A 72,089-nucleotide genomic window follows, 5' to 3' on the forward strand; every position below is an offset into this window, starting at 1 on the left:
GATAAAAAACAAGGACAGCAGTGCAGGGGGAACCTACTGCTGGACAGCTCAGCTCAACAAATAGGTTCCTTCATGTCCCCCAACTTTTTTTTGTTTTTTTTTTTCTCCTCTCCAGGTTTTTATCCTCAGGAAAGATTAAGAAGTATAGACTAATCCAATCAATACAGGCTAAATACCAATAATTGGACAGACAAGAGAGGAAAGAACAATAAGAGGGCAAAAAGAAGAGGGGGGAGAAAGGGAAGTAAATCAAGGGAGGGGATTATAGGAACTGATTAAAAACAAAACACTGGTATAGAAGGATACAGTGAAAGAAGAAAGGACAGGACTTGGAGAGAGAATCAAAATGTCTGGGAATACCACTGATAATTATAACTCTGAATGTGAATGGGATGAACTTGCCCATAAAACAGAAGCAAATAGCAGAGTGGATTAGAAACCAAAATCCTACAATATGTTGTCTACAAGAAACACACATGAGACAGACAGACATACATAGAGTGAAAATAAGACGATACAGCAATATCTATTGGGCTTCAAATGAGAAAAAGAAGGCAGGGGTTGCTACCATGATCTCTGACATAGCCAAAGTAAAATTAGATAAGGTTAAAAGATCAGTACTCGATATGTATGCACCAAACTGCATAGCATCCAAATTTCTAAATGAGAAGCTAGTGGAGCTCAAGGATGAAAAGGATAGCAACACCATACTGGTGGGGGACTTCAACCTTCCTCTATCAGATATCTATATAAATTAAACCAAAAAATGAATAAGAAAGAGATAAGAGAGGTAAATGAAACACTAGAAAAATTAGAGTTAATAGATATATGGAGAAAAATAAATAGGGACAAAAAGGAATACACCTTCTTTTCAGCAAGACATGGGACATTCACAAAGATATACCATGTAATAGGGCATAGAAACATGGCAAACAAATGCAAAAAAAGCAGAAATAATAAATGCAAACTTATATGATTATAATGCAATAAAAATAGTTATTAGTAAGAATACATGGAGAAGCAAACCAAAAACTAATTGGAACTTAAATAATATGATTCTCCAAAATAATTTAGTGAAAGAACAAATCATAGAAACAATTAATAATTTCATTGAAGACAATGACAATGATGAGACATCTTACCCAAACCTATGAGATGCTGCCAAAGCAGTTCTAAGGGGAAAATTTATATTACTGAGTGCATATATTAACAAATTAGGGAGCACAGAGATTAATGAATTGGGCATGAAACGTAAAAAACTAGAAAATGAACAAATTAAAAATCCTCAGATGAAAACTAAATTAGAAATACTAAGAATCAAAGGAGAAATTAATAAAATTGAAAGTAAAAGAACTATTGAATTAATAAATAAGAGTGGAAGATAGTATTTTGAAAAAATAGATAAAATAGACAAAGTACTGGTCAATCTAATAAAAAAAGAAGAAAAGCAAATTAATAGTATCAAAGATGAAAAGGAAATTAATGCAATCATTACAAACTATTTTGCCCAATTATATGGCAATAAATATAGGAATCTAGGTGATATGGATGAATATTTACAAAAATATAAATTGTCTAGATTACAGCAGAAGAAATAGAATATTTAAATAATTCCATATCAGAAAAATAAATTGAACAACCCATCAAAGAACTCCCTAAGAAAAAATTTCCAGGACCTGATGGATTCACAAGTGAATTATATCATTCAAAGAAAAATTAATCCCAATTCTATACATATTATTTGATGTAATAAGCAAAGAAGCAGTCCTACCAAATTCCTTTTATGACACAAATATGGTACTGATTCCAAAGCCAGGTAGATCAAAAACAGAGAAAGAAAACTATAGACCAATTTCCCTAATGAATATAGATGCAAAAATCTTAAATAGAATACTAGCAAAGAGACTCCAGCAAGTAATCAAGAAGATCATCCACCATGATCAGGTGGGATTTATACCAGGAATGTAAGGATGGTTCAACATTAGGAAAACCATCCACATCATTGACCATATAAAAAATCTAACAAAGAAAAATCACATGATTATCTCAATAGATGCTGAAAAAGCCTTTGACAAAATACAGCATCCATTCCTATTGAAAACACTGAAAAGTATAGGAATAGAAGGATCTTTCCTAAAAATAGTAAACAGTATATGCCTAAAACCATCAACAAGTATCATATGCAATGCGGATAAATTAGAAGCCTTCCCAATAAGATCAGGAGTGAAACAAGGATGCCCATTATCACCTCTATTATTCAACAGAGTACTAGAAACACTAGCAGTAGCAATTAGAGAATAAAAAGAAATTGAAGGTATCAAAATAGGCAATGAGGAGACTAAGCTATCACTCTTTGCAGATGATTTCATGGTATACTTAAAAAATCCTAGAGAATCAACTAAGAAGCTTGTAGAAATAATCAACAACCTTAGCAAAGTTGCAAGATAAAAAATAAATGCACATAAATCATCAGCATTTCTATATATTTCCAACACATCATAGCAGCAAGAGGTAGAAAGAGAAAAAGCATTTAAAATCACCCTAGGCAATATAAAATACTTAGGAATCTATCTACCAAAAAAAACACAGCAATTATACAAAAACAACTAAAAAACACTTTCCAAACAAATAAAATTGGATCTAAACAATTGGATAAACATTGATTGTTCATGGGTAGGACAAGCTAACATAATAAAAATGACCATTCTACCCAAATTAATTTACCTATTTAGCACCATACCTATCAAACTACCAAAAAACTTCTTTACTGAATTAGGAAAGACTATAACAAATTTCATTTGGAATAACAAAAGGTCAAGAATATCCAGGGAAGTAATGAAAAAAAAAATGTGAAGGAAGGTGGCCTAGCAGTATTAAACTATACTATAAAGCAGCAGTCATCAAAACAATACAGTACTGGCTAAAAGACAGAAACAAGGATCAGTGATGTCAGCAAGACAGTGTATGATAAACCCAAAGAGCCCAACTTTTGGGACAAAAATCCACTATTTGACAAAAACTGCTGGGAAAATTGGAAAACAATATGGTAGAGAATAGGTTTAGATCAACATCTCATACCCTGTACCAAGATAAATTCAGAATGGGTGAAAGACTTGAATATAAAGAAGAAAACTGTAAGTAAATTAAGTGAACACAGAATATTATACTTGCCAGATCTCTGGGAAAGGAAAGATTTTAAAACCAAGCAAGAGTTAGAAAAAATTACAAAATGTAAAATAAATAATTTTAATTATATTGAATTGAAAAGTGTTTGTACAAACAAAAACAATGCAACCAAAATCAGAAGGGAAACAACAAACGGAGGAAAAAAAAACTTTATAACAAAAACTCTGACAGAGGTCTAATTAGTCCAATATACAAGGATCTAAATCAATTATATAAAAAAATCAAACCATTCCCCAATTGATAAACACACAAGAGATTTGAATAGGCAGTTTTCAGATAAAGAAATCAAAAGTATCAATAAGCACATGAGAAAGTGTTCTAAATCTCTAATAATTAGAGAAATGCAAATCAAAACAACTCTGAGGTATCACCTCACACCTAACAGATTGGCTAAAATGACAGCAGGGGAGAGTAATTAGTGCTGGAGGGGATGTGGCAAAATTGGGACATTAATGCATTGCTGGTGGAGTTGTGAATTGACCCAATCATTCTGGACAGCAATTTGGAATTATGCCCAAAGATCAATAAAAGAATGCCTGCCCTTTGATCCAGCAATACTATTGCTGGGATTGTAACCCAAAGAGGTCATAGACAAACAGACTTGTACAAAAATATTTATAGCTGCTCTCTTTGTGGTGGCAAAAAACTGGAAAATGATGGTATGCTCTTCCATTGGGGAATGGCTGAACAAATTGTGGTATATGTTGGTGATGGAATACTATTGTGCTCAAAGGAATAATAAACTGGAGGCATTCCATGTGAACTGGAAAGACCTCCAGGAATTGATGCAGAGTGAAAAGAGCAGAGTCAGAAGAACATTGTACACAGAGACTGATACACTGTAGTAAAATTGAATGTAATGGATGTCTGTACTAGCAGCATTGCAATGACCCAGGACAATTCTGAGTTATTTATGGAAAAGAATGTTACCCACATTCAGAGGAAGAACTAGAGGAGAGGGAACACAGAAGAAAAACAACTGCTTGAACACTTGGGTTGATAAGGACATGACTGGGGATGTAGACCCGAAAGGACCACACTAATGCAACTATCAAAATATGTAATTAAGTCTTGATTGATGACACATGTTAAAACCAGTGGAAATGAGAGTTAGCTATGGGGAGGGGGTGAAGGGGGTGAAGGGGAAAGTAAAAACATGAATCATGTATCCATTGAAAATTTTTCTATAAATAAAAAAAATTAATAATAGTTTCCTTTCTAAAAAAAAAGTTAGAGATAGAATTTTTCCATAAAGGAGTATAATCTCTTAAGGCTATTTGAAAATGTAATGATATAATATCTATAAGGCATTTAGCATAATATGTAGCCCATATTAGTGCTTTATCAATATTTATTTCCATCTATGCCTCTTACCTCCCTCCCTTCCTCCCTTCTTTCTTTTCTGACATTTTCTTTATTTTAAAATTTTAATTTTGATTTTTATTTATTATTATGCCATAATTATATATTAATTAATTAAATTTTTTTATTTATTATTAAATTTAAATTTAAAATATTGTGTTTGTTACATTAAAGTTCCTAAGTAAGGATAGAACATTTTCAAAAATAAGAAGGGACGAAAACAAAATTTAATATACCACTTCTTTGACATAGTTTGAGGATTCCTTGACTTTGAAACATAATAGTTTAATTTCTGTAGCAATATTTAAAGTAATCTAAAATATGCTACTCTGGGTACAAATAACTTTCTACAAAATCCTCTTTGGATATGAGGAACCAGCTTGAAATAATACAAGTGCTGAAAGTAATTATGAATTCAATAAGTCATTTAATGCAGGAGATTGATGAATTATATACTGACAGTTGTTAGAAATTTTTAATGACAAAAATTCAAATTTATGCAATTATGTATATTGACTATGTAGATTGATATTCTAGATATAGCATCTTTTCTTAAGATTGTTACACTTAATTGATTAAAAATGAAATAAATATATTAATTAATAATAAATAATAATTTTTAAAAGTACTAATTATGCAATTTTTTCCAATCCAATATAAGGATTAAATTAAGGAGTTTGACAAAGTGAGGAGAGCAGTTTAACAGAAACTTGGTTTAATTAGAGAAAAAAGTACAGATAGAAATATAGGAAAGAAGAAAGAGAGATTGTTAATCTTACACCCTATAAATATACCTAAAATTCCTAATAACTACCTAAAATTTCCTAACTGTCTTCTGAGGACAATTTCTTCTGCCTGGCATGCCAGGCATATCTACTCTACTCTAACTATAAATTATTCACTAACTACTTAATTCCCTAAAATAATAGCCACCACTCACTCACTCCTTCAATCAGTTTTCTATAGCAGCCCAACTGTCAGTAGCTAACTACCAGCAATCCTTGCCTCAGAGACAGATCTCCTGCTCTCCAGAGATCCCAGAGGAAAAAGACCCTCAACTGTCAGTTACTGTTTACTTATTTCCTCACTGACCAATTGTTCCCCCTGACTTTCTGTTGGAGGGCCCACTACTTCCTCTCCTCAGGTCTCCCTAGTAATGGAATCTTCAGCTCTGGCTCACTGATTCTTGTCAGTTCTGATCTACTTAAAAATCTTGCTCTCTAGCCTCTTAAGGAGACAGAGGTAGAGATTAAGAAAATCCCTTTAACTCCTTCGTCCTTTTCCAATATACTGGTTATTCCAACTTCTCTGAGGCTGTCCATATTTGTTTCAGACTTAGTTTGAACATTGGATCAACTTTAGTCCTGCAATAGCTAGAACCCCTTGGCTCCAAGAATCCATCAGTCTCAGAAAAGCAAGGATTATAGGCCACCATCAAAACAATGCACGTATCTATGTAGATGTCAAAATTTGTAGTTATTATTAGAATGAATTTTCAAATAATTCACCAAAAAAGTTTTGAGAGAATTTTATAAGACTCTGGTTAGAATATTCAGGCACGCACCAGGCTCTCAATCTACTGAGAAAGCTAGATCTTGATGGGTGAATCTGCAGTATCACTGTTACTTCTTTCATTATAGACTCAGAGTATAGGCAGAAAGCCCAAGGATATAGTTCAGATTAAGGTGAAATATTAACAGCAATGTGATTCACAGATACTGATGTGCTCTTATCTCTCCACATACACATTTAAAATTTCTCTATAATGTAGCATTAGACTGGAATGATGACTTCAGGGCTCTGGGCTGCAATGACTCAGAGAATATACTAGAGAGGCTTCATCACAAATCCTCTTAGGCTATTATGAAATGGGATATTTAATTCTGATAATAGATAGTATAATATATTGTGTAGTGCTTTAGACTGGGAATAAGTGTTCATGGTTTTAGTTTTTCTAATTTGGCTAAGAAAAGCCCTCCTGTGTCAGTACTATTTTTAATGGATATATTGAGAGTAAAAGTTCATAGGATCACGTATTTAGAACTATAAGAGACATGAGATATTATATCTCATATTGTGATTGATCTGGAGAAATTAAGTGATTTACAAAGTAATATAAGAAGTATTAGAGGCTTTGACTGAAACTCCTGCCTTCTTTTCATTGTACCATGCTATATTCCCCAATGTTGCCTCATTTGCTTCTTTTAAACTAATCCAACCCAAAATATGTTTATTAAATTCCTACTATGTTCAAGGCATTTTAATAACTAGTGGGGATTTAAAAGGAGGTAAAATATTGTTTTCTCCTCTACTCTGTCCTTTAAGTTACTTTGTGACTCATGCTTTCAGAAAAGGATGAAAGTATTCAAGGAAATACTTTCTGTTGTGAACAGAGAACTTTAAATATCTGAGTGAACCAACTGGAATGAAGCCTAAAGATTTTTAAAGGGAAACTGATCCATGACCATGGCATTATCTCCATAAATTATCACTGTACTCATAGAAGCAGTGTGGTATAGTTGAAAGAAAAATCAGGTTGGAATCTGAAGAATCTAGTATTTGATACTTGAATCTGAAACCTAGTAATGTGTGATTGAATAAAAGTCTTAGCTTCTACATGCTTTACTTTTCTCACCTGTCAAATGGGTGAAATAATGTATTTAAAACACTTTGGAAACTTAAATTTTTTAAAATGTTAACTATTATTATCAGAAGGTTCTGAAGTAGGACAAACTTTAGAACTACACCTAATGAAATTGCTTAATTTAGGAGATTAGAAAACTGACACATAATTAACTTAAGTGACTTGCTCAGGTTCATACCAACAATAAGTTATAGAAAAGTAAGAACGAGGAAAACTCTTAAATTGGAGTTAATGGACCAGTATTAATTCCAGGCTCAATCTTTAACTATTTGAATGATGCTAAGAAAGTCACTTAAAGACTCAGCTTCTTTATCTGTAATATGTTGGATTAAATAAATTCTGAGGTCTTTTTCAAGGCTGTGATCATAAAATTTCATAAATGTTTGTTGACAGCATTTATATATTATATTATACACTTTGAAATTATATTTGAAAAGAACAGACACCATTACAAAATATTTTATTGGATATTGTGAAATTATGAAGGCATTCATTGATGGAAAATAAATGTATTCATAAATGGCAGATGTACGTGTGTTTTAAAAAAATGAATCTTACTGCTATGACTTCATGGCAACTCCTTTTTCAAGTTACCATTTGTTTTGATTTTTTTAAATATTTAACAATATAATATGTAACATAATAACAATACCTATAATTTGTTATAAATATGTAGTAAATTAAAATAAATATGATTACCCAAGAGAAACAAATTTTCACATTAGCTGTATTCACAAATCTATGTTTCATCATTTTTTCCTCCTTTCCACTCCTCTCTAAGACTGCAAGTAATCTGATATAGGTTGTACATATATTATCACATAATATATGTTCATCATGTTATAATACCTGTTCATCATCTTGTGAAATAAGACACATATTGCTTATACTAGAGAAAACTTTATGTAGGAAAAAGTTAAAAATGAGGTGTTTCAATCTGCATTTTCTGCTACTTCTATGGTAGGTAGATAATTTTTGTTATGAGTCTCTTGGAGTAACAAATTACTCAGGACCTATCCTGTGGTTGAAATAAAGGAGTGAAAGGGAGATACATTCTGAATTGCACTTCTATAAGAAAACCAAATTGTGAAAATACCTTTTAATAGTGCAAATTGGCAACTTACCACAAATTACCATTTTAAAGGGTAGCCTGAGTAATTAAGATTTTAAGTGTTTTGTACAGGGACACATATGTAAAATAAGTCAAATGCAAAACTTGAACTCAAATATTACTTAATATGTTAGTTCTTACTTCTTTCTGAACCTTACTTTAAAAAAATAAATTATACCAAACATTTATTTTAAAATCAGGACTTTTATTCCTCTATAAACTTTAGCTGACAAAAATTATTTTTATTTTGTCCTATCTGTCCTTTGATCACTATCTGACTCATTATAACTTTTCACAGATAGAGGAGAAAACTAGTTCAATTCAAAAGCACATGAAGAAATAAATATAGATTCATAGATACATAAAGATATAAAAATAATATGAAATGATGTAAATACTCCCTTTTTTCTCTCTCCATATATATGTGTGTGTATATATGTACATAAAGATTTTGTAAGAGTCAAGACTATATTGAATATGTATAATGATAGCTAATCAGTCAATTGTCATTATAAATAACAAAGATGTGGTCTCACATAATTCATGGAACTTCACCCACATCTCCCATTTGCTAGTATTAATGTTGGTCTATCATTTTTAAAATTAACATTTTTCCTTGTTGCTGACTCTCTCCTTCAATTCTCCCAAAATTAATAATATTGAAATAAATTGTAATGTTTGTTTTCTTTCCCATAGATTTATCAAAACCTCACATATTAGTCTTTTCCATCAGAGTTTTTTCTTCTCTTCCTTTGGAAAAGAAAAATCAGTCCCTGGTTTAAGAAATACACTGGCACTACTTTTAAATGAAGGACAAAGTAAGCAGAAATATCTGTAATTGTTGCCGGGTTGGGCAAAATCAGATTTAATAAAAGTTCAAGTCATTCAGATCCCAAGAAACCTTATAATGTGCCTAATTTGGAAGACATCAGACTTTGTAGGAATTTTCTTTTTTAAATCACTAAGCAATTTTGAAAAATCACACTTCAATAGGAAAAAAAAATCTGAGCTCTGCACAATTTGAGAGCTTACAGATATTAAATAGAATTAAATTCATTACAGTGTGTTCATATTTAAATATTCATCCCATAGGGATTCTTCAATTTGTTCCATATTTCTTAATAACCTGTTGTCCACCAGCAGGTAATTGTTACCTGGACTGATAGCCAGGATTAATTAATGCCTTACACATGAAAAGTAAAATGACTGAGATATAATATTCTAACTGAATACTGATTGTTCATGAAAGATAAAGAAATCAATCCTATCATTCAGAAAAGAACATAAAAAAATTATCTGTATGCTTAGCATTGTAAGAATTAATTAGTTATTAATTAATTAATTACATTAATTAAAGAATATGTGTTCCTTAGCAGAAGGTTTTCCAGCTTAGGGAAAGAGTTTTAAAATTTACCTTAAGAGAGAGAAGAATGTTCAAGGGGTTCCTTAAGAAGAATTCCTAGAAATCCCTAGGAAAGGACGATTTGTAAATGGATCACTCTGGAGATTTTTCAGTGGGAGTAGGTGTCTAGGACTTTGGCTTTTTATCAATCTTTGAAGATTTTGGTGGTAGATAGCTTTGGTAAACATCTTTATATGTGAGAAGTTTGTGAGAGTAATTCAACTGAATAGAGTGAGTGGCTAAGGCTGTTCCTGGAACACCACAGAGGGCAGCAGAAAGCAGTGTCCATGAAACCTGTCAGGAGTTGAATCTCTAAGGCTGGACAGAGAGTTATCTTCAATTTGTCAATCTAATATATAAGTGAAGAAGTTTAAGGAGATTTATAAATAGAATAGCTCAGTAAATTAGAGCTATATTAATTACATAGTAAGGGAGTCAAGTTAGGCTTGATTTTTCATCAGACATGAAGAAATCTTGTGAGGAACAAAGAGGCTTGGGTTTTAGTTTGAAATCTTAGTTTTAGGGTAATATATCTCCTAATCAATTTATACTTCATTATCCTGTCCCTGATACTTCTCATAGTTATTAATAAATAGGTTTTGTAGTCATCTGTCTCCAGTCAGTTTCATCTACCACTAGAATCAGCCAGGCCCTAACAGCTTCAGTGGAATCTATACCACCTAATCAATATCAACTGACAACCAACTGATCATAATCAATATCAAGATCAAGTATAATCATAATAGCATTAAATTAACATATTATCATGATTAATGTGATATAAAAGAAATCTCATAGCTCTTACTTTAGGCAATAGGATTTAACTGTCTATGGATCTGTTGTGTCACATTCTCTACTTATTGTTTCAGATTTTATATTTGGTTTTGAAATGGAGTATTATCTGACACAAACAATAGTGCGTATATTTGTATGTGTGTACATTGAAGTTTTGTTTTTTATCTCCAGCTTTTGGATTCCCATGTCTGGAACTGAGTCTTGCTAATTCTTTTCTTTTTGGCATCACTTTTTTTTTAAACAATAAAGACCAGAAAATTGTTATAACATTTATTAGTTAATCTACTGTGAGTGCTGAGGGGTTAAATGATTTATGAAGGGCAATGCATTCAGTATATCAGAGGCAAGACTATAATATCATGTCTACTATGAAGGTAGATTTCTATTCTCTAATTTATTTATTTATTTAGGCAGAGAGCTACCTCCCTTGACTGTCAGGTCTCCCTATATAATAAAAATATTACCAATTTGTTATAGATAAAATTCCATTGTGATATTATGAATCAATGATTTGAACAATATCAAAATGAGAAGCTTTTATGCTAGATCAAGGAGAGAACATTTACATGTACAAAAAATGCTCAACTTCTTCAGTGATAACATTTCTGTCTGGAAAATAGCATGAAAAGGAAAGACATGCAAATGTTGATATATTAAGCTTGTAGATATTCAATAGGGGATTAGTTTCCCATGGCTACCAAAAGGGTAATCTCCCTAGAGAGTGATGATAATACACTTTTCTGTATAAAATTCTTTATAACAAAATATTAATCTTAATATTATATACTTTTCATAACATACTTCCAATGAAATAAACCATACAACACAATACACAAAATAAAATTTGTAACATGTAAAACATTTTTCTCACTAGTAATTCTCTAGAATCTGTGGCCTTTTATACTGACATCTCAAAAAGTCCTCAAAATATTGATTTCAGATAATATTTACTTTTATTAATGTGTTAACATGAAATCTACAGTACCATAACTATTGTACTGCAAATAAAATTCATTAAAATCAAACATTTTGTTGAATCTTACCTTCCACTGCATCAGATGGAAGTGTGAGAGTGATGTATTACATACTATACGGCTATATATACCTTTCTCCTTTGACTGTCCCTGAAAACCAAGGAAGAGAATGCTGAGATTTTAGTCCATGTTGTTGGAAGATATTGAGACTGGTCTTCTCACCATCTCCAATACTTTGTCCTCCATGGATGGTGGATGGTGTGAGAAAAAATGTTGGATGCATTAGTTTAAAATAATCCAACAAGTATATTTGCTTCTTGTACCATTTGAGATCCTTAAAGATCTTCTGACTGTTACATGATATAGATATTCTGGCACTTATTTTCTTACTAAGCCACATAAATGTACTTTGAGTTCAAAGGATTTGCTATACTTTGGGGGCATAATTGCAATGCAAAACTTGAATTTTATTTGTAAACTAATTTTTATTTTTGTGTTGGTAGTTCCACACATTCTCAACTATATTCAGTAGTGAAAAGTGAGAATCACAATGTACGGTAGTTTGTGAATCAACTGGTATCCTTCTAGGTCAGTGATTCCCAAAGTGAGCGCTAACACCCCCTGGTGGGTGCTGCAGAGATCCGGGAAGAGTGGTGATGACCATAGGTGCATTTGTCTTTCCTATTAATTGCTATTAAAATTTTAAAAAAAAAATAATTTCCATGGGGCTAAGTAATTTTTTTTTCTGGAAAGGGGACAGTAGGCCAAAAAAGTTTGGGACCCACTGTTCTAGGTGCTTTATACAACTTATTCACTTTACCTTTGTAACATCCCCAAGAATAATTGTTTATTAACAGATGAATGTGTCTGCTAAGAAATAATGGATATTTGACCAATTTCCTAAATGAAAGACCCTAAGTGAGCCTTGACTCTTTCCTTTAAAGGGAGGTGTGTCCTCTTCCTGATTGACCTGACAGTCAAGGGAGGTAAGACTTTGTCTAAATAAATAAAATGCAATTATATCCATTCCCCAGCAACATGGCTGGCTTGCCATATTTTCAAATGGGTCAAAGTTCAACATACCTAATCAGCCCTATCTTTAATCTTTTCAAGGATTTACCAAAAGACAGAAGGTCCCACTTCAGTTTGAGAGCTTGAGAAAGGAAGAGTTGGGAATACCCTTAGTAGGGAAGCAGGTTATTTTAGCTTGACACATTGATTTTTATTACTATCATTCATTATATTTAATTTATTTATTATTATTAATTCAATTATTCATTATTCAATTAATCCCCTTATTCTACATTTAGAAGATTGAGATTACATTAAGGATCTTATCTTATATATATAAACAATAGATGATAATGCTTTTTCAAACACATGGCTTCTTTGCTTAAGCTTGATGAGTACATAAACAGATTTAATCAAAAAATATTTTACTCTTCTAGTATAACAAAAGATAAATTATTCCACTTCAGATCAAATAAGTTATCACTATTGTGGTACAAAACATGCACAAATAGATTAGATATTATACTCACATATACTAGTGCTCCTTGATCTTCTTCCAAATCCTTGTGTAATCTGCTTGTATTACAGAATATATGCTTTACATTAGTATTGGTCTTCTAAAAAATATTTTAACCCAAAGCAACAAAAGTTTCTATTATAACTATTAAATTGTGGAATTATACATTGGTTTGACATGTGCTCAGATTTTTGTCTAATTATTTGACTCTTCCAATCACATTCTGAGATATTCCAGAGACTTTAAGTAATTAATGAGAGATAACAAGTCCTAATACTCATCTATTTAGTTCCTGGGATATCAAGAGAATAACAATGTCAGTTTCAATAGCCTTGATTTTATGAACCTTAAACCTAAATTTTATGAACTTTAGATGCATTTTAGGTGTCATCTAATATATAAGAATATAATATTGTGTCCATATACTTCCTCAATCACCTATTATAGATTATAGAGAGTTGATATAAAAGGGAAAAGAAGGACATGTCTAGAGAAAATCTCTTGCCATTATGTCAATTTCAGGCAATAGTTATAAAGATAGCCAATTACATTAACAAAAAATTCCATCATGCACATTCAGAATCTGCTGGGTGAGTATATTTTCCATTCAAAAAAGAAATTTTATTCTAAGGAAATCGGTTCAGGAAAGGCTTATGTCTGCCTAGGCCAAAAAGTCAACCCCCTGCCCCAACTTTTACCTTGAGACAGAACTCCACCTGAGGATTACAGTTATCACCCACATAAGACAACTGGGAGTAGGAATTATTGCCTTAATAGCACATCCAAATTGATGAGCATACCTGGAGCCTTTCTTCCCATGCTTTTCCTCTAGATTTTGAGTAGTATCCTGGCAACAAATTGTGTTTATTTCTTTTTTACCAACTTAAATATATAGCAACTCTTCATCAGAAGTTTGACAGCTTTGTGATATTTTTTTTGTCTTTGCAAGGAAGGAAAGAAGAAATTAAAGAAAAGAAAAAAAGGAAATGAAATAATTACACAAACACCCTTGATCCTCATATCCTTTCTGATTCTCTTCCCATCCTTCAGATTCTATCATAACTCCTAGGTGGCAGGCAGCTGGGTAATTCAGTGAATTAAGAGCCAGGCCTAGAGACAGGAGGTTCTAGGTTTAAATATTGTCTCAGCACTTCCTAGCTGTGTGACCCTGGGAAAGTTACTTATCCACTTTACTAGCCGTTACCATTTTTCTGCCTTAGAACCAATACATAGTATTGATTCTAAGGTAGAAGGTAAGGGTTTAAAAAAAAAAAAAACCAAAGTACTAGGTGATACAGTGGAGAAAATTTGGAACTTGGAGTTAGGAAAACTCAAGTTTGAATCTGACCTTAGCTACATGACTTTAGATGACTATACTTCTAGTCTGATTCATCAATAAATAGGAATCATAAGAGTACCTACATCCCAATTTTGTGGTGAGAATCAAATGACATTTGTGAAGTCCTTTGCAAAATTTAAAATGCTCCATAATTTATTATTATTATTGTTATTAATGAATTTGAGTGAATACTAAATAATAAATAGTTTGAAAGTAGTTTATAATCAGTGAATCTTAAATTATTGGAGGAAATAATCATATTATTGTAATAAACATGCATTGGAATTGGAAGAATATAAAATTTGAGCTATGAAAAGTCCATTTCTGTTGAATTGCAGAAAAATAAATAATTATAATGTTTATCTTATACTGAAAGTAATTCTAAATAAATCAAAATATTCCTAATGACAATGCAATTTATTTATAAAGATTTATGTGTTGCTTCAGACAGCACTAATATAGTATTATTTTTTTATTTAAATCAATAGAAAACTGTCGTGTTCATAGATTTCATAGGATCTATGTAACTTAAGTAACTTTTCTCTCATATTTATCATAAAAGGAAATTGTAAACGTATCCTTATGAAATAATACTATTAACCAGATAATGCCAAAATAGTATTTGTTTTGAAATGTCTTTTTTTAAATCTAAGTTGCATTTTATTATAATTGTATGTTTTTTCATTCCACTGGCTTATTTTTCTCGTGGTGGTGGTGCTTAGTACTGATCTGGTCTCTTTTTACGGCATCTTTAGAATAAAGTGGTTACTAGACAAATCTGCTACTTTTGAATTTGGAATTGTTCATTTTCTGGAACCCAAACAGTAATACACTGGGGAATAAACAATAACAGTATTGTCTGTGCCTCTGAAAATATAGAATAATAATTATTATTATCATAGCCAGCATGGATTCAAAGCTACTCAACATTCCATACAGTATTACTTGACTAACAATACAAGGATTTCTTTAAAGCTCAAGTTAAATAGCATTTTATTTTTTATTTTTGTAAAGCACTTGGTACTACTGTCATAAATATAGCTGCTGACCTTTACTTTGGGTCTAATCTGGTACAGGGATGCTGGCTGAAGCTGTCACATCAGACATAGTGGCCAACTCTTTGCTTTTTTTTTTCCCCTTGTTTATCAGCTTATAATTTAAACTAACACCCACAAGCATCTTCAAGGGCCAATGAAAAGGAAGAAGAGAGGAAAAAATTTCTGCCTGCTCTCTCCTCAGCCAGGATGTTGTAGCAAACAGATACGATTAAAAAATAAAGTGAAAATGTACACTTTTATATTTATACTTTAAACTTAAGTTATTGTCAATAAGATCCAGACAACAATTTCAACTGACCACACGGATGTAAAGATGGTTGGAAATCTCGAGTTCTTTCTGGGCTCCACCTCTTTTCCAAAGAAGAGGAGAAGATGATGGAGGATGGAGGGGGGAGGTCAAAGCCAAGAGTGGGGATTACAGCCAGGTCAGAAAAGGCTCGCTTTTGGTAAGGACAGACTCCACATCATTGAAGATTGGAATCAGGTCCTCTGACTCCAGAGTCCCGAGATCAACATTTGTTCCAGGAAGACCGTCAAGGATGTCGGGAAAACGGATCTGCTGGGCATTTAGATTCATCGGTGTCTGCGCTACATTTTCCCCTGTGTCCATCTCATCGACATTTCCAAGGAAATCTTCAGGAGTCTTTGGTATGCTGTAGCATCCTAAACTGAGGCCACTGTCGGTGCTCTGTTCCCTGGAATGGTATGGCCCGCCATTGAGAAAAGGATCCGAACTGTTATTTGTTATTGGTCTTATTTCCTGGACCATGGCAGGTGTATTCCCAGCAGCTTGAACAGAGGCCATTGTCTCTGATTCCATGGGAAGTTGTTGACACAAAGCAGCTTCCTGTCTCAGGAGTTCCTCCTGGAGCATCCGGATTCTTTCTCTTTCCATTTGGATCCGCTGGAGCCCTAGTTTCTGTTGCTGCTGCTGCTGGGTGGTCAAGGCATTGGGCAAACTCATCAAGCCAGCCTGTGGGTTTGGGGTTGGATGGTTCTGCTGGGACAGAGTAGTATTGGATGTCATCTGCTGCTGGTGCTGGTGGTTCATCACGAGGTTGGGCTGAGACATTGCCATGGATCTCTGGGGCCCTGGGGTCGAGATTGTCGAAGGTTGGAGAGGCATGTGGTTCAAAGGTTGAGTCATCATCTTCCAAGGGTCTTGCCATGTGGTGATTTTTTCTATGTGATTTAGAAAGTACTGCTGGCCAGTGGCAGTGAAGGTCATCTCCCAGCCTGGAGGCAGGGGCAGCTCATACATCACGTCGTAGGACTGCTGGTGGAGGTGCGCGTGCTGCTGCGTGACGCTGGCAGCTGCCCGGGCCCCAGTACCCAGCTGCAGTGAGGCGGGCAACGAGTGACATCAAATATGCTGGGCACCCCCGGCTACAATGCCGCCACCGCCGCCGCTCAGCCAGGTGGGGTGGCTGCCAGATGAATCTGTGCTGGACTGACTGGAGTGTGAGCCAGAGTCTGGCTCCTTGAAGAAGGACTCCAGCAGGATTTTCTTCTTCCAAGAGCTCGGTTTGGGGTTCATCACCGAGTTGAAGAGCGCTTCAAGATCGGTGTCGAGGTCCTGGGTGACATGGATGACTTGCTGTCCTGGGGGCGGCAGAAGAGTGGGGATGGAAGCTGGATTCATCGTGTGCCTCCTGATCTCACACTCAGTCCTGTTTTGAAATGTCTTTGAATCTTTCTTCTCTTCATTTAATATCTAAAATTGTTTTGCTAAATAATAAAAATTAAATCATTTAGCATTTTATTATATCTTATCTCATTAGAAAATATATGATTTAAAAAAGCAAAATTTTAATGTAAAGACTTTTTTTTTGCTATAATCAGTTTTAGAAGCATTGTTAGCTTAGATTTTATGCAAAGACCATTTCCCACATCTTTCCTCAAGTATCTTCAATTTTTACCATGAATTCCCTTTTAATCTTTCTTGTATGACTTTTTAGAACTGAAAAAAGATAATATTGGGAATGGGGAATAGTAATGAACTGGGACACCCTCACACCTCACAAGATAAGAACAGACAGAGGAACACAGGTAAACCAAATAGGGATGTGAGGTTTGAGAATGGCAGTTGGCCAGTAACTGCCAACCTGCCAACCAGGGAAAATCAATGAAGTGGGTTCTTTTTAACTAAGAAGAGACAATAAGTGCTAATGAACTGGGTTCATTTGTCATAACTGAGGGAAGCAGGAAGAAGGGTATTTCTATTCTAAAGAATAGCCTAATAGTTTAACTAACTAGATTTCTAATTAAGTTGCTCTCTAACTAAACTAGGAGGGGCTGAAGAGGGGTTCTCACAGTACAGGTTCAGAGATGTTCCAAGCTGGTCAAAGATGTTACAGGACAAGTTTAAAAGCAGCCAGTTACTCCAAAGCAGACTCCAGGGAGTAAGGAAGACTGATCTGCTGTCCACCAAAAAATTACATAGGCCACGATGTTTCCTGCAGTCATCAAAACAGTATTGTACTGGCTAAGAGATAGAAGGGAGGATCGGTGGAATAGACTTGGGGTAAATGACATAAACAAGACAGTGTATGATAAACTCAAAGAGCCCAACTTTTGGAACATGAATCCACTATTTGACAAAAACTGCTGGGAAATTTGGAAAACAATATGGGACAGATTAGCTTTAGATCAACATCTCACACCCTACACCAAGATAAATCCAGAATGGGTGAATGACTTGAATATAAAGAGGGAAACTATAAATAAGTTAAGTGAACATAGAGTAGTTTACTTGTCAGATCTCTGGGAAAGGAAAGATTTTAAAACCAAGCAAGAGCTAGAGAAAATTGCAAAATGTAAATTAAATGGTTTTGTTATATTAAACTAAAAAGCTTTTGTACAAACAAAAACAATGCAGCCAAAATCAGAAGGGAAACAACAAATTGGGAAAAATATTTATAACAAAAAACTCTGACAGGGGTCTAATTACTCAAATATACAAGGAGTTAAATCAATTGTATAAAAAAATCAAGCCGTTCCCCAATTGATAAATGGGCAAGAGACATGAATAGGCAATTTTCAGGTAAAGAAATCAAAAGTATCAATAAGCACATGAGAAAGTGTTCTAAATTTCTAATAATTAGAGAAATGCAAATCAAAACAACTCTGAAGTATCGCCTCACACCTAGCAGATTGGCTAAAATGACAGCAGGGGAGAGTAATTAGTGCTGGAGGGGATGTGGCAATACTGGGACATTAATGCATTGCTGGTGGAGTTGTGAACTGATCCAACCATTCTGGCTGGCAATTTGGAACTATGCCCAAAGGGCTATAAAAAATGCCTGCCCTTTGATGCAGCCATAACATTGTTGGGTTTGTACCCCAAAGAGATCATAGATAAACAGACTTGTATGAAAATATTCATAGCTGCTCTTTTTTTGGTGGCAAAAAACTGGAAAAGGAGGGGATGCCCTTCAGTTGGGGAATGGTTGAACAAATTGTGGTATATGCTGGTGATGGAATACTATTGTGCTCAAAGTAATAATAAACTAGAGGAATTCCAGGTGAACTGGAAGGACCTCCAGGAATTGATGCAGAGCAAAAGGAGCAGAGCCAGAAGAACACTGTACACAGAGACTGATATACTATGGTAAAATAGAATGTAATGGACTTCTGTACCAGCAGCAATGACAATTCTGAGGGACTTAAGGTAAAGAATGCTACCCACATTCAGAGGAAGAACTGCAGGAGAGGAAACATAGAAGAAAAACAACTGCTGGAACACATGGGGTTGAGGTGGACATGATTGGGGATGTAGACTGGAAATGACCACACCAATGCAACTAACGACAATTTGGAAATAGGTCTTGATCAATGACACATGTTAAAACCAGTGGAAATGTGCATCGGCCATGGGTGGGGAGAGTGCGAGGGGTGAAGGGGAAAGGAGGAGCATGAATCATGTAACCATATTAAAAATGAATATTAATAAATGTTAAAAAAGAATATTCTTCTCAGTGGTATCCCCACACTGACCACTCCTTGGGTATTTGGAAAAAGCTGGACCACACAGCCACATAATACCTCTTTTCTCCACCTTGGTCAAACTCCCACACCTTACATAATCCCGGCTCCATTCCATTACAGAACTCTTAGGTCTTTAGAGTCAACCTGGCATCCTGAGTGCTACTGCTTAATCTCCCTATTACAGAGCATAAGAAGCAACTTTAAGGCTATATACTGTGAATGTGAAATCCCATACCCCCATGATTCTGTAATATTTTATAAGACTTCATATATGTATATACAACTCTGTTACTGACCTTCCCCCTCCATGAAATAAACCTTTGGACCTATTCAATTCTGGTGAGCTGTACTTTCTCATTTTGATCTGTCCAGGCAATACTCTGAGTTAATGGCCATTTTAACTTAGAGCTAAATTGAGACCAGGAAAGGAGGTACTGGGCTGTGCTCTCTTTATGCATGATGCTCGGCCAAAGATCACAAGACCCTAAGATTAGTAATGCTTTTGTAATTTCTCTAGTGTGAATTGTCTAAAACCCCTGCAAGTGTTCAAGACCCCCTGTTAGTCAACATTGCATGTAGATTATACATGCTGATTGTGAGGGTAAAAGGAACTACTTGTGTCAATGGCATTGGATATAAGACTTATTTATGTCAACAGCATGGGCCAAGTAACTCTCACCATAGTATGTGTATTTCATCACTTAAAAATGTATTAACATTTACAAAAAACAACATATTGTTTGCAGCACAAAAAATGGACGTCAATCCATTTGGGAATTGTTAAATAAACCATCTAAAATATGTATCAAAATTAATCAAGGGAAATTTTATACAGACAGAATCTATCATAATCTACCATATGGAAATAAAATATAATGCAAATAATGTAAATGTATTCATCCTTTGTTCATAACTGACTCAACAGCTTATGATAATCAATAAAGAAAGTTTTTAACTTGATGTGAATATAATACAAATCAATATCTAAATGATCAAACTTGATTGACTTTATATGAATATAAATATATTGACAAATCCCTTATATAATCATATATACTGAATAATACTGATTGGAAATAAACTAGGCATAAATCATAAAAAATTATGGGTTGTACATCAATAAATCAATGAATAAATCAATTAAATTTTTTCTCAATGGGAATTTCTAAAAAAATAATAATTTGTTCCTTCCCAAGATTTACCTCCTCATGCCTATAAACTAACAGACACTGCAGTGTAAGCACTTCACTTATTTTATTTAAATTTTCCAGCATCTTTATTTTTTACTGAAACATAAAATGGTTATAGATAACCCAGAAATTTATATATTGGTATTAAAAGAGACTGACCTAAATTTTAATGACAGGAAATTCCATAAGTAGAGATTCAACTGCTTCAAATGTGCTCCTAATTCTTTACTGTATGTAATCTCCATAAAAGAGCCAAGGAAGGGGCTATTTGTCAGTCAATAAGCATTTACTAAACACATGCTATGAGCTAGGCCCTGTGTTAAATTCTGGGAATGAAAAAAAAAGAGTCAAAACAGAGTCCCAACCTTCAAGCTGATTACAATCTAATGGGAGAGACAACAGGAAAACAAATATGTACAAACAAGATATATTCAGAATAAATAGAAAATCATTAAATCACATCAAACAAAGAAGAGGTTGAATTTATAGAAGACAGAATTTTTGATGGTAAAGAATCATAGATATAAAAGAGGAGAGAGAATATCCAGGCAAGAGAAACAAGAAGAAAAATGCCTGGAGCCCAGATATAAAGTATCTTGCCTATGGAATGGCAAAGAAGCCAGGGCCACTGGACCAAAGAATACATGTCAGTTTGTAAGTTATAAAGACTGAAAAGGCAGAAGGAAGACAGTTTATTAATGGTTTTGAAGGCTAAGCAGTTTTTTATGTATTTTCTTGAATCTGAGTGGTTGCTTAAATTTATTGAGCAGCGAGAGGAATATTTTGGGTGTGTCCTTTAGGAAATTCAGTTTAGTGAATGAATGTAGAATGTAGAATGTAGCAGAACTTAAAGGAAACATGAAGTAATGAAGAGGTGAGGGCTTATATCAAAGTGGTAAGAGTTCCAGAGGAGAAAAAGAAGCACATTCAAGTGATGCTGCAAATTATTCTTGGTAACAGATTTTAGACGAAGAGTTCAGAGACAATGAAGACTTTTGGGGAACACCTAGACTGTGAGCTTGAGGGATTTGGAGAATGATGTTGCCCTGGATAGTAATAGTAACAAACGTTTCCCAAACAGATATTCTAATGAAGGAATCTAAGAATATTATGCCCTCCTGTTCCTCTTTGCAAGATGAACTGGAACCCCCATCCCCTTTTCCTTATAGGACATCATGTCCTCTTGTTCCTGCTCACAAAATAATCATGAGCTTCTCATCCTAATCCTGTATTGTTGTAAACTGTTAAAATCTGTGCTCATAGCCATGTCAGTGAGTTAGTTTCTCCTCCCAGGAGTTACTGAAACCTGTATGCATGCTTAATTTTTCTCTCTCAATAAATACCTCTTATTTTAATGATTTTAAGATTGAAATTTTTTTTCAAAAGTATTTTCAAGTTCACATGATTTAACAAAGGAGAAAGTGCCACTGTTTTCCCCAAAGAAAACTGAAGATCTGCCTGAAGATTAGGACAGCCTCAAATGGAAAGCCATGTGGACCTGAGGGTCATTATATTTGTGTAAAGGCTAAATATTGAGCTAATGTTTATAAAGGAGTATAGCTCCATATAGAAAAGTGGTACTGGGGATGGCAGCACATCATTACCAACCACTCCTCATCCCAACCCTAAAATATGGAAGTTCTAGGAAGAATTCAATTCTGTTTTCTAGAATTTAGTTGTTATAAGGAGAAAGGACTGATTATTCCACACCAACTGAAGTGTTATAGTAAATTCTAGCCTCAGATTATTTCCCTCTTTGCTACTTGTCTTTGAACAGATATCAAAGTAAATCCAGGAAAACTTACATTTTTTTACCTTTTACTAAGCAAATACATTTCTGGTGAATGAGATTTGATGATTAACCATCTTCATGAAAATTTTTGTAATGTTTAGATTCACTTGAAGGGTAAAGTTCAGGTCAAGCCTTGTTTTATGTTAACTGATTCATTCATTTGTAATCATGCTGTCTGCCACATTCCAATTACTTCAGTTTGTAAAAAAATTTATAGAAACCTATTCTAAATCTCATCACATATAACTCATGATTGACAGAAGCTCATTGACTCTCAATAAAGCATCCATTTATTTAATTAAATAATGTTGTTTTCTCTCTGTATTGAGTTCATGGTCTTTGTGGAAATGTCCACTTTGTCTTCTTTATCCAGTTAAAGATATTTTTTAATTTTTAGTCTTTGAATACCTTTTACATTAATTATGTATTTATTGCTTCTGTGATTCTTTTACTTGAAGAGGAAGAATTCCATGTTGATCAAAATTTACTATCAGACTCAGGGAAAGTAGAAGGGCAAAGTATTACAGGTATAATAAATTATCTTAGTGCTAATATCAGCATCTCCTCCATCATCTTCATCCCTTACTTGTCTAATAGTATTTTAAAGTCTGCAAAGTGTTTATTCACAGAACAATATATTATTTGATTCTAAAAACAGTCATATAAAACAAGCCAGGCATTAGCCCTTCTTGAAAGATATAAAAACTAAGGTTCAAATAGGTCAGGAAGTGATTTCAGACGTCCTATAAATTTTAAGTTTCAAGATTTGAACATAGAACATTATAAGTCCAATAATCTTTATAAACTTTCCACTATATCTTCTTCTTCTCTTTCCATACACATCATTTAATATTTGAAAAGAATTTTGTAGACTTGCACAGTTCCTATTCTACTCCTCTTATCTATTTAAAAAACAATTGTTGAAATTCTTAGATTTCATATATTATTTAATGGAAAAATAATTGATTTTTACTTTGGTTTGCTGACTGGAACTCCTTCTGAACAGAAAGGTGTTGCCTTACCATGTGTAAAGAGTAAATTACTTGAAATATGATATGCTTCTACTGCTAACATATCTACTGCTACCATATCTTTTCAATTCTTTGTGGACCATTTGTCATATATACTTTCCAGTCCAAAAATTACTCTTTCAACTGAAAAACCAATAAAAAATTGATGACTTCCCTCTTTCCTTTGAAATGAAATATGATTATCTAATCATGAAGAAGAAACAATCCTTCTCCTTCTTTGACTCTTATTTTTAACGTAATTTAAAAATCTTCCTAGTATTATTTGCCATTTATTTGTAGGCCCAGTTCATCTGAAAGTTTACATATGAAGAAGCAGAGACTCAGTACTAAAGTTTTCTTGCTCTATCTAAAAATGATTATATTAATATTTTTGTTTAATGCCATTTGTCTTATTTTTGCCTACATTTGTATTTTTAAAGTAGTTTGGTTGTTGAGTTCTCTAAGTTTCAATGAACAGTTCATTTTTATCCACCTATTGGACTTATTATGCCATCTGAATTTTGTTCTTCGAAGAATCACTTTTTATTTCCAGCCTTCTGTTGAAGTATAAGCCATGGATTCTTTTGCAATTTGCTTAAATCTACTATTGAAGTTCACATTTGCACTGTTCCCCACTCCTTATCTATCATAAATCTAGTTTAAAATTATTACTCCCCATTAGGAATAAATTATTTCTAATTTAGTTACAAGTTTCTCTTTATTTAATAGTGACATAAAAATAGTGTAAGAAATTGAGTGGTTAAGGAAACAAAAAGTCAACTGTGAGAAATGAGTGAACTATATGACTCTAACTTGTGACTCAATTCTAGAGCTAGCTCAGTTCTCTTTCTATTAAATTATCAGCCTACTCAAAATTCCTTCTTGTGAAAAAAGTTTATTTAACTGTGGTAACAAGAGGGGAAATCTTATTACATTATTTCAACCTAGCCCTGAGTGGCTGGAAAAATAGACCATGCATAGCTTTTTGGGCCCCCTTAAAAAAGGATCTATGTTTTGGTGACCAGAAACATAGACCTTAAAATTGATGTAAGGAGTTTTCTCACAATTGTTCATCTCAAACAACTTATATGACTGATCAGAAAACTAGCTCTGTTCTGATTCTGATTTTTTGGGGGAGTTGCATCATTTGGCTGTGATCCACTTAGACAAAGGCTTTAGTGTACTCAGTGAGGCACAATTAGATGTTGTTGTTGTTGTTGTCATTTTTCCTGTAATTTACTTGTTTATTCCATAGTCCAGAATATGTTGATAATTTGGTCTGAAATTCCTCTGCCTCTTAGAAAACCAGTCTGATGTTCTGGTAATTCTCAGTTGTCATATTGCTGAAGAATAGTTTCATCTTAAGTATAATTTTTTGGTATGAGAAATTAATGCACTCTTCTGGTAATATAAACATTCTTTGGCATTCCTCTTCTTTACAACTAGAATGTGATATTTTTTCTTTTTCAATTCAGTGATAAAAACTATAGTTTTCCAAATTTGCTAATATATGGGAAACAACACTTGAACAGCATCATCTTTAAGGCAGGGGCCGGCAACGTATGGCTTTTGAGCCATATCTGGCTCTTTTGAGGGCCAGATATGGCTCTTTCTGCAGGAGCCATAAAGTCAACCGTGGCACAGTAACTAAGAGTTTACATATGACATCGTGTGTTACGTGATATGTCACGTGATCCTTTCAGTACCACGACTATCTTCTAAGATAGAAGGCTTCCTCATTGATATTGCTGCACAAGATGAATCCTGGTCTTTAGTTCGGTTTGGTAGGTGTGCTGTGTGTTCCTCCTTCTGCCCTCCTTTTACTCTTTCCACACCTTTTTCTGACATCTTGGGGGTTCTGTATAGTGATTGATCACTTTTGTCTACATTCTCTACCCCTCTGCCTCTGATTTACATGGCTTTATCTCAGTGCATTCATGGGGTCTGCACTCCCTATTTGTGGGATTGTTATTGGTTTTAACTTTTCTACCTGCTCTTAAAGGGGAATTATAGTCAGATTACATCTTTACATATGCTTCATTAGTGAGAAGCATTTCTCCCCAGTAGTTGTTTCATTTGATACAGAATGATTGAGTAGGCGGCACTGATAAACACCTGTACCAGGAAATGTGTGTGATGTGTCCTGGCCAGTTTTCCATGAAAAGGTACCCTCCTCTCCTACTACTTACTAATGCCTGCACACAAGTCATGTTATTTTCTGTAATCTCCTGATCTCCTACTTAATTTATGTGGCCAAATGGCTTAACCAGTAGACTGGCAGCTTTTTTCTTCTCCTGTTGCCTGACTTGAGAGAGGGAGAAAAAAAAGTATTCTTCCCTGAATTTTTCTCTCTTTATTTCAGCAATTTTCTTAGTGTAAAGGAGTTTTATATGTATGTGTGCAGTTATATCAGTACTATAGTGCCCCATTAAGTCTTGATTTTTGATTAATAATCAAAATAATTTTGATTAATAATCAGCAAAACCATGCAGCACCAGAAGTCACATTAATGTATTTTATTCTTCATTGGTTAGCACATAATAATGTTAGTAAAAATAGTTCAGAGACTTATTGTACTTTAAAAGTGTTGTTCTTACATAAAATACACATATTTAATTGTATTCAGTTTTAAACATATTGTACGGCTCTCATGAAATTACATTTTAAAAAATGTAGCATTTATGGCTCTCATGGCCAAAAAAGTTGCAGACCCCTGTTTTAGGGATTTAATTAACCCAGATGGAACTTCATCACTTCCCTAAAAGCAAAGCTTCCTAAGGCCTACTTGCCTTTATTCTCTGGTATATCTGGCTCTAGATCAATAATGACACCATCTTGGTTACAGTGGTTGTTATGATCTTTCTAATATAGTTCTTCTGTATATTCTTTTCACTTTTTTTAAACCCTTAATTTCCATCTTAGACTCAATACTGTGTATTAGTTCCAAGGCAGAAACTTGGTAAGGGATAGACAATGATATTTAAGTGTCTTGCCCAGGTCACACAAAAGCACATGTTTAAGGTCTTATTTGAAGACAGGACCTCCCATATATAGGACTGGCTTTTAATCCACTGAGAGACCTAGCTGCACTCTTCCTACCCCTTCTTAAGCTATCCTACTTCTATTAAATTTCACCATTTTTTTCTTTCATCATGCACATTTTTGCATGAAATGTTCCTTTTGTAACAAATTTTCTTAAAGAGATACCTCGACTCTTGCATTCTATTGCTTTTTTTATTCTATTTCTTTGCATTGCTTATTTAGGAAATTCTTCATATTTTCCCTTTCTCTTCTTTGGAATTCTGCATTTAGTTGGATTTATGTTTCACTTTCTCCTTTCCCTTTTGCTTTCCTTCTTTTATCCATTTATAAAGCCTCATCCAATAGCCATTTTTCTATCTTGCTCTTCTGTTTCTTTGGGATGTTTTCTATTGATGTCTCCTTTATCTCTGCCTATAGTTATGTAAGGAATCTATGAGATCTAATCTCTTAAATCTTTTTATCACTTTTACTTCATATTTATAATGGTTGTTATTTAGGTCATACTTATATAATCTGATGATTTTCCCTACTTTATTTAAGAATGAGTGTTACCATATAAAGCTCATGGTCTGAGTCATATTCAGACCCAGATCTTGTGTTGACTGACTGTATAGAGCTTTTCCACCTTTGACTGAAAAGTATATAATTAACCTGATTTCTGTATTGGCAATCTGTTGATGTCCATTTATAGAATCACCTTTTGGTTTGCCAAAAGGAGTATTTGGGGGAAGATGGGAGCTTACAGGGAGAAAATCCTAAAACCTCCACACCCTTACACACCAAGATAGAAAACAATGTGCTTTGAGAAGAAAGAGGAACAAATCTAACAATGGGACAGAGCAGGAGGAACCCTACTGCAAGACAGCTCAAGAGGTATGCCAAGATAAAGGCTTCAATTCTTGAACTGTTGGGTCTGAGGGTATACAAGGGGAATCCCAGGATGCTTCCCACACCTGCTGTGCAGTGTCTCCAGTGGCTCAGGAAATCTCAGGGAGGGTGGGCACACTGGTCCAGAGAGAGGGCCTTGCTGACACCCGACTCAGGAGTTAAACACAGGCACTGGAGAGGTGACTAGAGGAGAAAACCAGAGAAACACAGCAAAAACGCCCAGAAGAAGGTGGCTTAGAGACAGCCAAACCTCAGACTGCAGACCACTTGGCTTCCTCACACTGAGATAGAGAACAAAGGGCTTTATGAAGAAAGAAAACCATATCAAACACAAGGACAGAGGTCCAGGGGGACGCTACTGCTGGACAGGTCAGCTCAGCAAAAAGGCCCCTTCCTGTCCCCCCCAACTTTTTAATTTTTTTCTCCTCTCCAGGTCTCAGCCTCAGGGCAGATTAAGAAGTATAGACTAATCCAATCAATACAGGCTAAATACCAACAACTGGAAAGACAAGAAGTCTTCAGAGGGCAGAGAAAGTAACTACAAACCTCCATTGCCAGCTGGAGGGAAGATCTTTCATCAAATATCATTAAATACATCTCCTCAAACTAGCAGAACAGAAAAGGAAAAATATGAGTAAACAACAGAAAAAGAGAAAAGAAATGACAATTGACAGCTTCTTTCAAGGAAGTGAAAAGAGAGCAAATGAAATAGAAATAGAAGAAGAGGAAGAAGCCCCACCGTATTGAACACAAGCTTTGGAAGATCTCAAAATTCGATTAACTCAATAAGTTCAGGAATTCAAAAAGCAATTAAGAGAGGCAAGAGAGGCTGAAGACAATTTGAAAAAGGAAATACATGAACAAAAACAAGAAAATAAAGTCTTAAAAGCCAGAAATAACCAGCTTGAAAATGAAGCAAAGAAGGCAAAAGATGATCTACAAAGAAAATCAGACCAGAAGGAGAAGGATGACCAAAAATCCAGGGATGAAATTCAGTCTTTAAAAAATAGAACTCAACAACTAGAAGCAAATGACTTCGCAAGGCAGGAAGAATATATAAGACAAAATAAAAAAAATGAGAAATTTGAGGAGAATATGAAACACCTCACTGACTCAACCAAAGATCTGGAGAACAGAGCTAGAACAGACAATTTAAAAATTATTGGTTTACCAAAACATCATGATCAAATAAAAAGTTTAGACATCATCCTACAAGAAATTATCAAACAACTGCCCTGACATTCTCAAACAAGTGGGAAAAGTGGAAATTGAAAGAATCCACAGATCACTTCCTACATTTAATCCACAACTGACAACTTCCAGAAATATTATAGTTAAATTCAAAAACTACCAGACCAAGGAAAAAATATTACAAGCTACTAAAAAGAAATCATTCAGATATCAGGGAACCACAGTTAGGATAACACAGGATCTGGATGCATCTACATTGAAGGACTGGAAGGCATGGAGCACAATATTCTGGAAAGCAAGAGAACTGAGTCTACAACCAAAAATCATCTGTCCAGCAAAACTGACTATATTATTGAAGGGTAAGAAGTATGGTCATTCAATAAAATTAAGGACTTCTAAGCATTCATCAAGAAAAAATCAGTTTTAAACAGAGAGTTTGCTACCCAAACCCAGAACTCAAGAGAACCACCATAAGGTAATTAAGGGAATGGTGGGGGGAGAGGAAAAATCTTTTCTTTAAAGGACCCAATAAGTTCAATCAATTTTTATCACAAGAAGAAAAGAAGATATTGGCAAATATTAAAAATTATTATTACCAATAGGATAACTAGAAGAAGTTTACACAGAGGGAAGAGGGATAAACTGTTTAGGATGAAATGTCAAGCTATATATATATATGTGTGTGTGTGTGTGTGTGTATATATACATATACATATATATGTATATATGTATGTATGTATTTATGTATGTATGTATAAATACAAAAAAACTAGAGGGGGTAAAGAAGGTGATATTAAGAAAAATGAGAAAACAAACAAAATGGAGTAAATTTATATTCCATAAAGAAGCGTGTGGGTCCAACAGTAAAGAATAACAATACACTGTAAGGGTAAAGAGGTTGGAGAGAGGAAATATTTAATACTTAATGCTTTGAAATCAACTTAAAGAGGGAAGAACAATCAGACCCACTGGGGCACAGAATTGATTCGTGCCTTATAGAGAGGTAGAAGGGTAACAAAAGCACTGGTGAAGAAGGAAGCAACATTATAAAGGGAGCAGGCTGGGGGAGTGGGGTAGCTTAAAAAAATTCAAAAGAAGAATGAGAGGGGAATAAGAAGGGAGAGGGGAGAAAGGGAAGTACAATAAGGGAGGAGATTAGGAGAATTGATTAAAAACAAAACACTGGTATAGAAGGAAATAGTGAAAGAAGAAAGGATAGGAAAGGAGAGAGAATCAAAATATCTGGGAATACACAGTTGATAATTATAACTCTGAATGTGAATGGGATGAACTCACCCATAAAATGGAAGCAAATAGCAGAGTGGATTAGAAACCAAAATCCTACTATATTTTTTTACAAGAAACACACATGAGACAGACAGACAGACATAGAGTAAAAATGAAAGGATGGAACAAAATCCATTGGGCTTTTAATGAGAAAAAGAAGGTAGGGGTTACCATCATGGACTCTGACAGGGACAAAGAAAAAATAGATATGTTTAAAAGAGATAGGGAAGGCAACTACATCCTAATAAAAGGCAGTATAAACAATGGTGAAATATCAGTACTCAATATGTATGCACCAAATGGTATAGCTTCCAAATTTCTAAAGGAGAAGCTAGTAGAGCTCAAGGATGAAATAGACAGCAACACCATAATAGTAGGTGACTTCAAACTTCCCCTATCAGATCTTGATAAATCAAACCAAAAAATAAATAAGAAAGAGATAAGAGAGATGAATGAAACCCAAGAAAAATTAGAGTTAATAGATATTTAGAGAAAAATAAATAGGGACAAAAAGGAACACACCTTCTTTTCAGTAGCCTATGGAACATTCAAAAAGGTAGACCATGTAAAAGGGCATAGAAACATAGCAAACAAATGAAAAAAGGCAGAAATAATAAATGCAACCTTATATGATCATAATGCAATAAAAATAGTTATTAATAAGAATATATGGAGAGGCAAACCAAAAACTAATTGGAAATTAAATAATTTATAATTCTCCAAAAGAATTTAGTAAAAGAACAACTCATAGAAACAATAATTTCATTTAAGACAACAACAATGATGAGACTTCTTACCCAAACATATGGGATGCAGCCAAAGCAGTTCTAAGGGGAAAATTTATATCACTGAGTGCATGTATTAACAAATTAGGGAGCACAGAGATTAATGAATTGGGCATGGAACATAAAAAACTAGAAAATGAACAAATTAAAAGTCCTCAGGTAAAAAGTAAATTAGAAATACTCAGAATCAAAGGAGAAATTAATAAAATCAAAAGTAAAAGAACTATTGAGCTAATAAATAAAACTAGAAGCTGATATTTAAAAAAAAACAGATAAAATGGACAAAATACTGCTCAATCTAATTAGAAAGAGGAAAGAAGAAAATCACATTAACAGCATCAAACATGAAAAGGTATACCTCACCTTTAATAAAGATGAAATTTAAGGCAATCATTAAAAACTATTTTGCCCAATTATGTGGCAATAAATAAAGCAATCTAGGTGATATGGATGAATATTTACAAAAACATAAATTGCCTAGATTAACAGAAGAATAAATAGAATACTTAAATAATCCAATATCAGAAAAATAAATTGAATAAGCCATATAAGAATTCCTTAAGAAAAAATCGCTTGGGTCTGATGGATTCACAAGTGAATTCTATCAAGCATTCAAAGAACAACTAATACCAATACTATACAAATTATTTGATATGATAAGCAAAGAAAGAGTCCTACCAAATTCCTTTTATGACACAAATATGGTACTGATTCCAAAGCCAGGTAGATCAAAAACAGAGAAAGAAAACTATAGACCAATCTCCCTAATGAACATAGATGCAAAAATCTTAAATAGAATACTAGCAAAGAGACTCCAGCAAGTAATTAAGAAGATTATCCAGCATGGTCAGGTGGGATTTATACCAGGAATGCAAGGATGGTTCAACATTAGAAAAACCATCCAAATAAGTGACTATATCAACAGTCTAACAAACAAAAATCTCATGATTATCTCAATAGATGCTGAAAAAGCCTTTGACAAAATACAACATCCATTCCTATTGAAATACTAGAAAGTATAGGAATAGAAGGACCTTTCCTAAAAATAATAAACAGTATATATCTAAAACCATCAACAAGCATTATATGCAATGGGGATAAATTAGAATCCTTTTCAAGAAGATCAGGTTTGAAACAAGGATGCCCATTGTCAACTCTATTATTTAACATTGTACTAGAAACACTAGCAGTAGCTATTAGAAAAGAAAAAGAAATGGATGGTTTTAAAATGGGCAATAAGGAGAGTAAGCTATCACTCTTTGCAGAAGATGTGATGGTCTACTTAAAAAATCCTAGAGAATCAACTAAGAAGCTTGTAGATATAATCTACAACTTTAGCAATGTTGCAAGATACAAAATAAATGCACATAAATCATCAGCAGCTGAAAGTCAGAAGCAAGGATCAGTTGAATAGACTTGGGGTAAGTGATGTCAGCAAGACAGTGTCTGATAAACCCAAAGAGCCCAACTTTTGGGACAAAAAATCCACTATTTGACAAAAACTGCTGGAAAAAAATTGAAAAACAGCATGGGAGAGATTAGGTTTAGATCTACATATTGTACCCTACACCAAGACAAATTCAGAATGGTTGAATGACTTAATATAAAGAAGGAAACTGTAAGTAAATAAAGTGAACTCAGAATAACATACTTGTCAGATCTTTGGGAAAGGAAAGATTTCAAAACCAAGCAAGAGTTAGAAAAAATTTAAAAATGTAAATAAATAATTTTGATTATATTAAACTACAAAGCTTTTGTACAAACCAAAACAATGCAGCCAAAATCAAAAGGGAAAGAACAAATTAGGTAAAAATCTTTATAACAAAAAAGTCTGACAGAGGTCTAATTACTCAAATATACAAGCAGTTAAATCAATTGTATAAAAAATCAAGTCATTCCCCAATTGATAAATGGGCAAGGGACATGAATAGGCAATTTTCAGATAAAGAAATCAAAACTATCAATAAGCACATGAGATAGTGTTCTAAATCTCCAATAATTAGAGAAATGCAAATCAAAACAACTCTGAGGTATTACCTCACACCTAGAAGATTGGCTAAAATGACAGAAGGGGAGAGTAATGAATTGTGGAGGGGATGTGGCAAAATTGGGACATTAATGCATTGCTGGTGGAGTTTTGAACTGATCCAACCATTCTGGATGGCAATTTGTAATTATGCCCAAAGAGCTCTAAAAGACTGCTTGCCCTTTGATCCAGCCATACCATTGTTGGGTTTGTAACCCAAAGAGATCAGAGACAAAAAGACTTGTACAAAAATATTTATAGTTGTGCTTTTTGTGATAGCAAATAACTGGAAAATGAGGGTATACCCATCAATTGGGAAATGGCTGAGCAAATTGTGGTTTATGCTGGTGGTGGAATACTATTGAGCTCAAGGGAATAATAAACTGGAGGAATTCCATGTGAACTGAAAGACCTCCAGAAATTGATGCAGAGTGAAAGGAGAAGAGCCAAAAGATCTTTGTACACAGAGGTAAAATTGAATGTAATGGATGTCTGCATTAGCAGCAATGCAGTGACTCAGGACAATTCTGAGGGATTTATGGAAAAGAATGCTACCCACATTCAAAGGAAGAACTACAGGAGAGGAAACATAGAAGAAAAACAACTGCTTGAACACATGGGTTGAGGAGGACATGATTGGGGATGTAGACTCGAAACAACCACACTAATGCAACTATCAATAATATGGTAATAGGTCTTGATAGATGACACATGTTAAATCCAGTGGAAATGTGCATCAGCTATGGGGGAGGGAGGGTGAAGCAGGGTGTGTGAAGGGGAAAGTAAGAACATGAATTATGTAACCATGGAAAATCTTTCTAAAAATTACAAAAATTTAAAAATAAATAAATAAATAAAAAGAAAGGGTATTTGCCATGACCAGCTAATTGCCTTAACAAAATTTAAATAGTCTTTTCTCACTTCATTTGGTACTTCAAGTTCACATTTGCCAAGCCCCTTCTGGATTACTGCTTTATAGTGTCAAAGGGGCTTACATAGTTCAATTAGTCATTGAGCTATGCTGTGAAAGATTACTCAAGATGTAAAATTTTTAGTGGATGTTTCTGACAAACAGTGATCTACTGGAAGAGAAAATGACAAAACACTCCAGTATCTTTGCAAAGAAAAATATATGAACGGTATTAGAATAATAAAATACAATTCTGATAGATGAACCCTTCAGGCTGTTAGGTGTCCAATATGCCATTGAGGAAGAGCTGAGGACAACTAAAAGTAAGTCCATTATTAATGAAGAGATTCAGTCAAAGATGAAAAGAAGCTTAGTTGCAAATATCTGTGGTGATGAAATCAAGAAGCAATGCTATACAGATCAGCATGTATAGGAACCTGGACATGTAAATTCTATCAACCCAGGTTAGTTGAATGTAGTCACATATGAAAAGATTCAACCTCAACATTTTGGATATTAATGGGATAGGAATAGGTAAATTTAATTCAACTGATCATTACATATACTACTATGGGCAAGAATTCCTTAGAAGAAATGAAGTAGCCCTCATAGTCAATAAAAGGATGTGAAATTAATATAAAGCATTAGAATAGGGCTTTTTGAGATCATGTTTATACAAAGTAAGACAAACATCAGTAAGTATAGAATCATCTATATAAAACAGAAAAAATAAATTCCAACTTTTGAAAGAGATTTATTGTGGAAAGGTAATTCAAATATTTTTTCCTATAGCTAAGTCAAAACTTGGGGCCTCCATCAATGTCCATATAAATTAGATTAAAATTAAGTGTAAATTTTTTCTGCCTACCTCTTGATTTAGAACCATGTATATTTTAATAATCTAAAAGCTTTTCCTTCTCTGATTTCAGGTGTAGTAATGTATTTGACTATTTTTTCTATTCATAATCATTGAAACTCACAAATAATAAATATTTCAGAAGTCATTTAATCCCACTTCTGACTCACTCAAAAAATCAGACCTCTGACATATAGTTTGAATAAGTAATACTTAGATTTCTGGGCCTTTTGGCAAACTAAAATTTCTTTTGTGTAGAAGTATCATTTCACTTTTTCAGTTTAAATTAGGATAAGATTTAGTATCAATGGTGTTTTGAAAGCTATTTGTTCTATATTTGTTTTAGTTTATTTACTTGTAGTACTGCATGTGGGGATGGAAGCAAAGTACAAAATTTATTTCTATGTGTTAAAGTGAAAGAATAAAGCTTTACAGGAATGTAGAAAAAGCAATTCAAGGTTTGTTAAAATGTAATTTTATTGGTATTACCCATTCTCCATAATAGCTAGAAATAAATATCAATTAGAAAGATTGTGGATGTGTGAAACTAAGATAAGGTTTCAGCTACAGCTTCATGCTATAATGCAGAGGAAAGTTTCCATCCAAGAATTTTATCCCTATTCCATGTGAGATCATATATGCAAAGTTCTTTGTAAACCTCAAAGTAGTATAGACATTTATTATTAGCCATTGTAATTTCTGTTTACTCTCAAGAATCTCATTTTATTGTTTGTAAACTTCCCTCTAGAGTAGTCTGTTTCATTTAAGCCTCTTTCCATTTCCATGAAATCATGAAATTCTATATAATCTTAGAAAATACTAAATCCTTGGACATCCTGGTCAACCTCTAGTTGATCCTACTCTCACATCCAGAAACACATTAGAGAGAAGCAGAGAATCATCAGCCCTATCTCTTGTTCATCACTACCACTTTAAAAACCTATTCTTTCTGACATCATTTAGCAATATATCTTTTATGGTTCACTATATCCCTATTTATCAACTTGTCAAGATCCTAGTAACTTTTTTCTATCAACCTGCAGATTACTCTAAATCCATTCTCAAAGAATTTGATTCACACTCTTCCTATCAAGCATATATCCTGATGTGTTATTTGTGGATGTAAATATGTATTCTGATGTGTCCTCTAAAACTCAGGCTGCAAAATGATCAAAATCTTCAACTCCCTGGACCTTCATTTACACATCACTTCAGCCAAAAAAGGGGATGGTCATGCATTGGAGCTCTTTATTACCCAGAAGTTTTCTAACTTTCCAATCCCAATCTTTGAATTTCTTCTATCTGAATGTAATCTCATATCCTTCTTATGTCTGTCATGCCTCACCCACCAAAACTTATTTAAAGAAAATGTACCAAGATATTATTAGAATTTATGATTGTTTGTGGTACTATTTGGTATGTTATACCTTCCAGTATATCCAAATTATACAAGTCATGACTTAGGTGCACTGTTCCTAGGAAATACATATGTAGAGAAAATGATAATGTATAGAAAAATCTGGGAAAGAATAGTAAATCAGCTTTTGTTTATGTTTTTTATATTTGTTTTGATGATGAATAACAAAAAATTATTATTTATAGACAGAGTGCTCACATTAGAATTTTCAGCAATATAGCTTGCTTTTATCTTTCTTCTGACATTATTATCTCTTCTGCTTGAATAATTCCTGTATTGACATTTTTACATCATCACTGTCTCTTTCAAGTTAATAATCTGATCCAAATATATTCTCTGTCTATAGGTAAGTTAGTGAAGCTTTAAGTGCCCCAGGGCTTTTCTAAGACATTTGCAAGTCACAGGATGTGGGGGTTAGAAGGAATTTCCACATGAAGAAACCTCTTCAAAATAAAATAACATGCCTATATTGTCCCTTCCCATTAAAAAATTGTTATGCTATGTTTTCTTACCAAAGGTTTTCTTTAATACAGTTTGTGATCCTCTGATTTTTAATGAAAACAGTTTTCTTATGTCTGTACACACCTGCAGTTTGAATATGGTCATGAGACAAATCAGAGATTTGTATAAATCCTTTGAGAGATAATGATGAATTGTTCTGGCTGAATATCTAGGGAAGAGATTAAAGTATTTGTTTTAATCCCTAGGTCAAGATCTAAATTAAGGTTACCAAATTCCTACACAAGGATTAGAAGAAAACTCTTGGGGGGGGGTGACTTCCTAATTTTTCAGGAAAATTCAGAAATAAAGTTTTATTAGAAAAGGTATGGCTAAGGAGAAATGCTTCCTCATGGCACAGTTGCTCACCTCTGTATAATAGTTTTAGTGAGTTAATAAATGACAACAGTATTTCCTACTGGATACAACATGTGTATCCTAGATACACTGGATACATATGTGAGTCAGTGGTCCACAGAAAATGTTAATTCAATATTTATTGGTTCCTCTCTAGCTCACAAATGAAAAAGTTGGAACAAATCAAATCAATTTTAATTCAACAGATATATCTCAATGGATGCTCTTATATGCAACAGTATTATGCTATGAATGAGAGATAAAGAGAACAAATAACTGATTCTACTTCAAAAATTTGTGGTCTAATATAAAGTTCATGGTATCTGTAAATAATTATGATATGCCAAGCATACAAAGAAAAAGTATAGTCAAGGACTGGGGTGTCCAGTGAGAAGAAGCATCATAGAGCATATATCACTTGAGTTTGAGTCTTGAAGAAAGACAGAAGGTTCATAAATTAGGCAATATTAAATAAAGGGGGAGGAGAGTATGGGGAATTTTTTAAAGCACTGAGGTAATAGATAAAATTAGAATGAGAGACATAGAAAACATAAGGGATAGAAATATGAAAGGTATTGGTAAGAGGCATTGGAGCTATATAGATTATATAGAAACTTGAATGCCAGGAGAAGATGTCTATATTCTAATTATTAGGTAATATATTGTTAATAAAGGTCAGTATTGCGATAACATGAACACAAAAGTGCATTATAAAGATTCCATAGATCTAAAATTGAAGGATAAAATGAAGTAGATTATAAGTGATGAAAAGAAAAGTAATTAGAATGATATAACCATAGTCCCCCAAAAAGAAACTAGGACCTAAGTGTTATAAGGGGATTTTAGGATGTAATAAGGAAATATTGCAGGATGTAATATGGGACTGAAGCTAGGGGTAATAACTGGTTGGAATAGGGAATAAGGCAAGGGATCCAAGGCTGGAGGTAATCAAGGGAATAGGTTAGGTAGTAGGGAAATTAAGGCAATATGGTGGATGAGAAGGTACAATGACAAAGGTTAGTAGTTGAGGTGGTAGGAGAAATAAGGGAATGTCTGAGTTTAGGGAATATAACACTGAGGTACCAAGGGTTGCAAGGGATAGGATGAGTTAATCTAAGGCAGGCAACAGCAACAGGGAAACACAGACTGGATACTCAGGTTAGAGACAAAACACTGAAGGGAAATAGACTGAGCCCTTCAAGTAAAAGGACACTTTACAGAGCCAGGTTAGAGCCAGCCAAAAATAGCTTGAAACTGACTTGAGGCTTTTAGTCAGCACAGGAAGGGACTAGAAGGAAGTATTGAAGTTACACTTCCTTCAAAATGGATACCCTCAGCTTCCCTCAAACTCCAGAGAGTATGTTATTCCTCTCTCTCCTCCTCCCTCTCTTATTAATCAACTAATCAAGTAGCCAAAAGGTCTTGATTAAATACAAAAGGGGTTTATTGTCTTCTAGGATAGATTGGCAGAGTAGAGGAATACAAGGTAGCCCTAACAACTGCTTAGAGAAAGCTTCAGGTGGGGGAAGGGAAGCAGGAACATGAGACTGAGAAAGGACCTGCCTTAACTCAGCTCTCAGGTGGTTTTGTAATCAATGGGGTTAGGAAAGTTGGATAAAAAGATTCAATAGATAATTTGTTGCAAGGGTAAGCCCTATTTGACTATTTAAAATATCAAGTTTAAACTAACACTCTGAACTACCCTCCTTTCAAACCCTCACAGAAATTCAGGCAGGGAAGGTAGGTTAGGGAGATTCAAAGGAAATAACTAAGCTAACAAATTTCTAACAGAGAAGCTGAAAAATATAGGCCAGATTTCAATCTAAAGAAGGAGCTTAGATGGACCCTGGTTCTCTCCATGAGTTCCCAAGACCAACTGTCCTCTTTCCCAAGATTCTAAACTCCTTAACTGACAGAAGAATTCTGCAAATCAGTTATGCCTCCTCTCTTCACCGCACAAGTTAAGATAGTTGTAATTAAAATAGAAAAGAATTAATGGATACACACTATATTCCAGGTAGTTGCTTGACAGCATTCATCATCTAATCTATTCGTACATTATTGAAGTGAGAGACACTGAAGAGTCAAAGATAATTCCAAGTGGTGATAGACTATTGCAGTTCCATTAACCGAAGTAGAAATATTTAGATGAGGAGCAGGGTTTGTTTGTGTGTGTGTGGGGGGGGGGAGTGATGAGTTTACTTTAGCTATATTGATTATGATTTACTGATGGATAATGTAGGTGAAAATAATGGCAAGCAGTTGTATATAAGGAATCTTAAAGTAGAGGTCAGGATAGAGATAGAATTTGGGAGCATGCTTGGCATAGAAGTGATAATTGTGGCATAAAAGTAGATGTCAGTTAGTCAATAAACATTTAACAATCACATAATATGGACTTGTCACAGTGGTAAGTACCAGGGATACAGAAAGAGACAAAAAATAGTCCCAAGTTTTAAGAAGCTAACGATTTAGTAGAGAACCCAACAGGCAAATACATATGGACAAAGAAGTTATATAAAGGCTAAATAGGAAATAATCAAAAGAGAGAAACACTACCATTAAGAAGTGTTGGGAAAATTTTCCTATAGATGGAAATTTATTTGGGATTTGAAGAAAGTCAGGATAGGCACGATAAGCAGGATAGAAGTGAAGTCAGGATTGGCAGGATAGGCAGAGGTCAAGAGGGAGAGGGACAGTCCAGACATGGAGGACAGTAAAAGAAAATGCAGGAGATATAGTTTCTTGTTAGTGAGACAGCAAGGAAACCAGCTTCACTGCATGGAAATGTGCATGATGGTAAGTAAAGTGTAAGAATATTGGAAAGATTAGAGGGAATTAAGATACAAAGGGCTTTGAAAGATAAATGCAGAATTTTGAACTTAAGGAATCAATAGGAAGCCACTGGAATTTCTTGAGTAAGAGGAAACATGTCAAAACTCTGATTTAGGAAAATATTTTTTATTATTGAAATTGGAGAATGGATTAGAGAAGGGAGATATTTGAAGCTGCCAAACCCACCAGCAAGTTGCTTTAATAATCTAGGTGTGAAGCAAAGAATGGTTGTAGTATCAGAGTAGAGAAAGGGATATAAAAGAGAGAGATTATGAAGGTAAAATTTATAAGCATTGGCAACATATTGAGACATAGAGAATGAGAGATACTGAAGAATCAATGATGATATCTAGATTATGAGCCTAAAGGATTGGAAGAATTATGTGCTCACCAGTATTAGAGAGGTTAAGAGCTAAGGAATTTTGGTGGAAATAAGTTCAATTTTGAAAATATTAAGTTTTAAAATGGTTACAGGACATTCAATTTTAGATATCTAAAAGGCATTTAAGATGAAATATTGGAGGTAGCAGAGAGGGAAAAGGTAAGATAAATAAATTGGAGAATTAACAACAGTGATAATTTAATTCATAGGAAATGATGAGATCACTAAGTAAAACAGTATAGAGGGTGAAAAGAAGAAGAACACATAGATATGAGATTCCTGTCATTAAAGGAAATGACATGATGATTTATGAAAAAAATGGAGAAAAAGTAGTCAGGTAGTGAGAACTAGGAGAGAATGGCACTCTGATAAACTGGAGAAGAGAATATTAAGAATAAGAGATATGATCAGAAAGAGAAAACATACAGAATGGTAGAAGGTCAATATGGGAAGAAATTAAAGAATGAGAAGAGATCATTATGAAAGTGCTATACATTCGATGAAGGGTGGATAGAATATCAAGAATTCATAAAGGAAAAGTAACCTAACATTCTAAAATCAGAGGATAAAATAGCAATTTAAAGTGTCTAGAAATAATCTTCAAAAAGAAAACTTAAAATGAAAACTCCCAGCAATATTATAGCTAAATTCCAGAGCTCTCAGAACCAAAAGAAAATATTGTAAGGAGAAAAGAGAAATAATTAAGGTATCATCAACTAACTGACAAAAACATAAAATTTAGCGATTTCTACATTAAAAGCCTTGAGGGCCTGAAATATTATATTTTGGAGAAAAACTAGGATTACAATCAAGAATCAAGAATCATCTAACCTGCAAAATAGTTTATTGCTTCAAGGGGGAAATGATGTTCAATGAAATAGATAATTTTAAAGTATTTCTGATCAAAAGGCCAGAGCAGAAATGAAAATTTGATTCTCAAATGCAAGTCTCAAGAGAAGCATAAAAAGGTAATTAGAAAAGAGAAATCAGGAATGATTTAATAAGGATAAATAGTTTACATCCCTACATGGGAAGATGTTACTTTTAACTCCTATTTGCTTTATCCTTAGTAGAGAATTTTATAAAGAAAGAAGGTACATGTATGAATTAAATAACATGGGATGATAGCTAAAATATAAAGATATGTGTCATGTCTATTTCATTGATTTATCAGTGACATAGTTTTACACAGCTATTACCTTGTCTCATACCTGATAATCTCATGGTATTCATTCAACTTCCCAAATCACTTAAAGTTGATCTGGGTTCTACTGCTGAGAACTAAATTTGACTACTGTTTTTTTGTCACATAATATATTATGGGTGGAGCCAAGATGGCAGGGTAATCCTCAGCAGCTCTGTGCCACCATGAGAATCCTCCCCAACAAAGATTAAAATATTGCCACAAAATGAATACAGGAGTGAAAAAACCAACAAGGAAAGAGTGAAATAACTTTCAAGAAAAGAAAAACCCCAAAGTAGGCAACAAACATCTGGGTCACTGGGGTAAGAGGAGAGCAGACAAAGCAAGAAGCTATAGAAAGGAGAGAAGAGCAAGCCAAGAGCAAGCCACCCCCCCACCCCAACATGCCACATTAGTTGTCCAATGTTCAGGAACCTATGCCCAAACCAACATTGTAAAAGTGAAATTTGGGAAATGCCATCTAAAAGTGTATATATTTCTATGGACATGGGAAATGTATCAAAACTACATTTCCCGTGATCCAACATGGTCCAACTGGTTTCTGTTTCTGGGTTTTTGGGCTTGGGAAGGCCTACGTCTTGACCCAGGGAAGGGTTATAATCTCCTGGGTTAGGAGGGCTCTCTCTCTTGGCCAGCAGATTTGGGAGGAGACAGGAGACAGTAATGGCGAGGGCAGCGATTTTGAATGCTTACAAGCGCGTGGTCTAATAACTATCTATCAGCATGGCTTTAATTAAAATACTAATAATAATTATTATACCAGCTTTTATCATTTTTCATATTTATAACATCTAGATCCTGAGACCCTGGAGCAAATAAAGGTAAAAAACAAACCATACTCCTTAAAATTTCAAACCTGTGGAGGAATACAGATCCTAGCCCAGATTCCAATCTGGGCTTGGGACAAGAACTTAATTCAAACTTTGAGGTGGATGATAGTACTGAATACTAAGCACTAAATTCTGATGTTTTTGCTCAGGGTTGAGCTCCAAGACAGGACCTTCAAGGGTATGCATGTTTAGATGATGTAAACAGTGAGACCAAAAACTTGACACTCAACCTGAGGCTAGAATTTGATCACTTCCTGACCTAATCAAGATCTTGACCTAATCAGATCAGAGTAAGATCTAAGGCTTACACCTAAAACTGAGGCAAGTCTTTAATCAATTCGCATCACAAGGGTCAATTGAATCAGCAAGGGGAGGGAGCTCTCAGAGCTCTCAGCCCTCAGACCATCACATCATACCCCTATAGTTAGATAGGAAAAATGAGCAAATAATAAAAAAAAAACCTAACTCTAAAGGATTTCATAAAGACAAAGGAGAAAGGAATAGACACAGAAGGGAACAGTGAAATCCAAAGAAATACACCTAAAGTCCAAAAGAAAATATGAATTGGGCAGAGATTCTGCAAAAAATCAAAAAGTACCTCAAAAACCAAATAACAGAGGCAGAGGAAAAGTGAGAAAGAGAAGTGAAAGTGATGCAAGGAGAAATAAAAGTGTTGCAAGGAGAAAGGAAAGTAATACAAGAAGAAATCAACCAATTCAAAAAGGAGAACCACAAACTGACAGAGGAAAATTAGGCCTTAAAAATCAGAATTAACCATCTAGAAACTAATGATTTCATGAGAAATCAAAAAACAAGAAAGCAGAATGAAAAGAATGAAAAAATAGATGAAAACATGAAACATCTTATTTAAAAAAACAACTGAAATAGAAAATATATCTGGAAGAGACAATTTAAGAATTACTGGACTACCTGAAAGCCATGATCAAGAAAAAACCTTGGATTTCATAAGAAATTATCAAAGATAACTGTGCAGAAATCCTCAAACAAGAAAATAAAATTAAATTTAAAAGAATTCACATATCACCTCCAGAAACAAATCCTCAAATGAAAATTTCCAGGAATGTAATAGCTAAATTCAAAAGCCACCAAGCTAAGGACAAAATACTTCAAGCAGCCAGAAATATGCAATTCAAATACCATGGAGCTATAATCTGGATCACTCAGAACCTAGCAGCTTCTACATTAAAGCCCTGAAAGGCAAGGAATATGATATTCAGGAAGGTGAAAGATTCAGGTTTATAACCCAGAGTCACTTGTTGAGCAAAATAGTATTCTTTTTCTGGGGAAAAATGGACATTCAATAAGATAGAAGATTTCCAACTATTCCTGAGGAATAAGACAGACCTAAACAAAAAATTTGAAGGGCAAATATGAGACACGAGGGAAGGCCAAAAAGGTAAATAAGAAATAGAAATTTTAGGGGACTCATTAAAAGTTTCTTTTTAGTTATCTGTTCATTTTCCAGCCTTTTTTTCTTTCTTTTTTTTTGAAAAAATAATTTTAAAGTTTGGCTTTATATATGTGGTGAAAGGAAAACTATTACAAGCTTAGATGCTTTGTGCAGCTTCCTTCAGAGCTAGCTCTAGTGTTGTACCTGTTTTCATGTCTTCTGAGGTTGTATGAAATAAGAAGAATTATGTTTAATACTCTCCTGGCCTGTACTCTGATCTATGAGTAAACCCACGCACTCCTTTCCCCATTGGAACTCTGATCAGAATCGCCTGTTCCTTAGTGGCTATAAGCAGGTGTTTTCTAGTGCTCCTCCTTGCCTGACATCATGTTATTGAGATGTGCCTTGGTCCTGTTTGTGGGCAATGTGACAATAGTCTTGCACCAGAGCCAGAAAAGGAACCTCTGTAATCTCCTTTTGAGCCCACTCATACCTTACTATCTGAGAATGAGAGCTCTTGAAGCATTTTTTGTTGTTTCAGCTGTGTCCAAAGCCTGCTCCATCTCCACCTTGATACACTAGATCCCTCATTCTGGCCTTCTAAATTGGAGCTGAAAAATTATTTATCTGGCTTTTTGTGAATTGTGCTACTCATAGAATAACAGCAAGAATTCATTTTAAGCTGTTATATCACAATTTTTGTAAGGTAATTTGGTAGTGATTGGAGGAGGCCATGGACCTTCTTCACTCTCTTGGCTTTCCCACCAATGATGTTTACTTTCCTAAATATAATTCAACTCTATATATATTTGAAAAATAAGGATTTTACAAAGGAACTTGCTGTATTTTCCCCCTACTTTCTTTTTTCTCTTCTATTTTTGTCTTAATTTGTTTTATTTGTGCAAAAACTTCAAGGGAAATGAAAATTATGAATCTAACTTCTTGTGAGTCTGTTTATCAACTTGTTTAACATTAAACTCATCTATTATCCATAGATCTGACAGGTATAATTTTTCCATACTCCTCTAATTCACTTATGTTAATACACTTTATGACTAAATTGTTTATTCAATTTGAACTTATTACAGTATGAGGTGTGAGGAAGTTGCTCTATTTCTAGATTCTTCTAAACTTCTTTCTTTTTCTTCCAAATGGTGATTACTTATATCAAAAGCTTGGATCTTTTATCTAATATTAGATTATTATGGTCTTTTACTACTGAGTATTTTATACGCAAGATATTCCACTAATTAACTCCCATTATTTGTAAATCACTATCAGATAGTTTTGAAGATTAATATTTTGTAAAATTATTTGAAATCTGGTACTGGTAGGCTTCCTTCCTTTTTTTTAACTATGGTCCCATAAAGTATAATTTTTAATTTTTTTAATGTTGATATAAATTTTAATAATCATTTTGACATTGAGATCCATGTTCCTTCTCACTTCTCTTCCTTACCAATGATGTCAAGTAATATGACTATACCATGGTACAGTATCACATGTATCACAACATGTATATTTCCATGTTCATCATGTTTTAACAGAAGACATATCACTTTCACTAGAGAAAATTTCATGAAGGAAATAAAGTGAAAAATGGTTTGTTTCAATCTTTATTCAGATTCCATCATTTCCTCCTCAGGAACAGGATCATCTTTCTCATCATGAGTGCCTAAGCTCCCTTCCCTCTCAGTTTTTTTGATTGATTGACTTGAAAATCTTTTCCTTTTGTTTTTCTAGAAGAGTTTTGATTTAGTAGGTTATTTTTCCCTAACTCTATCAAAAAGTCTTTGTTTTGGTTGGTATGTCAATATATAAGTTAATTAACTTGTTTAGATTTGCCATTTATTAAAACTATAATGGCTTTTCCTATCTACAAATAATTAATATTTCTCTAATTGTCTATATATTCTTATTTGTATGAAAATATTGTAATTGTATTCATATAGTTCTTAAGTATATTTTGGCAGATAGAATCCCATTATTTTATTGTCTGCAGTTGTTTTTTTGGGGTTTTTTTTTTTTTTAAGATTGAGATTTTTTTTTAATTAACCACTTACTTGGAGTTAACAGCCAGTCTTAAATTAAGTGAAAAAGTTTAATTTTAAAGGGTGAAATAGAACTAGGAAAAGTAAAGGAGTTCACTGTATCCGTGGTTAGATTTCAGTTTGGGGATTCAGCAGGCATGTGTGGAAATTTTCTTTGAAGTATCTTCTCTTTCCCTTTTCTTTAAACTTTTCTTCTTGGCTTTACTACGTAAGTACTGTTAAGCCTAAGTCTGATAAACTGATCCACAAAAGGCATTGTATAGTACTTCTTTTTGTTGTAGCTTTTGTTGAGGTACCATGGTATAGGCCACTGCTTGTACTTGTACCAGATGATATGTCCAAAAATGTCTTTCCTCCAGTCACCTGGTCTTGGCTTTTCTTGACCTGTCTGAAGAAGTCTCAAAGCATCATCTCTTTCCTGAACAACTTTATCTAAAGCATCCATGGACTCTGTCACCAAAGCTTATGCAAATCTTCATTACTCTTGTACCTTAACTGTTCATGGGTCCCTGCAGCACCTGATTTGACTGTTTCTGCTCCCCAATTTTTTGGATCATCAAAAAATTCTTCAAGTCCTTTTCTTCACAAAGTAGTATGAATTGATTTATATTGATGGAGGGGTTTGATGTTAGTTCTAATTTTGTTTAACAAACTGAAAGTAAACTATGTTCCAAGCACTATGCTAGATCTTTAAAGATATAAATATAAAAGTGAGTCACCATCCTTAAGCGAACTTTCCTTGGCTGGTGGCGGGGGCCAGTGAGCCCGCTAAGCTTCTGGGCCCCTTCATGGTGGTGGTGAGGCCCCGACATACAGCTACCAGCCGCCCCGCCACCATAATCATTGAAATCCTGCAGTTGTTTTAATGGAATGTATCTTTCTGTTTCTAGTACACAGAAGTCTATCAATTTCTATGAGTGTATCATGCAACTTTGCTGAAGTTGTTGATTGTTTCCATTAGGATTTTAGGTGATTCTCTGGGGTTCTCCAAGTGTATCATCACATCAATTTCAAAAAGTGACAATATTGCTTTCTCGTTATGTATTTTTTATTCTTTCGGTTTCTTTTTTCTGTCATATCTATCTATATGTATATATGTATCTATCTATTTACTTCTAGTATAAGGCTGAATAATAGTGTTGATAATACACATTGCTACTTCACTCCTAATTTTTTGAGAAGGCTTCAAGTTTAATTCATTGCAGATAATGCTTGTTCTTGATTTTAGATACAGACTACTTTTACTGTTAAGAAAGGCTTAATTTTTAACTCTGTATTCTAGGGTTTTTAACTGGAATGGTGGTTACAGATTGTCCTTTTTTTCTTCATCTATTAAAATAATCATATATTTTTTGTTGTTTTGTTATTGAAATTGTGAATTATGCTAAGAGTTTTCCTATGTTGACCACTCTGCTTTCCTTGTATAAATTCCACCTGCTCATAACATATAACTATGAGATATTTTGTTGTAATTTCCTGGTTATATTTTATTTACAATTGTCACATCAATATCCATTAAGGAAACTGGCATATCATTTTCCTTTTTTTTCTGTTTTTCCTCACACTGGTACAGGTATCAAAACCATATTTACATCAGAAGAGAAACATGGCATGATGCCTCCATCACCTTTTTTTCCCCATAAGAAGATTATCTATCATTGGGATTAATTGTTCTTTAAATGTTTGGCAGAATTCAGTTGTAAATCAATCTAGTTCTAGCATTTGTTTAATTTCTTGTTCTGAGAAAGCTATTTAAATATTCTATTTACTATTCTGTTAATCTGGACAATTTGTTATTTTTTGGAATATGCATCCGTTTCACTTAGATTGTCAATTTTACTGGCATATAATTGGGCAAAATATTTTCACTGGTTGTGCCTTCACCCTTTTAAGTTTTAAAACTGGTCTTTTGGAATTCTTTCTTTTTACAATCAAATTAAACTGTGGTTTATCTATTTCATTTTTTTCCCTATAAAACCAACTTCTATTATGTCAACTATATTTTTCTGTCAATTTTATGTATTAATCTGTATTTCAAGAATTTCTAGTGTATAATGGGAGTTTTTATTACTTTCCTGGATTTCTCTCCCTCCTCAACTTCTCCTAGTGTGTTCCCTGGCTTTCTTTTGACTTCAGATTGAAATATTATATTCAACAAGAATCTTTTTCTCCATCTTTCTTAATTCTAATGCCTTTCTTCTTTAAAATATTTTCTATTTTTTATATATACATATTTAGGGGGAATAAGAAAAGGTAACAGTCTGAATATGTGAGTTCATTGAATCCTAGGGAGGAAGGAATTGCAATACAGGGACTTGGAAGAGATGCGTTGTCTAATCCCAGTTTTTAGAGAGATTCAGATGTGTTTACAGATGCTTAAGGGTTAATTATAACTTTATTAAACTAAGTCCTTGTGAAAGGAGTAATACTTCCTTAATAATTAAATTCAATATTTGTATTTAAGTGACTAGAGGGTCTGGAAGTGGATCTCTTTGATAAATTTGATCATCCTCTTTCAAATTCAGTCTTCCACTTTCTGGGAACCAGGAAAGATTTGTTCATAATCAATTTACTCAGTTCAATTTCTTGTTTCAGTCTCTGGAAAAGTAAGGAATGTGATTAACTAAAAATGACTTAGAACAACACTACCATATGCTACATAGATGATAATATATATTTAAATGGCCCAAAGCACTTAAACATGGGAATTGGAACAAAGTACTAGAGTAAAATATTTAGTTAGATAATTGGAACTTACAATGATTTCTATTTTTCATTTATGCACATGAACTAATCTTCTTTGTTTATTGGAGTGGAGCATAAAAAGAGGGAAGTTACAGAAGGAATTCCTAATCAAGTTTTAACTTTAAAAAGTAATTCATTTTGAATAAGAGTATTCCTTAATGATTTTAGTCCAAATCTTTAAATGAAAATAAACCAAGAAAAATAAATTTAAAAGTTTTTGAAGCATAGGATGACAAAATTCAAGTGTCATTTCTACATTTTTTCACTGAACTGACTGGTTGCTTCAGTGTAGTACTTTGGACACCTGACCACTCTGTCCTCAGTTGCAAAAAGGTAAAACAAGGTGATTAGGCAAGAAAGAGTCTACTACCCTTCTTAGCTTTATAACCAAATTAATTCTTTTTATTAATATTATGTATATACAGTTGATCTGAATGTCAAATTATTGCTTTTAATGCCTAGGCTTTGGAATAATTTGGAATATTAACATGCTGAAATTAATCTCTTAACTTATGTTTTTAGAAGAAGACCTCACATATTTAGTACTAATATGAACAAATTACCTCTTCTCCATGGTGTTATGACAGTAATTGATCTTGGTATTGGTAGAGCACAGTAGTTATTGACAGACTATTATTGATAGGGGGCTTCAGTGGATGGCAATTGAGGAAATTGTTGGAATGGCTATTGACAAATTTTTCTGGAGACAGGTTACAAAAACCCTTATTTGTTAATCTAAAAGAATAATCAGGGACAGGAAAAGGAAATATAAATAAGTAAGCAATATATTGGCCTAAAATGATTATTTCTAAATAATAACCCAGAATCTAATTTTTCAAACCAGGGAATTCTTCTTCTTTTTTTAATATTTATTTTTTAGAAAAGTTAACATGGTTACATGATTCATGCTCTTACTTTCTCCTTCACCCCCCAACATCCCTCCCCATAGCCACTGTGCATTTCCACTGGTTTTAACATGTGTTATTGATCAAGACCAATTTCCAAATTGTTGATAGTTGCATTGGTGTGGTAGTTCCAGACTACATCCACAATCATGTCCTCCTCAACCCATGTATTCAAGCAGTTGCCCCTCTTCTGTGTTTCCACTCCCTCAATTCTTACTCTGAATGTGGGTAGTGTTCTTTTCCATAAATCACTCAGAATTGTCCTGCGTCCCTGCATTACTGCCAGTACAGAAATCCACAACATTCTTTTTAACACAGTGTATTGGTCTCTGTGTACAATGTTCTGGCTCTGCTCCTTTCACTCTGCATCAAATCCTGGAGGTCTTTCCAGTTCACATGGAATTCCACCAGTTTATTATTCCTTTGAGTGCAATAGAATTCCATCACCAGCATATACCAACATTTGTTCAGCCATTCCCCAATTGACGGGTATACCCTCATTTTCCAGTTATTTGCTATCACAAAAAGCACAACTATAAATATTTTTGTACATGTCATTTTATCTATGATCCCTTTGGGGTACAAACCCAGCAATGGTATGGCTAGATCAAAGGGCAGGCAGTCTTTTAGAGCTCTTTGGGCATAATTACAAATTGCCATCCAGAATGGTTGTATCAGTTCAAAACTCCACCAGCAATGCATTAATGTCCCAATTTTGCCACATCCCCTCCAAAATTCATTGCTCTCTCCTTCTGTCATTTTAGCCAATCTTCTAGGTGTGAGGTAATACCTCAGAGTTGTTTTGATTTGCATTTCTCTAATTATTGGAGATTTAGAACACTATCTCATGTGCTTATTGATAGTTTTGATTTCTTTATCTGAAAATTGCCTATTCATGTCCCTTGCCCATTTATCAATTGGGGAATGGCTTGATTTTTTATACAATTGATTTAACTGCTTGTATATTTGAGTAATTAGACCTCTGTCAGAGTTTTTTGTTATAAAGATTTTTACCTAATTTGTTCTTTCCCTTTTGATTTTGGCTGCATTGTTTTTGTTTGTACAAAAGCTTTGTAGTTTAATATAATCAAAATTATTTATTTTACATTTTGTAATTTTCTCTAACTCTTGCTTGGTTTTAAAATCTTTCCTTTTCCAGAGATCTGACAAGTATACTATTCTGTGTTCACTTAAATTGTTTATAGCTTCCCTCTTTATATTCAAGTCATTCACCCATTGTGAATTTGTCTTGGTGTAGGGTACAATATGTAGATCTAAACCTAATCTCTCCAGGGGGCAGCTGGGTAGCTCAGTGGAGTGAGAGTCAGGCCTAGAGACAGGAGGTCCTAGGTTCAAACCCGGCCTCAGCTACTTCCCAGCTGTTTGACCCTGGGCAAGTTACTTGACCCCCATTGCCCACCCTTACCAATCTTCCACCTATGAGACAATACACCAAAGTACAAGGGTTTAAAAAAAAAGACAACAATAAACCTAATCTCTCCCATATTGTTTTTCAAATTTCCAGCAGTTTTTGACAAATAGTGAATTGTTGTCCCAAAAGGTAGTCTCTTTGGGATTATCATATACTGTCTTGCTGACGTTACTTACCCCAAGTCTATTCCACTGACCCTCCTTTCTGTCTTTTAGCTAGTACCATATTGTTTTGATGACTGCTGCTTTATAGTATAGTTTAATATCTGGTGCTGCTAGGCCACCTTTCTTCACATTTTTTTAATTATTTCTCTTGATATTCCTGATCTTTTGTTATACCATATGAACTTTGTTATAGTTTTTTTCTAAATCAGTAAAAAAGTTTTTTGGTAGTTTGATAGGTATGGCATTAAATAGGTGAGTTAATTTGGGTAGAATGGTCATTTTTATTATGTTAGCTCAACCTATCCATGAGCAATCAATGTTTTTCCAATTGTTTAGATCTAGTTTTATTTGTTTGGAAAGTGTTTTGTAGTTATGTTCATATAATTCCTATGTTTGTTTTGGTAGATAGATTCCTAAGTATTTTATATTGTCTAGGGTGATGTTAAATGTTTCTCTTTCTACCTCTTGCTGCTCTAATGTGTTGGAAATATAAAGAAATGCTGATGATTTGTGTGCATTTATTTTGTATCCTGCAACTTTGCTAAAGTTGTTGATTATTTCTACCAGCCTTTTAGTTGATTCTCTAGGATTTTTTGAGTATACCATCAAATCATCTGCAAAGAGTGATAGCTTAGTCTCCTCATTGCCTATTTTTATATCTTCAATTTCTTTTTCTTCTCTAATTGCTACTGCTAGTGTTTCTAGTACAATGTTAAATAGAGGTGATAATGGGCATCCTTGTTTCACTCCTGATCTTATTGGGAAGGCTTCTAATTTGTCCCCATTGCATATGATGCTTGTTGATGGTTTAAGATATATGCTGTTTGTTATTTTTATGAAAGGTCCTTCTATTCCTATACTTTCCAGTGTTTTCAATATGAATGGGTGCTATAATTTGTTAAAGGCTTTTTCAGCATCTATTGAGATAATCATGGGATTTTTGTTTATTAGCTTGTTGATGTGGTCAATTATGTGAATGGTTTTCTTAATGTTGAAGCATCCTTGCATTCCTGGTATAAATCCCACCTGATCATTACGGATAACCCTCTTGATCACCTGCTGGAGTCTCTTTGCTAGTATTCTATTTAAGATTTTTGCATCTGTGTTCATTAGGGAGATTGGTCTTTAGTTTTCTTTCTCTGTTTTTGATCTACCTGGCTTTGGAATCAGTACCATATTTGTGTCATAAAAGGAATTTGGTAGGACTCCTTCTTTGCTTCATATATCAAATAATTTGTATAGTATTGGGAGTAGTTGTTCTTTGAATGTTTGCTAGAATTAACTTGTGAATCCATCAGGCCCTAGTGATTTTTTCTTATGGAATTCTTTGATGGCTCTTTCAATTTCTTTTTTTGATATGGGTTTATATAGGTATTCTATTCCTTCTGCTGTTAATCTAGACAATTTATATTTTTGTAAACATTCATCCATATCACCTAGATTGCTATATTTGTTGCCACATAATCAGGCAAAATAGTTTTTAATGATTGCCTTAATTTTCTCTGCATTAGAGGTGAGATCTCCCTTTTCATATTTGATACTGTCAATTTGGTTTTCCTCTTTCCTTTTTTTTATTAGATTGACCAGCACTTTGTCTATTTTATCTGTTTTTTCAAAATACAAGCTTCTAGTCTTATTTATTAATTCAATAGTTCTTTTACTTTTGATTTTATTAATTTCTCCCTTGATTTTTACTATTTCTAATTTAATTTTCATCTTGGAATTTTTAATTAGCCTGCTTCCTAGTTTTTTAAGTTAAGTGCTCAATTCATTAATTTCTGCCCTCCCTAATTTGTTAATATATGCACTCAAGGATATAAATTTCCCCCTGAGTACTGCTTTAGCCGCATCCCACAGAGTTTGGTAGGATGTCTCCTCATTGTTATTCTCTTCAATGAAATTGTTGGTTGTTTCTATGACTTCTTCTTTGACTAGCTGGTTTTGGAGAATCATATTATTTAATTTCCAATTAGTTTTTGGTTTCCCTGTCCAGGTGCCCTCATTAATTATTATTTTTATTGCATTATGATCTGAGAAGGTTACATTTATTATTTCTGCTCTTTTGCATTTGTTCGCAATGTTCCTATGCCATATTACATGGTCAATCTTTCTGAATGTACCATGTGCAGCTGAAAAGAAGGTGTATTACTTTTTGTCCCTATTTATTTTTCTCCACATATCTATTAAATCTAATTTTTCTAGAACTGCATTCATCTCTCTTACCTCTTTCTTATTTTTTTTGGTTTGATTTATCTAGCTCTGAAAGAGGAATATTTAGATCTCCCACTATTATGGTTTTACTATCTATTTCCTTCTTGAGCTCTGACAGTTTCTCATTTATGAATTTGGATGCTATGCCATTCGGTGCATACATATTCAGCAATATTATTCCCTCATTGTCTATACTGCCTTTTATCAGGATGTACCTTACCTGTTGTTTTTAATCATATCTATTTTTACTTTGGTTTTGTCAGAAATCATGATAACCACTCCTGCCTCCTGTTTCTTATTTGAATCCCAAAAGATTTTGCTCAAGCCCTGAACCTTAAACTTGTGTATGTCCAACTGCCTCATATGTGTTTCTTGTAGACAACATATGGTAGGATTCTGGTTTCTAATCCACTCTACTATTTGCTTCCTTTTTATGGGCGAGTTCATCCCATTCACATTCAGAGTTATAATTATCAGTTTTGTATTCCCCAACATTTTGGTATCCTCTCCTAGTTCTACCCCTTCTTCTTACACTATTTCCTTTTAAACCAGTGGTTTGCTTTTAGCCATTAACCCTTGTCCCCTCCCTTGATTTACTTCCCTTTCTACCACCTCTATTATTATTCCCCTCTTTTTTATTTTTAAGGCTAATGAATTCCCTTCCCCTTCTTCTCCCCTCCCTTTTTTGACCTCCCCACTCCCCTGCTCCCCATTGGTTTATCCCTTCTGACTTTCTCAGTATGGTTAGATAGAGTTTTATATCCCAATGGATATAGTTACTCTTCCCTCTCAGGGTTAATTACATGGAGAGTAAGGTTTAAATATTACCTCTGAATGCTCTCTTCCTCTACTTCTTATAATTGTATTCATCCCCTCTCCTTCCCATGCCCTCTTTGTGTGTAATAGAATATCCTATTTTTCTTATTCATTCAAGTTTCTCTTGGTGTCCTCTACTATTCACCCCCCTCTTTCCCACCCCCCATATTTTCTTAGACCATTTAGTATTCCAACCTCTCACTATGAATAATTCTTCTAATTACTATAATAGTGAATAGAGTTCACTACAGAGAATTATACATAACATTTCTCCACATAGGAATACAAATAATTAGATCTTATTGAATCCCTTAACTTTAATAAATTTAAAATTATTTAATTTAATTTAATTAAAATTAAAATTATTAAATTTTAAAAATAAAGAGTTTTCTTTCCTTTCTGTTTCTTATTTACCTTTTCATGTTTCTCTTGATTTTTGTGGTTGGATATTGAACTTTCCATTTAGTTTTCATCATCTCAGATTTGAACTCTTCAAGAGTTTGTGACCAGTTTTCATTGTTTTGGGAAGGTTTGGATATGATAATTTGTTTGTTCTCTACTGTTTGCTCTGTTGTCTGGAATTTCTCTGTGTAAAAGTTGTTGAGTGTTAAGGATTTCTTCTTGCTGATCTTTCTCTTCTGGGGTTCCTGAGTCTGTCTTGCTATTTTTAGCCCAGCACTCTCTCAGCTTTATCCTCATGCCCAGGGTCTGTCTGAGCTCTTTAGGCCCCTTATGTCTCTGGTCTAATTGTTCTCAGGGTCAAGCCTCCTGGTGGTCCCCTTGCTTATTCCTCTGCCCGAAGCTCCTTTAACAGTCTCAGGGCACTGCTTCCACAGTTGTGTACCCCTCTGCACTGGGTTTCCACCCAAGATCCTCCTGCGTTCAGGATGCATGCCCATGCCTGATCTCACAATCCTTGCCTGTGCCTGTGCTTAGGGTCTGTGTTCAAAGTCCATGTGTTCTTTAGCCTCTTGGGGTCTTAAGTCTTGATGCTCTCAGGAGCTGGCCCTGGTGACCCTAGGAGGCTGTCAAGGACTTTGGCATTCACTCTGACTCTTTTGTGGTGGCTTTGGCACTGTAGGTTGTGTGTGTGTGTTGGGGGTTGCTCAGCTCGCGCTTTAGTGAGAGCTGTTTCACCTCTTTATAGCATGGAAATGCCGCGATTCCACGTACCTTTAATGCTGTGCCCTGTTGTTGGGTCCCTTTGTCTGTCTGGATTTGCTTTTATGTCTTCTCGAGGAGTCCTATATGTGTGAGTTAGGAGAGGTCAAGCAACTGCTTTTTACTCTGCTGCCATCTTGACCCAGAAAAAAAAAGGGAATTCTTCTTAATCACCAAGGGTGATAGACTTAATACTATTCTCAACTGATTGAGTAAAACCCAAATTCTAACTATCTATCTCATTCTAATATATGTTTATAATTATTAGTCTCCTTTAACTATAATCAAATAATAAGTTATATTCTCTAACTGATCAATATGGTAGTTAGAGATCAAAATGGCTTTCTCTCACTCTTCACAGCAGGGGTCAGACCACACACTGATTCAGTGAAAGCAAAACAGCTCCTCCTATTGACAGCAGCTTCTCCTTTTCAGGAGAATTGATCTTAACTCCAATAATTCTATTTAAACCTTCAAAGATGTTCTTGTCTGGTTTCACAATTAAGTTCAGCCAAAACCATTAACTGTTCTTCCCAAGTGAAAAGTTTTTCACCACCTCTCCAGACAGACCATTTCCAGAGAGTGTCCAGTTTCTCCCAACTGTCTCTCCTAGGGGTTTCCTGAGAATTCTTCACCCATGACCTACTAAAAATTTTCTTGCTGGTTAAAAGAGCCCATGTGAAATTTAAAACTTTCATTAATGTACTCTTCATTTCTGACTATCCAAAATACCAAATTACTAGCTACTTAACAAATTAATTATTACATTGGTAATTAAAAGTGATTTTTAGAATGCTAATGCATACATTTAAGTTTTATATTGTGATCATGAAGAATTTAAATATAAAGTATTTATTATAATATTTTTAAAAAGTTGTTTTATTTGGGAAATATCTCAACATATTTCTCTTCTGATCAATCATATTTCTAGTTATCATATTTCATGCTGTGGGGGAGCTTGATATTAATCTGGGTTGAAGAGTGCTCTCTTAAAGAATTACCAGGCTCCAATGAATAACTTCTAAAATAGAGGAATTTATTGAGTTGAATGGCCAGAAGGCAGGTGTAGGTGAGAAGTGCCTCCAGGGTAGTAGTTTGCCAGTAAAATCTGCCTTTCTGAAGAAAGGGGGTCCAGGATTTTTATACTTCAAAGGAACGGATACCACATTACCAGAAATGGAGGAGGAGATGTTATACAAGTGTGAGGTGCCTTGGTGTCCAGGATAGACTCACAGGTGTTTGGGATAGACTCACAGATGTTCTTGATCACAAAGGAGGGTGAATTGCATATCTCAGGGAATGAATTGATGTCTGAGATACAAATGGAAGGTACATATTCCTGCAGAAAGCTAAGGGAAATGCTAAGGAAATATATCTATCAGAGACTCCTTTTCTCAAACAATTCCTTCAATTGCTTTAAGGTCAGCTTTATTTAACCACCCAAAAGGGTGCAAGAAGGGGGAATTCCTTATGTATTCTTTGACCTCAAATTCCTCTGGTGACTTGTGGTGTCCAGGGATCACTGTACTCCTATATTATCTCAGACACTAAATATTTTTAATATATGCAAATGTAAATATTTAAATATCTCCTAATATATATATAATATACATGCAGATATACATACATACATACACAGATGCATGTGTTCACACATGCTCACACATTCTTTTCCTAATGATCCACAATCTAAAGTATATAAGTCTAAGATGGAGTTTACCTTCAATCTGTCAAATATATTAAGAAAAAATCCACATACTATTAGAGTGTTAGAAACTGAGAATAAGAATACCTATACTCATGTTCAAGTTCCAATGCCAGCTTTCTTTGTTGGCTTTTTCTTATCATGTTGCTATTCCATTTGTTATTTATTTTTCTTTTGGCCTAATTAAAAAATGACCACATTAAGTTGGAGAAATTCACCTTACTCATACTCCAAAATAAAAATGAAAAATAATTACTTATCAATTATAAATTAGACTTTGATACTAATAGAATAAATAATATAGGGTATGTGTATGTATATACACACACATATGCTTTTTTATATAGTGTATAAAAAGCCTGTGTGTGTATTTGTGTGTGTGTGGGTGTGTGTGGGTGTGTGTGTGGGTGTGTGGGTGTATACAGGGGGAAAACCTTCATTCCAATTTAAAGCTTTAATTGAAAGCTATGGATAAGTTCACTTACTGTGGCAGTATACTTTACAAGCATGTCTCCACAAATTATGAAAATGATGCATATACACATTACCAGAGCTATCTCAGTGTTTGGGAGGCTCCAATGGAAAGTGTGAGAAAATGAGGTATTGGGCTACCTATTAAACTGAAGATCTACAGATTGTGCTGACCTCAGTATTGTAGGACTTTGAAACCTGGACAGTATACCAACACCATGCCAAGAAACTGAATTACTTCTATTTTAATTGTTTTATGAAGATTCTGAAGATTATTTGGCAAGATAAGATACTAGACACTAAATTTGTTTCTCAAGCTTAATTGTCAGGCATTCAGATTACTGCAAAGAATACAACTCTGGTATGCTGCCCAAATTGTCTAAATGCCAAATGTACTTTTTCTTAAAATATTGTTTTATGAAGCACTCCCATGAGGCAAGTGCTCACACAGATCTCAGAAGCAATAAAAGGATACTCTTAAGGTCTCTGAAGAAGTTTGGTATCTATTGTGAGACATGAGAAACACTGTCATCCACTACGGCATTCCCACATCAAATAAGATTTATGCTTATTTACTTATAGTAAAACAGAATCGTAGTAGCTCAAAAGAAACGTGACATGGTCAAATTTAAAGACATATCTATCCCAAATGTTCATGTAAACTTTTTGTGACTTACTTGAGGCAGAGACTTCCACGTTCATATTGGTTGGATTAATCATGGTCATATACAACTGTACTTTGACCCTGACATAGTGACATCATTTTTATCCTCTTCAAATCAAGGACAAAAACCATGTGTTTGTGTGCATGTGTCACTCACACACATACACACAGACACACACATACACAAACACTGGAACATATCAATATATGGATCTACAAATATATAATTATAAATATGAGTGTATTGAAGTTTGTGTATATTTGTCTCAATATAAATCGCTAGAGATTAAAAATAAAATATTAAAAATCATCTTTTTAAAAATTTTTATTTAATCCTAGTCAACATTTATTTAATAGTAGTCAAACAAGCTGAAAAGGAACAACAACAATATTCAAATAATAAGTCCTATTACAACTTCTTAGTATTCTCTTAGCTGTCACATTGAGATTTGACCAGCAGTCATTTCATGCAATGCTTGTACTACATAAACACATACAAAGTAGTCGAACTGTTCAGTACCCCTGAATTCAGATTCTCTCAAACATAGTTTATCCTTCTTCACCCTTGGCATATTGTATCACTAATAACCTAACCTAAGAAAAACCAGTTTCAAAGTCCATGTTCATCACTCTTTTTTCCTTAACTAATCCTCACAAAATGTTACAAAACTAAATTCTAATGCAAATTTTTATACCTTTGAAGAATAACCATATCATTAATCTGCAACCAGTCATTGACATATTCATTTGTCCAAGAGACCAGCTGTTGGTAGAGTAATTTTCAAGAAATTAAGAAATCAATGTTATAACCATATGTACTCTATAATTTGATGCAGAGTGGAATTAGTAATAAAACTGGAGTATAGTACTTAATAAAGTGATGACATTCATATAACCTTATCCTTCTCCATAGAAAAAGCTTGCACAATGAGCTGATTTTTTAAAAACTTCTAATGCATGTTCTCAAAGAACTATTTGATTACATATGGCATTATTATTTCATACCTATATTGACTAAAGAATTGACATTCCATATATAGATAAAGTTCAAAGTAAGTTGTAAACCAGAGGAATGTTTAACTTGGAGTCAAGGGACTGGGAGTTTGAATCCTATCTTAGACACTAGCTATGTGACCCTATGTAAATCATATACCCTTTCTGGGTTCTTCATCAGTAAATAAGAAATTTGTACTTGCTCATTTCTGAATTTTTTTTTCAATTCCAAGTCTATGACTTTACATGGAAAAAGATAATTTTTTTTTACTCTTCTATTCATTTTATTATAATCATATCATTGTAATCCATCTTCCACTCAATTGACAGATTGATCCTCCTAAAAGATAACATGGTACAATACTGCCCTCCACCCCCTATCTTCAATAAACTGAATTTTTTCCCACAATTAAATATAAACCCCTCTGTCTGTCTCTCAAAGTCCTTCATAACCTGTTCCCCTCCTACCTTTTCAGGCCTTTTGCACTTTACTCCTCCTCACTCGACATGTCACATACTCAGAGATCTAATGACACTGGCCACCTTGTGGTTCCTTATACAACATACTCCATTTCTTGGCTCTAAGCATTTTCTTTGTTTGTAACCCCTGCCTTCTGTCCTAGAATCAACACTAAGCATCATCTCCAACCCAGAACAGTAAGGGCTAGGCAATTGCGGCTAGGTGACCTGTACAGGATCACATAGGAAGTGTCTGAGGCCAGACCCTAAGCCAGGACCTTCCATCTTCAAATCTGGCTCTCCATTCACTGAGCCATCCAGCGTCCCCAACTCTAAGCATTTTTATTGGTTGACCCCTTTGATTAGAATGCTCTATCTTCTCATCCTCACCTCCTGGACTCTCTGGCTCCCTTCAAATCTCAGCTGAAGTCTTTCCTTCTGCAAAAAGCTTTTTCTAATCCTCCTTAATGTTACTCCATTCCATCTGAAACTACCCCAGATCTTGTCTATCTTAGTACATAGTGGAAAGAGATAAATATTGAGAAACATTATTTTTTTTGCAGTGAGAAAATATGAATATTTAAGTGGAATACTGGATCTTAGAAATTAATCACAGTGAGTTATCAAAATCTGAAATGGATTGCCTCAAGAGTTAGTGAATACTGCCTTTTGGTATGTATTTAAGAAAGGATAGATTGTCACTTGACAAACACATTGAAAATGCATTCTTTAACTAGCACATGTTGGTGTAGCTGATACCCTAGTATTTTCTGACTCTGAAATTAATGATTCTGAATTGAATTTTAGGAAAATAAAATTAAGTAATAGCATTATAATGGCAGTGTCATTTCCTTTTAAAGTATACTTATTGTTAATAATCCTATCATTTAAAAATTATTCCTTCCAATTTTTGGTAGGAGATATATATTCTCCAAATGACCATCCAGAGTTATCTCCAAACCCATTTTAGTAGTTAAAAATAATATTCCCAATATAGAATCACTATGCAAAAATAAAATGCTGAAAGACTCTTCTAAATAAAGATCTAGCTTTATTATGACAGAAAAATCACGTGGCTAGACATCTGAGATTTTAAACTATAAGGGAACCTGCAGATCTCTGGCCATGTAATTTCCTGTCACAATAAATCCATATCTTTACCCAAAAGGGTCTCCTAGCATCTTATTTTTTACAACTATAACATAATTTTGTATCTATTAAATGTAATAGATTTAGAGGAAAACAGAATAATTTTAGTTAATGATGAAAAAATAAACATCAATAATATCATTCTGAATGTGGAAATATATATATATATATATATATATATATAGAGAGAGAGAGAGAGAGAGAGAAAGAGCGAGAGATAGATAAAAAATGTGGTGAAAAAAATACAATGACAGTTCTGTTAATCAGAATGCAAATGTTCCATTCATAAATATGTTAATGAATTTTATGTGTTTTGATTTATTTTGTTTTACTTTTTGTAACCCATGGCTTTTGGAAATATGGGATTTCCCCAAACCAATGCAACCAAGATTGCAGAAAAAGGAGAAAGCTGGGAAATTTTTACTTTTATAGCAACTATCTCCAAAGTCTTATTTCTCAAAAATACAGAGATGAGTCAAATTTATAGGAATGTAAATCATATTTGAATTGATAAATGGTCAAATGATATGAATAGGCAATTTTCAGAGGAAGAAATCAAGGCTATATATAATCACATAAAAATGCTCTAAAAACATTATTCATTAGAGAAATTCAAATTAAAACAACCTGAGGTACCACCTTCCACCTATCATATTGGCTAATATGAAAGTAAAAGAATGTTGGAGAATTCTAGAATGGGAAAAATTGGATTTAGGCAGTTAACTAAGGGTTGAGCTATAAGGACATTATAAAATAAGTATTATTGTATTAGTTTAGAGATAAGAAGCAGAGAATCTGGATTGAGGAAGAATTGCAGTTTCAAATAGAGCTGGGAGAGTGTTAATTTCAACTGTTGTCAGTTGGAACCATTATTTTATGACACTTACATGCTCTGGGTGTGGCATTTTGGCAGTTGGCTTCTGACATTTGACAGAGCCACATATGGTTTTTTTCTCTCTCAGGGCTGAAGAAGGTAACATCTTTGCCTCTCTCTCTCTCTCTCTGTCTGAGTGAAAGACTTGAAGGAGTGGAGTGTTTTCTTTTCCAACTTGGGAAACACTATTCATTTATCTGTTACTATGTATAGATTGGTTAAACTATGAAAAAAAACTAAAAACAAAGAAAACCTGGTCTTTGGTTTGAACTCTGAGTCTGTTAAGGATCAGAGTCCTAACCTGATTCTTGTTAATACTCTAACCTTGGTTATCTTTATAACTTAAAGGTGAAGTTAAGAATTATAGTGGTAGTTTTAGTTAGAATATTATAAAATTTGTTAGTTAGATCAAGGAGGATTAGCATAGCCTGTGACTCACAGGAGAAATGGTTCCATGGGGAACCTCGTAGTTTTTTGGGGGGTTAGAATCCCTTAGAATCAGAAAACCTTTTATCCTTATATATTTTAAATAAATAGTTTATGTTTCTTAAACAAGAGTCTCTTTAACATTCTTTGTGTCTGGCCCTGAATGGAAGTTCATCTTTGAACTTCACGTCACTTTACTACTGAAGATATTTTTTATAATATCTATCAAAAGTATCTAAGAATCAATGTGAACCTTTATTTCCTTGGTCTTTGCCTTATTTTTGTGCTCGGCCCTATTTTATTTTTACAGAGCAGAGTCTTTCTCTGGTTTGGTCTGGAGAAGACTGACTAATTTCCTTGGTGTTTGTACTGCTTTAATCTCCCATCCTATCTGTTTATCTGCTACTTGTTGTGATCTTCTGAGCTCCTGGTATGATCCTGAGTCTTTTGGACCAGCTGTCTGTAAGATCAGGTCTGCAGTCCTTGTGGATTCAAAATCTTTCCCTGGGCCCAGATACCTGCCATAGATCACTTCTCTATTACCATCGAAAGGGTGGTTTGATTTAGTGTAGGTCTATCCAGTTTAGGGCCTGGGATCTATTAGCCAGTTAGGGAGATCAGCATATGGGTCAATCTCTGTGAAGACTTCCTGTGAGGGAACAATTTCAGATCTGGGGGAAGTTTAGGTAGTGGATATTAGTTTAGGATTATACAAATTCCCTTTCCCCCTTTCCTTGTTATAATAAATAAAAAATTTAACTCTGTTATTGAGTGGTGTGTGTGTTACCTCAGGCAGGCTCTGCCTGAAGGAGTCTTGTCAGGCTATCAAGCCACAATCAACCAACTGACTGACACTGGTTCTTTTGGCCTTCAAAAACAGTTTAACCTTCTGATAGTGGCCTAATTAAATATCTAATTCCATTCCCAAAACCCCATTGCTATTACACTAGTATAGACCCAAAGTAAGCCTCAGAGTCCTTAGCTGTTTAAACCTAGAGCAAAGCCTAAAGCTCCTGACCAAGGCTGGGATTAGATGCTGAAACCAAGCTGAAAGTAGCTTACACTGCCCTGAGCCCTACAATCCATAAAGAGTACATGGAGGAGACTGAATTAGTAGAGGGAGGAGGTTTTAAGATTTCTATCCCAAAGGTTATCACACCCTCTGGGAAGAATCAAAGCTTATAGAAACCCAGAAATAGAAATAAGAGTAATATCAAGGAAAAACTGTATTTTATGAGATTGCTTTCTCTATCCTGAGAACAGAGTCCACCTTTAACATAAAAATAAAAGTTGAGATAAAGGGTGGGAAAATGTGCAAAGATTAAAAAAAAACTAACCTTAGAAAATTATTATACAGCCAAATAGGGCCCACTCTGTGATAATAAGATTAAATCTACCCTGCCCATCTTAAGATTTAATCACCAAAGGTGAAAACATCCCCACTTAACTCACAGGTTGGGTGGTCTGTGACCCATGTGTGCTAGAGTGAGTGACAAATCAGAACTTATTGACTGCCTCCTGGGAAGTTCTGAGAAAAGAATCCATTATGATTGGACATGTAAACTAAGAGGAGGCCACAGGAAGTGATGTAAAAGAGGCCCCTTTAAAAAGAGACCTCAGTGAGCTGGGCCCTTTCTTCTGGTTCTGGAACGGGACTTGAAGGAGCTCTGGACCTTGATGAGATTTTACATGGTGAGTGTAAAGACAGAATCTTCCTGAACTTCTTTTAAGGAACTTCCTTTTAATAGAGACTCTGTGTCTGAAGCTTTTGCTTTGTTCACCTTTGAGGCCCTTTGGGCCTCTGACTTTCCAAAGTTGGGATCAAGGCTAGATTTCTCTTGGCTGAGGGTTAAGTAGATCTACCTGAATTGAACTAGGGGATCAGAGCAAATTACCTAGTGTATTAGATTACTTATCCTATCTTATCCTCTCTCTCATTTCCTTATTTCTTCTTCCTCTCCTCATTTGTAAATAAACTTCAATAAAAGTCCTTTTGACTTGAGGTTATTCTTAATTGGGGATTGATAATTATTCAATCCCCTCAGTGACCAACCTTTTAATATTAGCCCAAATAAGGCCCCCTTTTTACTCTTTACAACTCACAGAAGTAGACATTGAGATCAAAGCAGCTACATAAAAGTTTTCAAAAAAAATTAATTTGATCTCAGGCTCTGGAAAAGCTCAAAAAGGATTTCAAAAATAAGAGAGGTAGAAGGAAAAATGGGGAAAGAAATGAAAGCAAGGCAAAGAAGAATTGGCCAAATGGAACTAGGTATAAAAATTCAATGAATAAAATAGTTTCTTAAAAAGTAGACTTGACCAAATGGAAAAAAGGCTTTCAAAAGCTCATATAAGAAAATACTTCCTTAAAAATGAAAATTGGGGCAGTAGAAGGCAATTACTTCATAAAAATCAAGAAAAATTAAAACAAAATCAAAAGAATGAAAAATAGAAGAAAAATGCACTCATTTAAAAAGTACATATTACAAGAATTTATAAAAAAAATACCTGATATTCCTGAGTAAGAGGGTAAAATAGAAATATAAAAGGATTCACCAATCATCTCCTTCAATAAATCCCCAAATGACAACTCCCAGGATTATTATTGCCAAACTCAAGAGCTCCAAAGCCAATGAGAATATATAGAAAGTAGCTATAAAGAAACAATCCAAATAACAGAGAGCCACAGTCAGAATTACCCATGATTAGCAGCTTCCACATTAAAGAATCAGAAGGCTTGGAATATGATATTCTGGAGGGCAAAAGGACTACATTTAAAACCCAGAATAATCTACCCAGCAAAACTGATATATATTTTCCGTGAAAAAATAGTCATTCAATAAAATAAATTTCAAAGCATTCCTGATGAAAACATTTAATTTAAAAGGAAAATTTGGTGTCCAAATACAAGACTCAAGAATAATTTTAAAAAGGAAACAAGAAAGAGAAAATTTAAGAGATTCATTAAGGCCAAACTATTTATATTCCTTCATTGAAAGATGATATTTGTAACTTAAATTTTTTATCACTATTATAGTAATACAATGAGTATACATAGACAATAGGGTGTCCATAAAGAAGAAAAAAATCAAATGATGAAAGAGAGGATTGCCCTGAAAGAAGAGGAAAGAGAAAGGTAGAATGGGGTAAATTATCTCACTTTAAAATTGTGGGGGTAAAAATCTATTTCTGTGGAGGAGAGGATGAAGGTGATTATGGACAATGCTTAAATTTTACTCTAATCAGAATTTACTCAGAGAAGGAATAACAATCATACATATTTGGACATAGAATCCTATCTTTTCCTGTAGAGAAGTGGGAGGGGAATAAGACAAGTTTGATAATATAAAGGAGAAGGAATTGGGGCAGGGGTTAAAAACTAAACACTTATGAGGAGGAACAGAGTGACTGGAGAGAGAAAGAGCAGGGAAGAGGGGGGAAATAAGATGAAGGGGAATACAAGGTCATAACTGTGAATATAAATAGGATGAACCCACCCATAAAATGAAAGTAGATAGCAGAAGGGTTAAAAAACCGAATGCTGGGATATATTATTTATTTATAAGAAATACAACTGAGACAGGGAAACACACGGAGAATAAATTTAAGAGACTGGGGAAGAATTTATTTTCCTTCAGTTAAGGTTTAAAAAAAGGACTGGCATTTATGATCTCAGATAAAGCTAATGAAAAAAAAATACAATTTAATGAGATGAGGAAGGAGATTACATCTTACAAAATGATACCATAGACAATGAAGTAAAAACAATACTAGACTTGCATACACCAAATTGTGAAGCCTCCATATTTTTAAAGGAGAAAATTAAGTGAACTTCAGAAGGAAATAGACAGTAAAACTATACTAATGTGGGATCTCAAATTTTCCCTCTCAGATCTAGGTAAATTGAACAAAAAATGAAAAAATAAGAAGGAAGTGAAGGAAGTTAATGAAGTTTTTAGAAAAGTTAGATTGAATAGATCTCAGACAAAAATAAAATAGAAAGAAATATACCTTTATTTTAGCAGCCCATGGCACTTAAATAAAATTGACCATGTATTAGAACATAAAAACTTTGCAACCAAATTCAGAGGAGTAAAAATTATAAATACATGCTTTTAAATAATAAAGCAATAAAGTTATTATCAATAAGATTGCATGGAAAGACAAATTAAAATGACTAGGAAACTGAATAATCTAACTCTAAAGAAAGGGTTAGTCAAAGGAGAAATTATAGAAATACTAAATTTCATTCAAGAGAATGACAATGAGGAGACAATCTATGAAAATTTATGGAATACAGCCAAAGCAGTACTCAGGGGAAAGTTAATATCTGTAAGGCAGAAAAAGGGGTTTTATGGGTTCAGTATATTAAAGATGGTCACCATCAAATCAAAATAGACTTTTATGGAAGTTTATTTACATGAGAGAAGAGAGAGAGGAAGAAAATAAGAATCTATTTCACTAATTAATCCAGGTAGATCTTAACCCTCAGGCCAGGGTTAAAGAGCCTGAGGCCTATAGGTGAATGGAGCAATCTTCATTCACAGAGTCTATAAAAGGAAGTTTCTTAATAGAAGTTCAGGAAGATTCAGTCTTTAAACTTACCATGTGGAACAGTCTCTGTCACGAACCAGCAAAGCTCCCTCAGGTCCCCTTCACCAAAGCAGAAACTGCCTCACACTCTCAACTCCCTCTTTTAAAGGGGTCACATATGCGTCACTTCCAGTGCCTTCTCCTAGCCTGCGTGAAAGCATAGAGGGTGGTCTGTTGATTCTGATTTATTACTCACTCTAGCACAGGTAGGTTAGGACCTCCGAGAATTGGAAGGTGCTCTCACCTTTTATGATTAAATCTAAAGATGGGCAGTGTAGACTTAATCTAATTATCACATATCTCAAAATGCTTATATCAGTAAAATAAAGAAAAAGTAGATCAATGGGCATGTAACTAAAAACAGAATTGGGCATGCAACTAAAAAACTAGAAAAAGTGTTGTGCATTTTTTTCTAAATACAGGCATGCAAATAATAAACAAAGTCTCCAAGCCATTAAGAAATATTGTGGGTGGAGGCAGTCCCACAACAAAGTCAGACCCCTATTCAAGACCAGAGGACCATGAGTGCTGTGTAAGATCTTCTTTTATACCCCAAAGAATTAGGCAACTTTTATTCCAGAAAAAAAAAATAGTCATACCCATCAAAGAGTAGAGACACCCAGAAGCAATATTCATTGGTTAGGTCAGCTAGGAAGCATTCCTTATTTGTCCATAGGTTAGGTCAACTAGGAAGCACCACTTATTTGATAAAAGAAATCTTTTGACCATGACTTTAGAATCACTTGATGAAAATGGGGGAAGCAGTGATGCTTGGACTAAGAATGAGTGATGATGAGTGGTACCAAGTTCTAAACTAAAGTTAAGGCATTATGATGTATAATGGATCACATGTTAGGGTGCCTGACATAGCAACTCTGAAGGGTGGAGCTAACACTAAGGCCTATGCAAAAATAGTTATTTCCTAAATCTAAAACCTTAATACTTATACCAGAGTATTCACAAAAGTCTGCTAAAATCATGACTTAGGCTATCTTAGCATTACAATTATGATTATCTCAAGATTACTGATAACATTAAAATCTAATCTCCATATAAGGGGGTTAAGGGATTCTTCTCTCACAAAAGAACAAATTAATAATCCTCAATTAAAGTCCAAATTGGAAATCCTAAAATATAAAGAAGAAATTAATAAAGGTAAAAGTAAGAGATCCCTTAAGCTAGTAAGACTAAATACATAAATTATACTAAAAATATAAAAAATAAAAATATATAAATGAGACTAGATACATAAATAAGGAGTTGGTTTTATGAAAAAAATAAATAGAGGATTGGTTAATTTGATTAAAAAAGGAGAGAAGAAAATCAAATTGTCAGTATAAAAAATGAAAAGTATGAATTCATCAGCAATAAAGAGGAAATTAAAACAAACCATCAGGAACTGTTTTGCCCAATTATATGCTAATAAATCTGACAATTTAAGAGAAATTGTTAAATATTTGCAAAAAATATGCATTGCCCAGTTTAACAAAAGAGGTAATAGAGTACTTGAATAAGTCTAAGAAAAGAAATTGAAAAAGTGAAAAGGAAATTGCCTTTATTACTTTTATTTTAATGATTATAAAACTAGGAATCACATATAATCCTATAGTTAGGTAAGTGCAACTACAATTTTAGAGTTAGATACAGTTAATAAACTGTGTATAAGATATCACTTATAATATAACATTAACCATAGTAGTAGAAAAGATAGATATAGTATAGAATATTATAGCTACCAATAAAAATTAAGAGCTTCTATTATCAACTTTGGAATTTTTCTTGCACATTTTGACTGAAATCTGAGTGCTGATAAAAATAACAGAAACAATCATAGAATCAGTCAAAGAATTAGGATTATTTCACAAAGACAAGATGGATTTTCAATTTTGAAGGATTTTTTGTAGTTGTGTTTATATAATTCCTGTGTTTTTCTTGGCAAATAGATTCCTAAATATTTTTTTTAAACCCTTGTACTTCGGTGTGTATTGTCTCATAGGTGGAAGATTGGTAAGGGTGGGCAATGGGGGTCAAGTGACTTGCCCAGGGTCACACAGCTGGGAAGTGGCTGAGGCCGGTTTTGAACCTAGGACCTCCTGTTTCTAGGCCTGACTCTCACTCCACTGAGCTACCCAGCTGCCCCGATTCCTAAGTATTTTGTATTTTCTAGAGCAGGGGTTGGCAACCTTTTTGGCTGTGAGAACCATAAACACCTGCGGAAGGCTCTGGAATCTGGGGTGGGGGCTGAAGGGCCCCCTGGGGCACATCCTGGGGCCCTGCCCAAACTGGCAGGTTGAGAGGTGGAGCCAGATATGGTTCAAGAGCCATATGTTGCCGACCCCTGGTCTAGAGTGATTTTAAATGGTGTTTCTCTTTCTAACTCCTGCTGCTGAGTTTTGTTTCAAATATATAGAAATGCTGATGATTTATGTGGGTTTATCTTCTGCCCTGCAACTTTGTTAAAGTTGTTAAATATTTCCACTATTCTTTTAGTTGATTTTTTGGAATTATTTAAGTATACCATCATGTCATCTGCAAAAGTGATAGTTTCCTCATTGCCTATTTTAATCCGTTCAATTTTTTTCTTCTCTAATTGTGATCATTAGCTTTTCTAGAACAATATTAAATAATAGAGATGATAATGAGTATCCTTGCTTCTCTCCTGATCTTATTTGGAAAGCTTCTAACTTGTGAACTTGTCCCTGTTGCAGAGGATACTTGCTGATGGTTTTAAATATAGACTGTTTATTATTTTGAGAATAGTTTTTTTTTAATTTCAAATTTATTAATTTCTCCTTTACCTTTTAGGATTCCAATTTAGTTTTTATCTGAGGATTTTTAGTTTGTTCTTTTTCTAACTTTTTTTTAAGTTGCAAGCCAAATTCATTGATCTCCATGCTTTCAATTTTGTTGATATAGGCACTCAGGAATACAAATTTTCCCTTCAATACTGCTTTGCCTGCATCCCATAAATTTTGATATGCTGTCTCCTCATTGTCATTCTCTTTAATGATCTCTGTAATTGTTTCTAAAATTTCTTTTTTGACCCCCCCCAGTTTTGAATAATTAGATTACTTAGTTTCCAATTAATTTTAAATTTGCCTTTCCATGAGCACTTTGTTAATTATAATTTTACCCCATTATGATCTAAAAAGTAGCATTCATTATTTCTGCTATTCTGCATTTGTTTGCAATATTTCTACACCCTAGTACAAGATCAATCCTTGTATATGTACCATGTACTGCTGAGAAGAAGGTATATTCCTTTTCATCCCTATTCAATTTTCTCCAGGTAACTATTAAATTTAATTATTTTAGAATTTCACTTACTTCCCTTACTTCTTTCTTATTTTTTTTTTTGGTAAAATTTATCTACTTCTACAAGGGGAATGCTGAGATCCCCCATTAGTCTGCTCTTACTATCTATTTCCTTGAGCTCCTTCAATTTTTCCTTTAGAAATCTAGATGTTATACCATTTTGTGCATAAATGTTTTGTAATGATATTACTTCATTGTTTATAGTACATTTTAGCAAAATATAATTTCCTCCCTCATCTCTTTTAATCAGAGCAATTTCTACTTTGACTTTGGTATCAAGATTTTTACTTTTGCTTTTTTTTACTTTAGATGATGTATAATAAATTCTGCTACAACCTTTTACCTTGAATCTATATGTGTCACCCTGACTGAAATGTGTTTCTCATAAACAACATACAGAAAGATTATCTTTTTTTAATTAACTCTGCTTTCCACTTTCTTTTAAAGGGTGAATTCATCCCATTCACATTAAACATTATGATTACTAACTGTGTATTGCCCTCCATAGTATTATCCCTTTTAGATCCTGCTCTATTCCCTTTCACTCTATTTCTCCTCACCAGTATTTTGATTTTTGTCACCCTCCCCACTTACTCCTTCCTTCAATTACCCCCTGTTTTCCTTGTCTTTTTCCCCTTCTACTTCTGTGTAGTATAAGATAGAATTCTATACCCCACTGATATATTCGTTTTTCACTCTCTGAGTTTGTTACTGTGAGAGGAAAATTTAATAATTGCCTGTTATCATTTTTATTTTCTCCTCTCTGTATTGATTTTTATTTCCTCTTTTTGTTATTTTTACCCCATTCTATCTCTCCCTTACCTTTTGTCTCAGTACAACCCTCTCTTTTAGTATTTTAGACTTAGTGAGTTCCTTTGCTTTCACTGTCTCCTTCTGTGTCTGCACCTTGCTCTTTGTCTCCATAAAAATTCTTTAGAGGTAGGTTCTTTTTTTATTTGCTCATGTTCCCTATCTAATTATAGGTAGACTCTGAAGATCAAGAGGGTACCCCAACTTTCCAGAAAACAGAGCCTACCTATAATTAGATAGGAAAAATGAGCCTTTCATTGTTTCTTGATCTTTTGTAATCTTACATATCTCACAACATTCTACCTATTTCAGCTTTACAAAGTTAGTGATAAAGGAAGAAATTTAGACAGGCTGAGAAATTTGGCAAAGGAAAGACTTTTGGTAGTCAGAAATAAAACTGAAACACAGAATTAAATCTTCAGGCTTTAAATCCACACATTATTAAATTGCATTGGTTTTATTTTAAATAAGAGCATATGGGCAACTCAGGTAGTATACAAAGAACTCATTTTCAAGCAAAGGTAGGCATTCTATGTCCTTTTCTTTAAAAAATGATATGTCTTACATCTTACTCTTCAACATTTCCATGTGCCAAGGATAGATATGCAATAGAAGAGAAGTGAATAGCTTTGTCTCAGTAAAAATTATCATCTTATGAAATAAAAAGTAGATGTTTGTTTATAAATGCTAACATACAGGAATTTACTTTTTTGTCATATTTTCAAATAAATATGGGAAAATATTGCTTATTTTAATATGTGTTTTCTATTGTGTTATTTAGAATTTCTGGGGTTCTATTTGGAAGTAGTAAGCCTCAAGATGTGTAGTATTTGAAAGACTTCCTGTGGACATGTGGGGGACTTTGAAACTACCTTTCCATGGTCCAACGGGTTTCCTGTTTTGGATGACATCTTCAAGGTAAAGTCCGTTGGCTTTAAATAATGTGGAGTGGCGTTTGACTTCCTCTTTGCTACTTGAGGCCCTCTCTGGTAAGAGGCAGACAAGATGAAAGGAGATACGGACTGATGGTATTTTTGAAAGAGTCAGCCGTGGTTTTATATATATTTTACCAACATGGCCATGGTAATTAAAATATTACTTTTCCCCATACTATCAGCCTTTATAATTTTTAATCATTACATTTATGGCAACCACCACATTGGAAAAGTAACTCTCAATTTTTCAGATAGCCTACCAAGCCATGAGACTCTGAGACCAGGAGTCTCAGACTTGCTCTTTTTCCACACTTGCTCCTCTCCCTATTCTCCCGAGCCTTGAGGCTGCTTTTCAGGGAAAAGGGACAATGGTTTTAATTGCCACTGAGCTGCGAGTTCTTTTGTCCAGTGCCCAGGGCCTGGTGGCCCCTACCCACACTGTTCGAATGCTGGTTTCCTGCTGCCACCTCTGCTGCTTTTCCTGACTCCTGAGATTTCCAAGCACCCTGGCCGCCCCTTAGAGACAGCTTCTACAGCTGCCTGCCCTCCCCCACTATTTCCTCATGCTGACCTCAGAGACTGCCAACTGTGACTTCAGATTTGGGAAGTATGCCCCATCCCCTTGGTACTAACTTTTAACTTGAGAGGAGCTTTTACTCCATTTTTGCCCTCCACAAGTTTCTTCTAAAGCCTGACCTAGGCACACCTGCCTAAAATCTCTCCACGTGGGTTTTCTAAAAACCGACCTAAGCTTTTCTCTAGCCCCTACCCCACACTTCCATATGGGCACTAGTGTTTACTCTTCAAACAGGAAGTAAAATGACAAACTTTCTTGTAATTATTTCAAACTTGAAACTCGGGGGAGCTTTGAACTTTAAAACCCCTTAAGCTCAGAGCAGAGCTCAATTAGAAG

General features: G+C 34.2%; 1 protein-coding gene and 1 pseudogene across 1 annotated transcript; both read right to left on the bottom strand.

The window, feature by feature from the left end:
• Positions 1-15,814: 15,814 nt before the first annotated feature.
• LOC123246829 (WW domain-containing transcription regulator protein 1-like) lies at positions 15,815-17,041 on the bottom strand. The gene is given in 1 exon segment (XM_044675617.1): positions 15,815-17,041. A coding segment is annotated over 1 exon segment (1,227 nt).
• A 28,338-nt stretch (positions 17,042-45,379) lies between these two features.
• On the bottom strand, positions 45,380-46,186 carry LOC123247307 (annotated as a pseudogene).
• Between the last annotated feature and the right edge of the window lie 25,903 nt (positions 46,187-72,089).

Source organism: Gracilinanus agilis, chromosome 4 (assembly GCF_016433145.1).
Source record: "Gracilinanus agilis isolate LMUSP501 chromosome 4, AgileGrace, whole genome shotgun sequence".
NCBI lineage: Eukaryota > Metazoa > Chordata > Mammalia > Didelphimorphia > Didelphidae > Gracilinanus > Gracilinanus agilis.